Source organism: Capsicum annuum, chromosome 5 (genome assembly GCF_002878395.1).
Source record: "Capsicum annuum cultivar UCD-10X-F1 chromosome 5, UCD10Xv1.1, whole genome shotgun sequence".
NCBI classification, from domain to species: domain Eukaryota; kingdom Viridiplantae; phylum Streptophyta; class Magnoliopsida; order Solanales; family Solanaceae; genus Capsicum; species Capsicum annuum.
The window spans coordinates 24,205,823-24,268,124 of record NC_061115.1 but is presented as its reverse complement, the minus strand read 5'-3'; the positions used below and the strand labels follow the sequence as shown (position 1 = coordinate 24,268,124).

At 33.1% G+C, this 62,302-nt stretch overlaps 3 protein-coding genes across 3 annotated transcripts; 2 read left to right on the top strand and 1 right to left on the bottom strand.

Moving 5' to 3' along the window:
* Positions 1-3,539: 3,539 nt before the first annotated feature.
* Positions 3,540-13,900, top strand: LOC107870459 (plant UBX domain-containing protein 7). Its single transcript, XM_016716991.2, has 10 exons — positions 3,540-3,835; positions 6,280-6,404; positions 6,511-6,624; positions 7,825-8,020; positions 8,998-9,075; positions 9,198-9,266; positions 12,085-12,228; positions 12,346-12,463; positions 12,903-13,165; positions 13,467-13,900. Exons 1-10 carry the CDS (start codon positions 3,572-3,574, stop codon positions 13,629-13,631), a joined length of 1,536 nt encoding a protein of 511 aa, XP_016572477.2. The 5' UTR covers positions 3,540-3,571; the 3' UTR covers positions 13,632-13,900.
* A 1,458-nt stretch (positions 13,901-15,358) lies between these two features.
* Positions 15,359-21,073, bottom strand: LOC107870460 (outer envelope pore protein 37, chloroplastic). The gene is made up of 6 exons (XM_016716993.2): positions 20,573-21,073; positions 19,200-19,289; positions 18,354-18,536; positions 17,435-17,529; positions 16,658-16,778; positions 15,359-15,693 (listed from the first exon to the last, which is right to left on the bottom strand). Exons 1-6 carry the CDS (start codon positions 20,954-20,956, stop codon positions 15,562-15,564), a joined length of 1,005 nt encoding a protein of 334 aa, XP_016572479.1. The 5' UTR covers positions 20,957-21,073; the 3' UTR covers positions 15,359-15,561.
* An 11,533-nt stretch (positions 21,074-32,606) lies between these two features.
* On the top strand, positions 32,607-37,163 carry LOC107870461 (protein BCCIP homolog). Its single transcript, XM_016716995.2, has 9 exons — positions 32,607-32,795; positions 34,236-34,421; positions 34,514-34,587; positions 34,673-34,897; positions 35,120-35,329; positions 35,458-35,523; positions 35,613-35,696; positions 35,774-35,830; positions 36,855-37,163. Exons 2-9 carry the CDS (start codon positions 34,262-34,264, stop codon positions 36,948-36,950), a joined length of 972 nt encoding a protein of 323 aa, XP_016572481.2. The 5' UTR covers positions 32,607-32,795; positions 34,236-34,261; the 3' UTR covers positions 36,951-37,163.
* Positions 37,164-62,302: the final 25,139 nt, after the last annotated feature.

The window sequence follows — 62,302 nt, the reverse complement described above, 5'->3', positions numbered from 1 at the left end:
AGCTAAAAAAATATGAGAAAAGGAAAAAAAGAAAAAAATAAATGAAAAAGGAAGAAAGAGAAGAGAAGAGAAGTAGGAGAGAGAAAATAAAGTGGAAAGAAAAAATGAAAAAGAAAAAAAAATTTAAAAAAAAAAGATAAAAAAATGAAAAAACTAACAAGAAAAAATAGTTAGAGATATATGAATGATATTTTGAAATTTTAAAGATCATGGAAATAATAATAATCTTCATATTTGAGTTTGATTTTGAAAAAAAATCTACGAATTTAACTAAGAGTAATTTATGGAAATTTAATTAGATGGGATAATTATTCCTTATTTAACTCAACTAATTTGAGTAAAACAAGGGCAATAAATTTTGTTGTATATGTATTTGTATAGCAACAATTTAGTTAAATACAAAATACAATTTACTATTTTTCATAATTATGAAACTATTGTTATAAAAGTTACAATTAACGCTCTATAGTTGTTATTCCTGGATTTTTTCCTACTTAAAATATGCTAATTCTAACTTGAAACTTTTGCTGTAGTATAAACGAACTTAATTCCTCTTTACAAAATAGTTCTTAGTGTTATATGGCCTTGAATTATGAATTTTTTTTCTTGATCATCCTATACATTTGAATCTATCATGATTAAGTCCGTTTTTGTATAAATTTAAATATTTTAAAAATATACGAAAAGTATTATAAGTCGTAATTTTTTGTCATATCAATATGATGAATAAATAAATCTTAAAATCTTGATCAAAGTTCATATCTTTTGACTTTCAATAATAAAATTATGAGTTATAAAAATAAACGGGTGGAGTACGTGATATTAATTTGTCACTTTCTGAGAGTTAGAGCATGTATTATACTGTTTTCCGCATGAGCATGTTTAATTAGTATTTTGGTGTTAACACAGTATTTGCCAGCATGATTTGAGTATAGGATAACCACCTCAAAGCTTTATATTTTTCATGTGCTTTAACATTTTGATATCAAGTTTATAAAATTTGCAAACACAATTGTTAATAAAATTAGACTTTGGAATATGCCTTCAATGCAAATGAAGGACACAATAATCATTAGCCTGTGCAAATGTGTCCTAATTCATATACAATTTTTTCATGCTTCGATAAAAATATGTCTTTCACTTCCCCATCTTTGTTCATCCACTGACCACATCCCTTGCGACAATCACACACATACACATGCACTATATATAGGACAATTGAAATCATAAAACACATCATAATATATTGGTAATTTTTTCATAAAGGAACATCATAACATATTTAGGAGGACGGAAGAAGGAAAAACACAAATAGAGGCAAAGATACAAAGTATTTAGGAGTTAAAAAAAAAATAATGTTTGAAACAATCAAGTTGGAGCTCTAGGTTTCGTTTGGACTGAGTTTTGAATGTGATTAAAAGTTTTTTTTTAGATTTTTCGATAATATATGCAATTACCTTTCAAAAATATTTGAAGTAATTAATTGTTTGATTCATTTGTTATTATATGATGCGCTTTTAACGTATATACGTGTTATCTTTTTTTATTTATCTAATATAATTAACGTGTACACATGCTAAATTTTTTGGCAAGTTTACATGATTATTTATTTGCAGTAAGTCTTTAAATTATGATGAAGAACTCCACAATAAGATCACCTAATTCAAATCTTCTTATAGTTACGAAATAAGAAAATATAATTTAAATGAAATGTATATCAATAGATTAAACTGAAATTCAAACATAATATAAGTTTTTGAAATCATTTATTTGGATAATAGGTAAAACATTAAATAAAAAGAACAAAAAAATATTGAATTATTGTAGTAAAAAAATGCTTACAAGAAGATAATAGGGATTGTCTGATGTATTATGATTTGATTAAATAATTCTAAAATTATTGTTAACAAGTTTAGAAAATGGAAAATTCTAAGAAATAGTGTAAAACTATATTTAAATGTCTATTCAAAATAATAATTTATATACTTAACAAATGTTAAAAGAGAAATAGTAAATAAGGTTATTAATTTTTGGAGCTAGGCTGATAAAAATTCACAATAGTAATGGTGTGAGAATTTAAATTTTATGAATTCTAAATTTTATGATAACAACATCAAAAAATAATATTTGATCCTAAATTCATATATTTGTATCTATTTAGAAAAATAATAAAGAAAAATATAAAATTTACTTTAAAAATTATTGGATTCAAGAATTTAATTTATTAGCTTTTGGCTATTCGGTAAAAAGCAAGACACAAAATAACTAAAACTAAATAATTATAAGCAATTCTTTAAAAAATCAAAGAATATTTCAGAAAAAAAATGTCTAAATTATATTAAAAAGGAAGTATATGTATGACAAAGTAATAAAATATCATCCTAGCAAAGTAAAATACTAATAGCTGAAATAGTGGTTAGATACATTAAAATAATATAATAATTTAAAAAGTTATTTAGTGACTATGTAATTATTTTTTCTTAAATTAATAGTAATTTTTATTATTGGGCATATTAGATTGAGAAATAAAATCACAGTTGAAATACAATATAATATAATCAAATATGGTCAAGTAAATAGTTGAATTGATATTGTATTTCTATCACATAGATGAATTCATAATATATTTCTTTCGTTTTGTTTAATCTCAAAAAACTCTATTCATAAGTGGTATGAAAGGGTGTTTGGCATGTTTAAAAGATATGACTTGAAATTGACACTATGACTTCTTTCATTAAGTTAGCTAAAAAAAAATTAAAATTATCACTTTACTAATTATCAAAGAGTTTACACTTTTTACTGTTATTTTTATTTAATAACTTAATTAAAAAACTTCATATCATTTATATGTCAAAAATTTAGTATTTATAAATAACTAATAAATGATCATGAATCAAAGAGTTTAAATTTCTCAATCAATAAAGTAAAAGAAAAATTTAATGGGTCAAACTAATAAAACTATAGTTTTCTTTTAAAATTCTCTCTAATATTTTTTGCGCTTCACGCGGGGATGAATGCAAGTATTAAAAGTGTGAAAGACCTTAAAAATATTGTTTGAACTATTTGTCTTTCATTAAAAGTCTTTGCTTTAGATGAAATCATCTTTTCACTATTTCTTTCTAATATTTAAGAGTTGGAAATTAATTAAATATATTTATGATAAAACCTTTCCTTATTAGAAGTCATCAAAAGTAATGATAACTAATATTTTTTTATTAGTTTAAAAATTCTAAATCAACTAAATTTGATTATAAGAAAATCTGAAAACTTTTTAAAAAATATAAAAACGTAAGAATAAGAAAATTTTAAAAAATAACAAAGTTTTAAAGTTTTAAGTACGTAATCAAAGATTTTGTACAGATTTAAATTTAAAAATAAGAAAATATTTTAAATATAAAAAAATAATTATACTATAATATAATTTAAATTGATGCATCTTAGTCTATATAAGCAAGAAAAAGAGGTAATACAAAAATGATATATCTATCAATTATTTAATTTTAAATAATCAAACATTACTTAATTTTAAATAATTAAAGGATATTAAAGTAATATTTATGTAAAAAATGGAATGTATGATATAGTAATCCCTTTTTGCGAGAAGCAAAGGAACAGGACTCTAGAACCCCCACCCCTACAATACCACCTTCAAATCGGCGTATTGCAGAACAAATCTGCAAAATCTGTCTTCAGAACTAGGGTTCCGTTTTTTCGCCGGAAAACAGAGGCTTCGATGGAAGAAGTAATGTCGGCGTCGGAGCAAGAGATTTTAGTATCATCTTTCCTCGAAATCGCCGTCGGTCAGACCGCCGATACTGCCCGAAAATTCCTCCAGGTTTTCCTTCCTTTAATATCTCTATGCAATCTCTGTTCGGATTTATCTGTGTAGTAGATCTGGAATGTAGCTCTTTTTCTATTGCTTTGGTCTTAATGTTAGTGTGTGTGCAAAATTTTTTATCAAGTAGGTATAGTTGTAGTGTGCAACCCGACATTTTTTCTGCTATATTTGAAGTTGGATTTAATGTTGGCTTCTTATTGCTTTAGGAGAGTTACACTATGTATTGTGTTTTGCTTTTATGTGTGTAGCAGATCCAGAATTTAGGTCTTCAGCTATGGCTGTGGACTTAGTGTGTGTGTGCAAAATTTGAAGATTTTTGCTTTTAATTGCTTTACGAGAGTTAAAAGTTGTCTTCTTTGACCATTATCCTGTTAAAATATGAAATTAATCATTTTGAGCTTTAGTTTTTGTTCTTTGTTTTTTTTTTTGATGTAAGTGTTGTGCAATAAAGATCCAAGCTTTACAAAGGAGAATGTTGGCCATTAATGGTTCCGGAGTGACTCCATTATAGCTGTATGGCTAAAAAGAAAATTAGCTTAATCGTGTTGAGATATGAAATTGATCATTTTGATCTTTAGGTTTTTTTTTGTGTGTGTGATGCAATGTCCAAGCTTTATACAGATGAATTTATTTACAAAGAATGATTTGAGCATTGTCAAGGAGAATGTTGTCTCTTAAGGGCTCTGGAGTGACTCCATTATGGCTCTATGGTAGTGTGCAATCAATCAAACTCTTTTATGCTATATTTGAGTCCGAGTTTGAAAATGTTAAGTTCTAATTGCTTTAGGAGAGTTAAATGTTGTATGTTTTCAGCATTAATCATTTTCAGCTCTAGTTATTATTATTATTATTTTTTTTTGATTGAAGTCTTCTGAGCTAAAGATATAAGCTTTATAAAGAAGAATTTATTTATACAAAAAGGTCTTGAGCTTTGTAAAGGAGAATGTTGTCTGTTAATGGTTCCGGAGTGTCTCCATTGTAGCTCTACAGCATTAAAATTTATCTTAAAATTGATAGAAGCTGGATCAGATAATATCAACAAACCTAGTATAGTCCCATAAGCGGGGTCAGGGAGGGTAGAGTGTACATACACCTTACCCCTATCTTGTGGATGTGAAGAGGCTGTTTGCGGAAGACCCTCAGCTCGAGTAACGTACATCACAGCGATTAAAAGAATATTACAGAAGTAAAGAAGACACAGAAAATAATATGGAAGATGTTAGCTTCTAATTGCTTTAGGAGAGTTGAAATTGTCTGTTTTCAGCATTAATCATTTTGAGGTTTGGTTTTTGTTCTTGGGATTTTTTGATCTAAGTCTTCTTAGTTAAAGATACGAGCTTCATAAAGAAGAATTTATTTATAATAAAAGATTTGAGCTTTGTAAAGGAGAATGTTGGCTGTTAATGGTTCCGGAGTGATTCCACTGTAGCTCTACGGCTGACAAAAATTGGCTTAAAATTGGTAGAAGTTGGATCAGATACCGCACATAGCGGTAGCTTTAGTGCACCGGGCTGCCCTTTTTTTTGGATCAGATACTGCTCTTTTTTTGGTTTGTGACCTGCAAGTTTTGTGACATGTTTTTATTTTGAATTAGATTATAACTTTAGGCTCGTAGAAAGAGCAAAGTTACTAGTTTGAATGTATACAGATTTGGTATTTGGAATAATAATTCAATGATCGTACCGTTTATAATAGCAATGGCTTTTTAAAGTTGGCACCGTTGGGGCACTAGTCAAGGATGAATATGCCTTCGAGTTGCATTTCTGGGGACTAGTATTTTTATGATTATCCCAATCTTATGTTCTATCTTAATCTTCTTGCTAAAATATGAGATGATGTAAATCTCATGAAACAACAACGTATCGTATCAGTGAAATCCCACAAGTTAGGTCTGGGGAGGTTTAAGTGTACCCAGACCTTACGACTACCCCAGGGAGGATAAATGAATTTAATTTAGGGGTTTCTTTTTGTTTGGTACATGTTCAACTTTTAGGACGAGACGGATGAGAGCTGTACATTAATTTCATACTTTTTTTGAGCCGTTATGTCAATCGAGCTCTTCCCTTTTGTTGGACCGTCTGATTCTCTATCATGCAAAAGTTCATTTCGTCAAGCTTTGCCAGCTAATTATTTTGTGGTCTTTTAGTTGTTGGGGTGTGGAGAGATATGTATTTCGTGTATCGGTAATAGCCCGGGTCAATGAGTGGAAAAGTATGCAGATCATGAAATGTCGAGTAGGTAGAGGGTTTTGTTGCTACTGATGGCATTGATCTTTGCTTTATTTTGGCTATTTGTTAGCTCTTGTTGCATCTTGTTTTCATCGGGAGCCTATGCAGAATATTGAATTATGGTGCAATCGAAATTGATGATTTTTTTCCATTTTGGTAATTTTAGAGCCTAGTTTCTAAACGGTGGAGATTGTAAATATTTTGCATGTGCAGGCAACAAGCTGGAAGCTTGAGGAAGCAATTCAGCTTTTCTACATTGGAAATGAGGGCGGGGCCGCAGCATCTTTTAACTCTCCACAATTGGGAAATGATGACCTTCTTGGTGATCCGAGCTTGAGGTATTTTTAAATATAGACACCTTGTGACTTTCTATTTTATTTATTCCTCTGTCCTTTTTAATTACTCTTTGTATTTTTGCATAAACTTTTCTTGTTTATGATCTAGTGGAGCTGTGAAAGATTCGACAGACAACAACTTGGTACAAGGTGATGGAGATGATGTACGTCCACCTTTACCTGTAAAAAGGGAAGTTCTTTACGACAATGCGGTACTATATGGGTATGTTGTTCAACTTCTCGTGCTTCCAAATCTACCCTGGTTCTCTATATGTGCACCCCTTTTTTTCTCGGTGTCGTATTTTACCGGACTTCAGCACAGTCCTTTTATGTAATAGCAAATATCTCTTTAAATTCCATGTGCTCGAAAAGATGAACAATGCGAGGTTTTAGGATGCACTGGATAAACTTTTATCCTCATTGTAGGAGTAAGAGCTTTTTCTTGATGTTGGGCATTTTATCAATATTTGTTTATTTTGTAATTTTTTCTTCATTCTCAAGTTGTGCTCAAACCTAAGCGGAGGGCCTTGTTCATCCTCCATCTTGGACTAGGTTTTCCTCCTTGGTTTGTCCTGAACCTAAACTCTGGACCTCTTATTGTTTTTGATACCCATGAGGAAGATATGTTGGTGAACCCATAAAATGCTAGTCACCACTAAGGCCTGGAATCCAATGCAGCACTTCTTATTAGCTATAACTTGATTAAAGAGAGTTTTCTTTCATTGCTCCTAGTCCTCTTTCTTTTATTGCTGCAATGCTCCTAGTCGGACATAAAAGTAGACCAAGATCAGGATCCTCCAAAACATGCACACATTTTTAGATTCTAGAGGGAGTAAGAGGGGAAGGAGAGAAGCAGTGTTTTGGTTAAGTTATAATTTTTCTTACATCCAATTTGAAACTAACTTTTAAAACTGCTGGTGATAGTTGTCTAAATTCTTGCCTCGTGTGAGGCATCATAAGGTTCCCTCCTATAAATATTTATCTCGGCAAAAAATTCAGTCCCTCGCTATTATAGATATCTAGCACTCAGAATAGTTGATGCTGCTCATAAATTCAAACCTACTGTGGTCTCTTCTTCCTCTTCATGTCTTTCTCTTTTCAATATTATGGTTGTGATGCAGTCAAGTTATACTCTATGAACTGTACTCATTATTCTCTCAGTGCAAACAACTTGACTATTATATCCTCTCATAAATTGTGAATCTGGAGTGTGAGTTATACATGCATTTAGATATTGAAAATTGCTGATTGACTGTCTTGACAAAGAATTGCATTTAGATATTAAAAATTGCTAATTTACTGTCTTGACAAAGAATGATTGTGCACATTGCCAATCTACACTATTTGCTGTTTCATTTTCTAGTTTTCTTTCTGAAGGATGTTTTCCTCTCTTTCATTTGTACTCTTTTCTTGTGTTCTTTAGTCCTTCGGGGATGGGAGGTTCATCACGTGAACCTCGTCTAGTAGTTCCCTTCCGCAACTTTGAGGAGGAAATGAAGCATCCAGGAGTCTGGGAGGCAGAGAAACGTCCTACTTCTACAGCAGATGCTGCTCAAGAAAATCTAGCTTCTTTGTATCGTCCTCCTTTTGCCTTGATGTACCATGGGTCTTTTGAGAAGGTAAGTGGACCTTACCATTGGAAGATTTGTGCTCCGTTTCCTGCTTGAGTAAATACCTCATCTGTTTCTGTGTTGATTTTCCTTGCCATTGTTGCTCTTATGAGGAATTTTCTGGATTTATACATTTAAAATTTATGAGTGGTTGTTCTGTCAATAGACAGGTGGAGAATATATATGTTAGCCAACGAATCTTATAATGTTGTGGCATTTCAAAGTCAAAACTAACTAGCAACAGAAGTTGTTCTGTTTACAACTTGTGATGATGTTGGGTAATGGGTTACTTGTGTTCCTTTAATATCAAGTAGAGGGGTGACAAAAGTAAATTGAAATGTTGTTGGATTTGGCTTTTCGGAGATGTTAGATGTATAATTTTCTTATTACTTCTAGCATTGTGTATTTACTTTCTATTTTATCCCATTTTTCATTTTCTTTTACTAATAATATGCTATCATGGGGTGTATGCAATCCCTATCTTTTGTTCTTTTTTTGGTTTTCTCAAAGAGTATTTGCATTAATAACTAATAGCACAACCCATATACAACGAATATACTAAATAAAGTAGGAAGTTTTACAAAAGCAAGTGGCTTTCCATAAATTGCATCATACCATCTGTGCGGAAGGGGATATTTTGAAGCTTGAGAATTCGAGAAAGTAGGATACTGTTAGGGTCTATGAAATGGGGTCATTTGTTCCTTTTAAAAGGAAAAACTAAGTTGAATAGCAATCTTTATCAACGTTCTGGAGAACGAGTACTAGTTAACTGGATTGAATTGATTCTTAATCCATCTGTCTTATGCCTATCAGACTGGTTGTTCTAAACTGTGGAAATAAACAAAATCTTGCGGTTCAATGGTTGCGGTCTCTTGTTTTAACTTTTTGATTGTACTTCAGTATGATATTTATGCCAAAGGAGTACATTACAACTTTACCCTGTTTCCTTGTTGGATATTATTACCCTGACTTATATGTAATTACAGGCGAAAGATGCTGCTAGAGCGCAAAACAAGTGGCTCTTGGTGAATATGCAATCCACACGAGAATTCAGCTCACATATGGTATATCTCTTGACATCTCCCCCTCTAAACAAATATATTGGGAACATAGTAGCTGACCCAATATAATCTTTTCCTTGTTATGTCTGTGACTCACTTTTGGTTTGTGCAACTTGCTTTTGAAGCTTAACCGAGACACTTGGGCTAACGAAGCTGTTGCTCAGACTATCAAAAGTAACTTCATCTTCTGGCAGGTTGGTGATATTTCTTTCTTACTTCATCTTCTGGCAGGTTGGTGATATTTCTTTCTTTCTTTCTTTCTTTCTTTTAAACTAGTTCAGTAGTCAGAATTGCCTGCAGTTTTATCTTTGTGGCTCATCTTTTATTTGTTTTACGTTAATCAAGGACTTGTACCATTGGCTCTTTAGCAATTATTCTTATCCACACATGGCACTGACCTTTTGACAATGTTGCCATTATGTGTAACTTAGTACATTTTCTATATATATCCTCCAGAGGTCACTAGAGTTGCTAGAACTACTTGTGCTGAGGTTAGAAATTTGGCTCTGTATGTTGTCATGTTGACGACATGAAATGAATCTTTTGGTCTTGAAAGAAAGAAAAGGAACAAGTAACTATGGGTGTTTCGGTATGAACGGAAATTTTTTCTTGAAAAATGTTTCCCCCGGAAATAAGTGGATTCCTTACTTTCTTATGTTTGGTACATAAGCCAAAAATATTATTCTAAAAGCATATGCATATAATCTAGAGTTTAGACTAATACAATGGGGGTAGGAGGTAGGGGTGGGGTGTGGGGTGCTGGGGATGGGGTGAAGATGAGTGTTGGATGGAGAGGACATAATCAATGTGGAACATCACTCGTGGAACTTTTCCCCCTACTTCCATTATAGGGAAGTCATTTTGATGAACTTATTTTCCTATACAAAATATTTTCTAAAATATACTGACCAACCAAGCATGGTGTTAGAATATGAGTAGGAATAAGAATATCATATAGAATCCTACTTGGAAAGTGATTGTAATCTAGTGTCCTATTAGGAAAAGGATTGGAATGTAGTGTCTATAAATAGGGTCTCAATGTAATAATGTCGTTATAACAATTCAATAATGTTCTCTTATATTTCTTCACATGGTATCAAGCCTCTACGATCTTGGTAGAGAATTAAAGAGCTTCCGCTGCCGACGGACGGCTATAACCCATATATGCTACCGGCCAATGATCATGTTAGGAAAAGTTAGGCTACCACTTCTTTCCCCTACTTTCTCATATCTAATTTGTGTAGCATCATGCATGCATCTTTCTGACGACTACTTTCTCATATAAGATTTGCGTAGCATCGTGCATCTCTCCGGACTACTCATATTTAATTTATGTAGTACCGTGCATTTTTTCGGACTACTTTCTCATATCTGAGTTGCATAGCACCGTGCGTCTTTCCGGTGACTCCTTAAATCTGATTTGTGTAGTTCCATGCGTCTTTACGGTGACTCAGATCTGATTTGCGTAGGGTCGTGCCATCATTCCGACCTTACCCATATAATTTCTCTTTTTCAGTAGAGTCGTGTCGTCATTCCGACCCTACCTGTATAATTTCTCCTTTTCAGGATCATGTTGTCATTCCGATCCTACCCACATAATGTTTGTTTTTCAGTAGGGTCGTGTCGTTATTCCGACTCTACCCATATAATTTTTATTTCTCAGTAGGATCGTACCATCATTCCGGCCTACCCATATAATTCTCTTTCTCAGTAGGGTCGTGTCATCATTTCGACCCTACCCATATAATTTTTTTTTCTCAAATGGTGACCACTTTTCATCCATCAAATCTAGTCGTGTCATCATTTCAACCTTACCCATATAATTTTTTTCTCAAATGGTGACCACTTCTTAACCATCAAATCTAATAATCCAGCGCGTGAGTATGTTCCGGCCAGTTCGTCGATGACTATCTTGTTCAAGAGCTACTCATCTCTTGATTTCGAGATGACCCATGTATTTTACATCGGTTTTCGGCAATTTTGCAGCGACACATCGACTTTCCGGCGATGTTTACTCCTTTTCGGATCATTTTTTTTAGTTTGTTCCGTTTCAGTTGAGGTCTCCCAGACGTTCAAAGCAGTCCTTATCAGTTTCTTGCAGTTATCTTCACCAAGTCCCCCACCGATCCTTGTATTAGTTACATCCATAACAAGCTTGGTACATATGTCTTCTATGCAGCAGCTTGAGGGGGAGTGTTAGAATATGAGTAGGAACAGGAATATCATATAGAAAATTCTACTTGGAAAGGGCTTCACACATGGGAAAAGGGATTGTAATTTAGTGTCCTATTAGGAAAAAGATTGGAATGTAGAGTCTATAAATAGGGCCTCAATGTAATAATGTAGTTACAACGATTCAATATATTCTTCTCTTATATTTCTTCACACATGGGAAAAATGGAAAGTGTTTATATGCGTACTTTTCCACATTTAATTCTAATATGACCGGCTAAAGTGCCAGGTATTGTGGTATCACTATCCTCTCTAAGTTTGAAAGACTTTAGCTTCTTTAGCCTTGAGCTTGGACAGGGGAAGAAAGCAGAACAAAATATGGTTCCACACTCGCTCAAAGGTTTCTTGAGATAACTTGGAAACAGTTATTCGTGTGAGTAACTTTTACTTAACAGACTAAATGGACCTATATACTGTTCCATTGAGGGTAAAAATTCAATTAATATATCCACACTGAACATCTGGCCTATAGAATCTGTGTCACAGGCTTGGGTCCATACTTGCAAGAGCTGATGGAAAAGACACTTAGGATAAAGCAGGCAGCCTCCTTTGTTCTATTTGGGGTGATTTTGTGAAGGGGATACTGAGCTACTGTCATTTTACTGGAAAGTCCCCAAAGGGCTAAATTACTCTTGTCATCTTACTGTCCGTGCATGATTGTGGAACTTGATTACTTCTGTGTATCCCCTTTCTTTTTGTTTGGTTGGAGTCAGAGTAGTTAAAAACTCTTAATACTCTTTTCTGCTTCATCCACTGTTCGATTTGGTTGTTTGCGTGCAGGTGTATGATGATACTGAGGAAGGCAGCAAAGTTTGTACGTACTACAAGTTAGATTCTATGCCTGTTGTATTGGTACTTGATCCTATAACCGGTCAAAAGATGCGTTCTTGGCGTGGAATGGTTCAGCCAGAGACTTTGCTAGAGGTTTGTTTTTGTTCTTTTACCTTGTTCTATTTTGCCTACATAAGTTGTAGGAGTTTAACGTATATGTTTACAGCAGTTAATACGACTGAGGGAACCGATATATTTATTCTGATGCAGGATCTCATATCCTTCATGGATGCTAGCCCCTCAGAATATCATGTTAATCTATCCCATAAACGACCCAGAGAAACTCCTCAGGCACCTCGTCAACCTCAACCTCAGCTTCAGCCTCAATGTAAGTTATAATATTTTTCTAATTCTGTTTAGTCGAATTATACAAAAAAGAGGTTTCAGTGTTTTGGGAAAGAGCTATATATTGCAAAGGCTAAGTAAAACTTTTCGATGAGGTGACACTCCAACTTAATGATATGGCCTTGACGCACATGTAAAAAGAAGACGTTTTTGAAGTCTTTATGTCGTTCATCTTGATTTATTAGACCTAATCAGACATTGGGTTGCGTCTGTAGTCCACCTCAGCCAGACACATGACTGCAAAGTGTTTGTAACTTATCTACATACAGACTATGGAGTTCCTTGTCTTGACCAGCAACCACATTGGACAGATCTCAAGCTGATAACCGCCTCCTTCCACCCTATAAAAAAATAGAAACAAATAGGCAGATACCCTACCAAATCCAGATTGAATCTCATTTACAATGCTTTGTTTTGTGCAGATGAAATTGGAGAAGAGGATGAAGAACTGCAACGAGCATTGACAGCCTCTATGGAAGGCATAGAGGATCCTAGTTCAGTTGCATCCAAAGAGACTAATGAAGCCAGTGATGATGTAGAAAATGAGCAGCTTATAAAAAACCCTGCTTATCCTCCCCTACCTGAAGAACCAAAGGGTGACAGGAACCTCCTCTGCAGAGTTGCAATTCGCTTTCCTGATGGACGCAGGCTTCAAAGGAATTTCTTAAAAACTGACTCAATTAAGGTAAAACTTTATTTTGATACCTCTTAAGTTTATTTTAGATTCCTGTCTTTTAGGCTAACATGTCAGCTTTGACCCTTTGGTATGAAAAATGTCCTGGGCATATAGAGATACAAATTCTGTTGAATCTTCCGAGCTCACGAGGACACAATGTCTTAGTTAGATTTAGTAATTATCATATAAAATAAGAAAACTGAACATCTGATATAGGCACGATTCTCTTTAGTAACGTAGTAAACAAAAGACGTGATTATTGGAAGTCCCTTGGCATGCAGCTGTCTTATGCTGTCTTTTGTCTTTTCAGCTGCTATGGTCCTTCTGTTCTACTCAGCTTGAGGAAGCTGAGTCAAGGCCCTTCAAATTCACGCAAGCTATTCCAGGCGCATCAAAGTTTTTGGAGTACGATAACAACATAACCTTTGAGGAATCGGGTCTTGCCAATTCTATTATTTCATTTACTTGGGAGTGAACGCGATGAATTATATACAGATATGTAAACCTGGCATTTTATTTATGGCTACTCAGGATGTCGATGTAGGAGGGCTGGTTATTCCTGCTGCTCTGGTGCTTTCTGCATTATCTACTTATTTAAGAAAAGAAAAAAAAAAGAACCGAGAGTTTCTGTCTTTGCGGTTATTTTGCTTTCAAATATAGTATCTTGGCTTTGAAGTTGTATAAGATGCTATTAAGGTTGTACATTTTGCCAAACATGTACATAATTATGATTAGTTTTTGGTGTCTTCTAGTCTTGTCTGGTCAAATTTATATGTCTACAATATGATTCGTTTGGTTTTTATTCCCTTTTGTAAATTCGGGTTCAAGAGTGATTGCAATATTATGTTGTTTCCCAAAAGAAAATTGAACCCCCTTTCACGTTCATATCACGTTGGGTTACTCCAGAAAAAAAAAAAGACGGTTAAATCCGATCCAGTTTATCATAACCACTTATTACATGTTTGTCAACCATTCTAAACTTGGTAAAAATCATTGGCTTATGAAACTCTCTGTCCATAACTTCATTCATGTCCTCAAATATTGTTTTATCACCAGTAGAAATGCTGGAAAATTGCACAAAATGAGCTTTAAGGGTTGCGATCTGAACCTTTTTATTACATAAAAATTGGCTAGCTAAATACCTTAATTGTCTTAGAAACAATTTGGTACAACTGTTAATCACTTATCCAATTAATACAAATTTGCGTCGCATACCATTATTTAAGGAGAAATGCATTCCATAGAAGAATTGAGCTAACTAATTCAAATTCGTTCCGGATATCAATGCCCAAGAGGAAATGCTTCTATGAAGTGGAGGAATTCCATCCATCCCATGTAACATATTAAGGGAAAACACAACTCTCGAAGTACCATACTCTCTTGTGTTCTCTTCAAATTTGAATTGCAATAATAAAAGACCTCCTTCACGTTAGGTTGCTACTGTTCTCTTGTTCTGTTGGAGTTTCCTTGGATTCACTTTTTCATGATGAGAACATAGCAATATATCCAGTATAATTGTGCAAAATGAGATCTAAAGAGGGTAAATGAACAAAAGTTTTATCCCTACCTTGGAGGTATATTATTTCTGATGACTCTCAGCACACTTTGATGACGAAAATATAGCAAAATGTCCAGTATAATCACGCAAAACGGGATCTAAAAAGGGTAAATGTACAAAAGTTTTATCCCTACATTGAAGGTATAGAGGTTATTTTAACTCAAGAATAAACAATTTCTCTTTTCACGTTCTTGGCCTTGAATACAAGAAAACATTAAAAAGGACTCTTCGATCCTATTCAAGTGCCTTGGAGGTTTTAATGACCAATTATAGCATATGACTATCAAAATTCATCAAAGATATAAGAGGGCAATGTTGTGCACTTACAAAACAAGGATTAAAGACGAGAAGTATTGGTTCCAAAGGCCACCTATGAAAACCAACAATTTCAGAGTAATAATATAGCTGCTGGCGAGTAATGCGCTTTTCCAGAAGGAAAGCTTGAAACATAGCCTCTCCATCTCGCAAAAGTGGAATGTGAAATCCGTGTGCATTCTACCCTCACCAGATCCCACTTGTGAGATTACACATTGACATATGTTTTGTTGTTGTGGCAGGACAGAAAAAAGGTACTTACGGTTTTAGAGAGAAAAACATATAAGAAAATTTACCAAAATTTCACTCAACTGAAAGATCAAGGCTAATTGGGTGCAACATAATTGATTTAAAAGTTGTTATTAAGGTTTAACTAGCATATATGAAAGTAATAACACAAATGAATTTGGTAAGCAAGGTTCAGAATTGGTGACAGATTAAAAAAAATTTACGTGTGAAACATCCATATTTCCACTGTGAATGCCTATCACGATACAGCAGGGCAAGGAGAGTGGCTTGGTATATCGACAGTTTATATATCCCACCTCTTCTTCACGCGGAACATCATAGCTGAAGATGAAATGTCATCTTGAGGCACTTGAAGCATAAATTGTACTTTCATCTTCATGGGAGTTGTCTTTGCTTTTCCGCCTTCCTCTCCAACCTAAACAAACAGAAGAGCATGATATGAAAATCCATGCTAGACTTTGATTTCAAAGAAAAAGATGCAGGAGTACACAGAGCCATGATAAGATCAGAACTTTGTATATTGGAATAACATCATCATTCATCATATGTACTCCCATACAGGTGAGCAATCACAATTTCGTATATGATTCTTTCCATTTTGTATTGCATGCAGTCATTCGATAAATAAGCATCTGTATACTATAAGATTATACCACACCATTGTTAGATGTACTTTCTGTCTCCTTTTCCTTATTTTTTGTCGTCGGTGTCAATATGTCAAATGGAAGAAACCGTATCAGGAACAAATGTGCAGCAGTCAGAATACATGAAAAAAAGACAATAGAAAGAATGGACTGTCAGGTTCCATACAAAAAGATGAAACCAAAAACAATCACATGTCACAAAATCTCACAAAGTAGACAACCTTTCAACATATGAGTGTGTGATCTGCATATATCATTGACAAGCCAAATGAAGCAACAATGTTGAGCATCAATATCTGCATGTAGTTCTCACATTTAACTCTGCACAAAGGATCCTCCAGCCATCCATTATTTCATACTCTATCCTAACCCAAGTATATAGCCCATCTGAAGAAGGTTTTTTTTTTTACTGTGGGTTTTGTTTGCATAGAGAGAAAGAGACCTTCCTTTTTGAATGTTTCTGCCTTTAATTATTGGCAGTTCGGGATAGTCGTCCTCTAGACATTAAGAACAAAAAGTTACTAAAAAAAGGCAAATAAGCCTTCAACTATTTAAAGAGGAACTACTTTGAAGAAATGAAAAGAACACGTCAAAGCTATCAACGAATTTTTTTGATAAGGGCAATCAACGAACTTGAAGATAATTAACAAAAGCAAATTAAAAGCAAAATAGCAATTAAAGCTTAAAAAGCAGTTTGTTCCCATTTGCTATGAAAGGGTTGCCAACTGAACTTACCCATAGAGACGCCCACCCAAGTCGCACTTCTGAATCATAACCAGCTTTGAACTTGAAGTCTTTTCCAATATTGTGTTTATAGACTGTGCTCCAGTAGTTTGTGTCCAAATTATGCCAGTAGCTGAACCCCAAAATAAAAGATATCACTATATGAACAACCATTTAATCCCAAAAATTTTCTGGAAATGCATTAGCAGTTAAAAATAATCAAGTTCATGAATAACAACTTGTGGAAACCGATGGTAAAAATGTTGCATATCCATGAATTTCATAGAAGAGCTGCTATATTCAACAAACTGCACTTGTAATCAAGCGAGGAACTATTGAACTGGGGGCTGTAATTTCCACATTAACCACAACAGTAAAAATGTTGCATATCCATGAATTTCATAGAAGAGCTGATATATTCAACAATCTGCACTTGTAATCATGCGAGGAACTTTTAAACTGGGAACTGTAATTTCCACATTAACCATAACAGTATTATTTATTCCATATGAAGCTGCATGCGTCACAGGCAGATAAAAGCAGGTCCCACCCTTTTGGTGTATTCAGAAAATAAAAGGTTCAGTATCTAAACTCTAGCGGCATAATCTCACTATACAATTTCATTAAACAAGGACATCTAACATATAATACATATAGTAAATTTTCAGTAAATAAAAGAACAAAGGTTCTAACGTTGAATATAATATGCCTATGCAGAGGAAAATCATAATCTTCCTAACAAACATAGATGTCAAATGGAGCTTTGGGGAGGGCGGGGGGGGACCTCACCTCAACTTATCTGAAGGACCGAATCGACGCTTGAAGGCAAATGACACTGCATTTGAAGGCAAGGAAATGCTAGGAATAAATGTCATTTGCTCATCCTGAAACATAGGAATTGTCAACTCCAAATAGAAATTTAAATGTAGAGAATAACTTCCTAACCATATAAATTATGGAATCAGATGCTGCAAGTCTTTAAGATAAACAAATTTAGGTGTGCATTATAAATACACGGAGACAGAAGCACTGAGGGGCTGAATCGAATCAAAATGAATGCACAGACCTATTCAAAGAGAATGCAAACGAATAAATTTCAGAAAAATACATAAATAAAGCACTTGAATGTGATTTACAGGATAGTTTCAGTAGCAAATATTGTTACCTCAGACACCATCAATTTCTACCACAGATATCAATTTAAAGAAAGGGAAAAAAACAGATAACCGGCTATGAGAATCAAAAAGATTACTTTTCCATTTTAGGCAGTTGCTATAATTCACTTTTCACCCTCTTATCTATTTCTGTTTTTTTAGAAAAAAATTCTTTCATTTAAATCCATAAGATGCTAAATACTAAAAGGGCAATCACATTAAAGGGAAACATAAAACAAATCCATCACAAACCACTACAATATAATACAAATTTAGCCTTGTCACACATTATTTTACTGAACTTGCTTCACTTCACATGTGCAGCCTAAGATATACGCTTCAAGTGCTCTCCTTTCAAGAGCAGTAGGCCACCTTGTGCGTATCTAAGAGAGAGAGCATGTGGTGTGGGGGGGTCAAACACCATATGATATAAAAAAGTGACCAACCGCTTAACAGCCAAGAAAGAACTCAAGAAAAGCATAAAGCAGTGGACATTTGCAATCCAATAGAAGTTGGGCCAGAACAATATGAACAAGTAGTGAAAAAGACACTACCTTAAAGCAGTATCTCAGATCCAAAGCTTCATCCATGTATTTTGCAGTACAAACACCATTCAGGATCTGGCCTTTGAGGATTCCATTCACTGATAATATTCTCTTTGTTTGCTCCTCCTCCAACTCCTCTTCTTTCTCCTCTAGAGAAACTTCGCCCATAGGAAATTTGAGGGTTGCTTTTGGCTGCAGCAGGATGATTAAAGAATGAATGAGATAAAATGTTAGATAAAGCACAGATAGATAGAACTACAGATGCCACAGTATTCATCAAGCATAAAATACTAATAGCATTCTGAAATCTAAGGCTTCTCCTCACGGACCCGGCACAACGGATAGAATTTATTGTATAGCAAAAATGCACAGAATATAAGATGCTATATCTATCAGTAATGAAGTGCTGATCAGTATCTTCAGACATGAGCTTCAGAAGTATGACAAAAGAAGCCACAAGTATTGTAAGCTCAGTACAGTACTAATTGTCAAAAAAAAAAAAAGTGCACTGTAAGTTCAGTTTTTTTTTGGATAGCCATGGTGTCCGGACCAGAGTTTGCGCACCTTCCTTGACTATTTCCACGGGACACCTGTCGCCTCTCACCAGCTGGAACTTGAACCTGAAACCTCATGGTTCTCAACCCACTTCATTGCACTAGGCCACACCCTTGGACGCACAGTAAGCTCAGTATTACATTCCCTTTAATCTTCTCAAAGTTAAACCAGCAAAAATAGTTGATATTATCAACCTACAGTGTGTTGACTGTTGATAATATCTACATCACTGGTTTTTCTCAAAGATAACCTTGAATCCGAATTAGTTACTGTACAGTGTACATAGAGATTCAGTCATACCTTGCCAATTGATGGAACAGCAGAAGACAACTCAAACTTGTACGCTGGACCTGCCAGATCAGCTACCATTGACAGTTCTCCTTGTTGCGACTAGTATGACCAAAAGAAGTGTGAATAAAACGCACATAAAGCATGAAAATAGATACAATTATATTACATGCAAGATGGGAATACAGAGACTGAAGCATCACATAAAGGAGTCAAAGTGTCACATGTATTTCTAGGAAACTAAAGTTCAATAATGATCCAGCAACATCGGTGGACAACAACTTGCTAATAACTTCATCACAAGTTAAGTTCACAGCAGGATGGCACATAAAAGATAGGAAAGAAAGCATGTGCATCTTTATAACTGCCAAGTTATCCAGACTCCGTATTGTCTACTCCCTCCACCCCATTTTGTATGATGGTGTTTGACTGGATTAGGAGTTCAAGTTACAAATTATATAATGAATTGGTGGAAGTGGAGGATAATGTCGAAGTAGTGGTTGAAATTTACTTTATTAGAGAAGACATCAAATTTTAAATTTTTTATGTTTAAATGTATCTGAATTCTTGAAAGTTAAAAAGAGTAACATTATTAGTAAATGACGTCTAACATTTTGGAATATGAATATCCCAAAATGGAAGAATGACATATACAATAGAGAGACGTATTAGTACTTCAAGGAATAAGTGTGTTAGTAGCTCCACTCTCCATCCATCAAGTTATTTTTCAACGTCACTATCCTAAATTATAATGTGGAGTTGCAGAAGAAAATAAGATAATCAAGATAGAGTTTTTATATTATTTAAAGCTTGCACCAGATGGGAAAAGGGAATAGCATGAGACAATGCAGAATTGGTTACACTGGGTCCTTTTGTAGTGCAAGTGGGGAATTTTGGGTTAGTCTTCCGCCTCACATTCATACACAAATTGAGAAGCCGAAACAAATGTACCCTGTCTACCCCATTTTTCTTTTGATAACCGAGAAATATGTCCGGAACAAACCTTTAGGGCCAACTGCAACCTTCTAAACTCGGGGATGATGGGCTCGCCCCTCTAACCTTCTCCACTTATACACTGGACTTAGTTTGCTTGGCACGGGGCTCAAACTTGTGACCTAAGACACAAGTCCCTCAACCTTTGCCAAATGGGAACCCTTGCGGAGCCCATTTATAGGACACTAGTCTGTCTGAGAAGTCTAGAAATGTTCTTTTACTTCGATTTTTGGAAACGTTTCTTAAATACTTTTAATCACAAAAAATTATGACTTACATTAATTTTAAGATAATTTTAAAATATGCATCTTGAATTTCAAAAAAAATATTGAAGAATTGATACAGCATTAAATTAGACCTCTTATTAAAATTTTTCGTAATAATTTCCACACCTTTACTTCATGAATGGCCTTAAACTGCAAACCAGGAGCAACCTCAACCTGAGCATTAACAAGAGCATTCTTCTCTTCAATATCATAATGAAGTGACAAATACTTTGAAGTTAACGCCAATTGAGGATCCGATAGCTCTCCTTTCCCATTATTCTGAAACGAAAACCTCAACTTCGCTAAGCTATCCAACACTTTACATGATATTTTGTGGAAGAATACAGCGCTCTCACTGTCGAACTCCGTCGTTACTCTTATTTTTGGCCGTTGCCGGAACCATAATCCTCCGCCGCCGCTGGTGGTATCCGGTGGAGTTGACGGAGGTGCTGCGACCGTTAAGGAGTTAGGGTTTGGTGGTGGTGGGGATTTCAATTCCGATTCTGCCATTAGAAAATGGAGAATTTTGTGCGAAAGAGTGTAGAGTGGACTTGTTTTTAGGCGGAACTGTATATGAAGATCCTTTTATTCTATTTATCCTTTGTTATTGTTTGGCAAGATATTAACACTTTGTTTGGATGATGGTTTGACATGTTTCATAATGGTATGGTCACTGCTGATTAATTATGGTATTGTATTATAATTGGTATATTTATTAAAAATTATTAATAAATAAAATAATTTTTTTTTTCTTATTAATACATCAATCAACTCCATTATTTTTCCTTCTTTTCACTTATTCCATGCCTAAAAGTTCACAAGATAATAGCAAATCTGCAACTTCATATATATTTATTTATGGTACTTTAGATGATCCTTGCGAACCTATGTACTCCTAGATAATCTCAAATTTGTCAAATGGAAATGAGGCAAACAGATGCCTGAGCAAAAAACGGATTATCAATTCATTTTTTTAAATCTCATTTTATTTATAGGAAACTTGTCAACAACATTGTGATAACAATATTAAGAATAAACATATGTGAACCAATTGCTTAGTTAGGCTGAACTGATAATGTTTGTCGGCCTCTTAGGCTGCTAGTGTGTTTTATAAAGCTGTAAAATGCTTAGTGATTATGTGTGGCGTTACCTATTCTTGGTTTTGGTTTTGTTTAGACTGTAAAACTAAAAAAACAAATGAGTAGCAATAGATTTCGTTTCTTCGATAAATAGCAAGAGATGTAATATTCTGGCTTGTAGCAAAACTCAACAACTCTTCCTATCACTTCCAACGAACAGAGCTTCTTTCCTCATTTCTTCTCTAAAACCAGCAGTACATTTAAGGTACAGAAGTTAGGACGTTGTGACACATATACTGAACCTTGGAGGCTAAGTTCAGAGATCCCTCGGGAGAAGACATCGCTTTAGGATCGCTTGGATGCCAGTAAACACAAGAATAGAATTGAAGGACATGGCAGTCAGAAGCGGAAGATGAAGAACAACCAGAGGAGAAGTACGCAAAAACGCAGAGGAGAGGTAAACAGAAAAGCGTAAAAATAAAAATATATTAGGATTAAAAGTGATATAGGGTGAAGGGTAAAATAGGATTAAAGAATATTATATAAGGATATAATTGAAAAAAAATCATGGGATACCACCAAGTTGGTGGTTCTGAAATTTAAAAGATTTCATGGTTTGGTAACAACAAAAACATACCATACCATACCATGCCTTTTAAAAACAATCAATACAATCATAATTTCCTTGGTAACCATGCCATGAAAAACCACCATCCAAACAGTGGCTAAGAGGAAAAGGGGTGAAAAAGGAGTAGGGAATTGACACTATCTAAATTCACTAGCTTTATAGTGTGCATTTGGATACCAACAAAATAATATTCAGAAAATGTTTTATATTTTTAACGTTTGATTGACTCAAATATTCTTAAGAATATTTTTTTTATGTGAACTTATTTTCCTTCGATAAAGTAACAAAAATATTTTTCAAAGCTTTCTTTTAATCTCACCACCCAACTCCTAACCCCAACTCGGATTTCAAATCCCAACTCACTCCAAATACTGGCACCGGCTCTCGATTCCTGAAGCAAATTCGAATTAGGATAGGTTTTAGAGACAATTCCTAGGTCGAGGTCGGACTCTATGTCCTAATTCTCGAGTTTGGGGCCAAAGTTAAATCTCGACTTATGGTCAGCATCGAGAGTTGGATTTCGGCTCTGTAGTTAGGGTTGGAATTAGAGTTCAGAATTTAGGTCTATATATAGTCAGAAGTTGGGGTGGTATCGGGAGTCGGGTCTTGAGTCTGAATCGAAAGTCGAGATTAGATTTGGGGTCTCAAGTCAGAGTGGGAAGTTGGGTCTCAAACGGAGTCGAGAGTTGAAATTCGATTGTCTGGAGTCAAATGTCGAGCTTTGGAAGTTGGGTCTCAGACGAAGTTGAGAGTCGAAATTTAGGTTTCGAGAGTCAGGTATCAAGGTTGGGTCTCCGATTGAGGTTGGGAGTAGGGCTGATAGATGGGGTGAGTAGGGGTCAAGTCTGATGTCATTAGTATTTGTTTATTTTGCGCCTATATTTTTCGATAATATTTTCTTCTTATTACCCAAACACTAGAAAAATAAGGAGGAAACTACTTTTTTTTTAAAAAAAATATATTTTATAGGAAAACATTTTTCTTCGTACCAAACACGTCCTTAATGACACCTAATGAGCTACTATTGCAAGGCTTATTGCCTGTTTGGTCAAGCTTATTTTTTTTCACAAGTGCTTACTTTTTCTTCTCAAAAGTTCTTAATTTAAAAAATTGAGATATTTGGCCAAACTTATGGAAGAAAATAAGTGTTTCTGAAAAGTAAAATAAGCAATTTTTCATAAGATAAAAAAGTAGTTGTTCTCTAAAATAACTTTTTAAGAGCACTTTTTGAAAAGATATATTTAAAAGCAACTTTAAAAGTTTGATCAAATACTAATTACAGATAAAATATGTTTTTTAAATTTATTGGTCAAACACAAATGCTTTTACTTCTTCAAAAAGCAGTTTTGAAAAAATAATACTTTTTAAAATAAGATTTTTTAGAAGCTTGGCCAAACAAACTATTCATGTGCACCTAACCAAGTTACTATTGCAAGTTATCATTCTCTTTCAGCATAATTATTAACAATCTTCATAATTAAATTAAAATATAAATAATATAATTTGAAAATAATAAGATATACTACAAATGTAATAAAACATAGCTGGAAAAAATTATACATTGCCAAGAAGTACATAAAAAAAAATTCAATAAAATTAGGGGCACAATCCGAAATATAAATAAGAGAAAGTAAAATACAATAATAATCACAAACAAATATGATTAACTCACCTAATCGGACAACGGAAGTGTCACCACTGATGCTAAAACATTGTTCCACATCTGGGATTCATCCTGAAATTAAATCCAATATGTTATCATTTAGGCCAGCAAACCTTATGAGGCCATTGAACTCGCATTCTTGCAAGAACAAAAATACTTGGCCTAGCCCAAACCTTTAACCCGGCCTCCATCCTTTGTAAAATTAGCCTCAACTACTCACTCACCACATAATTCACAAAGTTCTAAATTGATTTCCCCTGCTTCTCTTTTACCAAGTGCTCCAGCTACATCACTTCCAGGAGTTGGTCGAACGCCATTTAGGAAACTTACGCTGGCAAAAATTTAACGCAAACGCAAACTAAACTCGTGTTTTTATTGTAATGAGAAATATCACAAAGGTTATCATTTCTCATCTCATCCTCAATTGTTTCTTCTTTTACTAGATGCTAAGCCCGATGATGAACCGGGTTTGGAACCATCTCCGGCACCTTTAGATTCACCTCTTCAAAATATTATTGATGATAGTTCCTCTCTTCTTAATCTCAGTATTCATGCTTTTTTAGGGGTCCACATGCGACCACTCTATGTTTTACTAGTTTCATCAAAAGCATATCAGTTCAGATTCTAATTGGCGGGGGCAACACACATAACTTCATTCATCCCTGAGTTGTTTGAAAACTCAAATTACCAATAGAACCCTCCTCAGTTTTTTCTGTTATGGTCAGAATGGACAATTTTTACATTGTTTGGGGGTAATTCATGGAACTTTCATTACCATTCAAGGGTTTTTCTTTAGTACAACTACTTTTGTTGTTGATTGACATGGGTCTAACTTGGTTTTGGGAGTGGCTTGATTAGCTAATTTGGGGCCTAGTGTGACAAATTATGTCAAATGTGTGTTTGAGTTTACTATTTCAAGGAGACATATTCGTTAGGTAGCTGATCCTATTTCTTTCCCAGTTCAAATCAATCTTTCTACCCTTTAGCGTTTTTCCCAGACTAGTTTCATTTATTATCTTCTTCGTCTGGATCTTTACTCCACTGAAAATTCCACCACCACAGATCATCCTCTTGAATTAACTTCACTACTTGAGGATTCCGCTGATATTTTTTAGTCACCTTCATCTCTCCCACCCTCTCGACTTCAAGACCATCTTATTTCACTTTTACTAGGAGCAAATCCTATTAATGTATGTTCATATCACTATCCCCATTTTTAGAAAGCAAAAATTAAGTGTCTATATCCGAAATGCTTAAAATAGTTATGATTCGTCCTAGTTCAATCCCATATTCATCCTCTGTTCTTTTGGTGCTAAAAAAGGGTGAGACTTGGCGTTTCTGTGTAGACTACCGGACATTGAATTCCATTACTATAAAAGATCGTTTTCCGATTCCAACAGTGGATGGATTATTTGATGAGCTATATAATGCCATATTTTTCTCAAAATTGGATCTTCTTGTCGGATATCACCAAATTCGCCTTCATCCCCCTAATATTGAGAAAATGACTTTTTGCACACATAATGGTTATTTTGAGTTTAGAGTAATGCCATTTGGGATTTCCAATGCTCCGTCCACTTTTCAATCTACAATGAATTCTATTTTTAAGCCTTTTTTCGTCAATTTTTCCTAGTTTTTTTTACGATATTCTTGTTTATAGCAAATCCTGGCCAACTCATCTGAATTATCTACAATTGGTGTTTGACACTCTTCGCCAGAACTCTTTGGTGGTTAAGCGTTCAAAATGCCATTTTGGACAGTCTTCAATTTCATATTTGGGATATGTTATTTCATCTGAAGGCCTCCAAGTAGATCCAGAGAAAATCTCTGCTACACTTTCCTAGACCTTACTGGAATCAATCAAGGACGTTCGCGGATTTCTAGGTTTGACGGGCTATTATCATTGTTTTGTCAAAGGATATGCTTAACTTGCCTCACCCCTTCTTGGTCTTTTAAAAAAAGATTCTTTTCACCGATCAGAAACTACTTCCACTGCTTTTGTTGAACTCAAAAAAACTTTAAGTTCAGTTCTTGTTCTTTTTTGTCAGATTTTTTCAAAGTATTTACGGTGGAAACTGATGCATTAGGTACCGATATTGGTGTAGTTCTAGCGTAAGAGGGATATCCTATTGTATTCTTTAGTCAAAAGTTAGCTCCTAGAATACAAGTCTCTTCCACCTACAACAGGGAAATGTTTGACATAACTGAAGCAGTCCAAAAATGGCGAACAGTATTTGTTGGGTCATCGTTTCATCGTTTCATTATTATCACTGATCAGTAACCCTTAAAGTCACTCACTGTTGACATCTAATTTTTGTCCTCCACGACTAAATTTAATCCTGAGTTTCTTCAGTTTTTAATAAAATCGAAATATTTATTTCATCAGAATAAAAAAATTTCAAAATATTTTTTGTATGTGATTTTTTCATTTTAAGTAGTGATTATATATTATCGTGTTCAGTTATTCGAGATTATATAATTTGATTACTTAAATATATTTATTCTATGAAATATTGGATTTTAATTAAGGATTATTTTGAAAATAAATATAATGATTAAAATCTTGATTTTAATATAATTTATTATCAAAATAATTCATTTGGATAAATATTCATTTGATTTTATTAAATCAAGAAGCTCGGGATTAAAATAAGTATTAATTCGTATCGAATTTCAATTTAATTTAGTCAATCTATTAGATTTTGTCATAATTGAAATCAAATTGACCATAACTGCAATGCAATCCGTCAATTGATTTTTAATTTGGTCAAAATTAAATAAATATGACTAAATTTTAAATCTCAATTAGGGTTATATTTCAAATAACCCCAAAATTCCCAAAAACTCTCATAACTTCTACCCAATTCCCATCAAAAAATAATTTCAAATTATACTACATTGTACTATTTTTCTCCAACTTTGTCCTTTCCTAATTTTGAAATAAAAAATTGTACTACATTGTACAATTTTTCCCACATTATCTTTCACGTCACCTTATCTTCAATTTTTAAATTCCAAAAGCACCCCTAAATATTTTTTCTCCCACATTGGTGGATGACAAGAAATAAATCCTCATCCTTTCCTATAAATACTTTTTTTCCACATTGGTGAAGGAAAGGAAATAAAACTCCATTCACTCTTATAAATACTACCACTACTTTGGTAGAAAGGGAGTGAAAAAGTTTTTTAAAAAAGGCTAGAAAGGTGAAAAAATTCTTTTGAGCAAATTAGTTATTTTTATTTAGTAAAATTTTTTAGTTTCATAGAGTTGGTCGGCTAATCAAAATTTTTGAGTTGTCAGCGACGTTTTCCGGTGGTGGTTGATTCCATCAAAGCTCGTAGTCTCGTTTTGCTGCCCCCAAAAAGGTAAACACACCTTTTTTTTTTAGTTTTATTATCGTTTTCTTTTTCATTTTTTTTCTTCTTCGTAGTTCGTAGTTATAATTTTGTTTGTTGTAGATGGCCTTGAAGGCCATAGGACGTTGTGGTATCAATATTTTTATTATTTTCATGTTCATGATATAAAAATGAGCTAACAATAATTGTACGTGCCTTTTTTTACTTTATTCTTTGATTATTATAGATAAAGGTTCAATCTTTGCTTAAAAGATGTACTTATACATTGTTTAAACTCATTGTTGGTGGATATGTTTGTTTTTAGGATGTAAAGTTATTTCTTTATATTGAAAAGAATAGTTAATATTGATTGTTTCGTCTTTTCACCCTATTCTTTGATTATTTTGGATAAAATTTAGATCTTTGCTTGAAAAATATATTCATGTCTTGTTTAAACTCATTGTTAGTGGATATGTTTGTTTTTAGCATGTAAAGTAATTTTCTTTATGTTGAAAAGAATAGTTCATATTGGTTGTTTTTGCCTTTTGACCTTATTCTTTGATTATTTTGGATAAAGTTTAGATCTTTGATTGAAAAACATACTCATGTCTTGTTTAAACTCATTGTTGGAAGATATGTTTGTTTTTAGCATGTAAAGTTATTTCCTTTATGTTGAAAAGAATAATTAATATTGATTGTTTTGTCTTTTGACTTTATTTTTTGATTATTATGCATAAAGTTATGATTTTTGCTCAAAAGACATACTCATGCCGTGTTTAAATTTATTGTTGGCGGATATGTTTGTTTTAGCATGTAAAGTTGTTTCTTTTATGTTGGAAAAATAGTTATTATTGTTTGTTTCGCCTTAATAAAAATAGTAATTGGTTAAGTTAAGAATTTATCACTTGTTTGCTAATTATTTTAATGAATTTCAAAATCCTCATATAAGAGATGAATTAATAGCTTTATTTTCCATCCAAGATGTTTATTCCTCTTTTGTTCGCATGTTGTCTTGTCAAAATGATGAGAAAGTTCGGACTTTTGTGGCTAAATAAAATTATTTGAATTTTTTTGACTCATGTATAGTATGATTGTTGAACGATATTTCACTTTTTGAGATGCTAAACTTTTATTCTTATTTTCTTACTCTGAATTATTATATGTGCTCTTTGTGTGTGTAAAAACTTGATTCATGTCTCTCTTTTATTCATAATATCAAAAGAGAATCAACGATGTCTTAGAAATATTAATTATAGGTCGTTACACGTTTTTCTATAAAATGTTGGTTGTAATTTAGACGTTGATTTTTCGTTAATGTTGCATTAATTAAAATTTAAAAATTCTCTTTATTGAAAAGTTAATCTTTATTTTCTTTTGTTATATGGATTAGTGTCTATGTTTGTTTAATTCTAGACGTCATGAGTATTTTTCTTATTGCCTCATCCCTTTACTTTAGCAAGCTTACGTTGTTTGTTTCTCGAATTAATTCATTGAACATGACCTTCTTCCTTTCACCTTTATTCATTCTTAATATGAACATAAATCATGAGGCATGCAAGTGGATGGCTTTTCTTTGCATTTTATCTATTGACTCTCACTGTTGTTATACATGTGCAAGTGTGTTTATCATTGTAATTCAAAAATTGATTCTTAATGTTTTCTTTTGCTTTGAAATATGTAACTATTATGCCTTGAACGTATATTAATTTCTTTATCTTTTCTTTGCATGCAAAAAATATCTCGAGTTCAAATGGACTCCTCTCCTCTTGCATTTGTAATGGGCTAATGAGGCTCACCTCTTTGAGTCAAGTCCTAAGTTTAAACCCAAGGTCCACTATATGGCGTGCGGGTGCTAGAAGATAGACGAAGAAGGAAAATGGATCAAAACTCAGTGATGAGGTCACTAAGAGACTTGAAAAGTCTCGATTTTTATTATTGTCTTCTTTTTATTTATTCATTTAGTCATTTATTTATTCATTCATTTGGGTCTCGAAGTCAAAGTTGTAAACTAATACAGGTGAAGCGGAGTTGGGCCAAAAAGGCCCAACATTTAGATTAGGACATGTGCAAGTGAGTCAAAAACCCAATTAGATTAGGACATGGTCTATTGATTTGGGCTCAATGGCCTAAGTCTTTTATTTTCTCTCCTTTTACATGTTTTGTTATTAGTTTGTTTACACTTAGTTAAAATTTCTACTAAGTCATCTAAACCTATTTTACACAAGTCTTTTCCTAAAATCAATCACTTTTCAACAATCAATCTTTTTTAGGTTAGTCAAAAGATATTTTCACACAGTCCAGATAACTACAAGTTAGCGGATACTCTTGGTGCCTTAATAACCTTTCAAGAGTATTAATAGGAACCATTTACTCAGAATCTTCAAACTTAAATATTTTTTTTCGTTTTAGATCGTTTAGGTAACTTTCAAAGGTTTTCTTAATTCCTTTTCAAATAAATTAAGTGACGACTCTAAAAGTCATATTTCTGTAAAACACTCACGAACCAGGTTATCCAAACTCCGGAGCAACAACGTTTTCTAAGTAAACTTATTGGCTATGATTTTGACATTCATTTCCATTCAGGAAAGCTTAACTCAGCTGCTGATGCTCTGTCTTGGGTCCTTGCACTTTAGGCTTTAACAATGGTTGTGACTGAATTAGCCTTAATTGATTAGTTACGCACTTTGAACAAATCTGATGATGGTTTATTGACATTATAACAGAAATTGTAAGACGATCCAACTTCTTTGCCCCATTTTTCCTTTCAAGAAGGATTGCTATTATTTCGCAATCGTTTGGTTGTTCCTGCAGTTCTAACATTGCGTTCTTTATTGCTTGCTGAATTTCATCCTTCAAAAATTAGTGGTCATGCTGGAGTATCGCGTACATTTCATCGCTTATCTTTCAATTTTTATTGGGCAGAGATGCAAGTTGATGTTCAAAAGTTTGTTTGGAAATGTCAAGTTTGTCAACAAATGAAGGATTCTATTTTAAAACCAGCAGGTTTACTCTCTGCTTTACCAATCCCAGAGGTGATTTTTTAGGATATATCAATGGACTTCATAACAGGACTTCCTCCTTCAAATGGTCACTCGATTATCTTGGTAATTGTGGATCGTTTATTCAAGTATAATCATTTTATTGCATTGCCAATCAGTTTTACTTGTTAAAAAGTGGCAGCAATATTTGTTCAAGAATTTATTCGCCTTCATGGGTTCCCTGCCACCATTGTTTCTGATCTAGATCCCTTATTTATCTCTGAATTTTGGCATGAACTACATAATTTACAGGGAACTCAACTTGCCATGATTTCGTTATACTATCCACAATCGGATGGTCAGACAGAAATCCTCAACAAGTGCCTCGAGATGTACCTTCGATGCTTTGCCCCAGATACACCTATGACTTGGTGTTCTCTTTTACCTTGGGCTGAGTTTTGGTATAACACCGCGTACCATCACAGTTCAAAATTAACTCTATTTGAAGCATTTTATAGTCTCCCTCCTCTAACTGTGTTGCACTACGTAAAGGATATTTTCACTAATACTGCAACAACTGCTTCCCTGATCTAACGTGATAAGACTTTTCCTATCTTAAAAGAAAATTTACTTCACGCCTAAGAGCGTACAAAAATGAATGCTGATAAAAGGCGTCGTGAAGTCACTTTTGAGGTAGATGGGTGGGTATTTGTTTGCCTTCGACCTTATTGCAGCTTTCTTTACACTTACAGAGACACACAAAATTGAGCATAAGTTTCTTTGGGCCCTTCCAGGTTGTTGAACGAATTGGCAATGTTGCTTATAAGTTAGATTTTCCAGCATCTTCTAAAATTCACCCTATGTTACATGTTTCAGTCCACCCTATGTTACATGTTTCAGTCCTTCACAAATGTCTGGGTAATCCCCCTCAACAGGTCACTTCGATTGATTTACTGGATCACTCATCTTCTTTGGTTCTTCAATCAGAAGATATATTGCAAACCCAAAGTGTCACTCGTAGTGCTCATCAGATTTCTCAGTGCCTTATCAAATGGTCAGAGCTTCCTACTTCTAATGCAACTTGGGAGGATACTCACATCATTCGACAGAGGTTTCCCAATTCGAACCTTGAGGACAAGGTTCCTCTTCATGGAGCGGCATTGTAACAACTTAATAGGACATGTCAACTACTCTTAGGCATAGTACAAAAGATAGACAGTTACTGAAACACCTTATCAAATGGAATACTACCTTATCCAAAACAGTTACAAAATAAATAAGAATAAACTAGGATAGAGAAGCATATGTATAGTAGAAGACTAGCCTAAAATAAACTGTCGATTGTCTTTCTTTTATTTATTTCTTGTGTTTATCTCTGAAACCTCTCTTTTCTTGTTTTCTTTTTTGTTTATCAGTGTAATTCTTAAATAAAAATAGAGAAGCAGATCCCTCTTTGTGAATCTGCAAATCAGTTTATTTGAATATTAATTATCATCATTACATAAATGCATAAGAGAAAATGCAATATAATAGGCATGATAAATGAATAGAGAAGATATGCACCACAAACAATCCAATTTTTGCGTTTTAGTATTTCATTTTATGTTTGGAGACCCTGGATAGGTTGTTAATTGTTATTATTATACATTCTATGTCCTTGTTCTAAAAATTTATAGTTGACTAATTTTATATGTACAAGATTCTTGTATTTTATCTATTTTTAGTCTATTTTTACAATTTATTTTATTGAGCTATATAACTCATTCTTTTCAATTATATTTTTGTCATCTAACATATTAATATTTGTGTTGTTAAATATTTTTTGAAAAAAGAGAAATAGTAAGTTTAACATAAAATAAGGCACTGCAAAATGAAAGTAAGAGAAAAAAACATAATATTTTTTAATAAGTGCTCAATGATGCAGAGGAAAAATGGAAAGAAATGTTAAAATGATACGACAAGACACGTTAAAATTTAGTATCTGCTTTGCTTTTCGTCAGACACTGCAAAATGAAAGTAAGAGAAAAATAGGCAATATTTTTAATAAGTGCTCAGTGATGTAGAGGAAAGATGGAAAGAAATTTTAAAATGATATGAGAAGATAGGTTAAAATTTAGAATCTATTTTGCTTTTCGTCAGATAATTTTCACGGGTTTAGTTTTTCATAATTCGAACCTCGTGAATGAAAATTCTATATCCGTCACAATTTAAATTCATGACCTCCTGATCATATGTAGATAACTTTATCTATTACTCCAGCATTGTCTTCTTCACATTAAAATAGAGTACTCATTTCATTTAAAAAAGAATGATCTAGTTTAATTTACATAGAATTTCAAAAAATAAAGAAGACTTTAAGTCTTGTAGTTTTAAACTAAAATTTTGTTAAATATACTAAAATATCTTTTAATTTTGTGATCTTAAATATAATGTATAAAAAAATTAAAATTAAAATATTGTGAAGTATAAAAAAATTATTCTTTTTAAAATGGAGATCACAAAGAAAATTACGTCATTGATTTTGAAACGAAAGGAGTAATAAGTAGAAATGAAGGGACTAAATTTGGTTTGTTTTTAAACTTTGAAGGACCTCTTAAAACCCCCCCAAACCCCCCTTGACTGAATCACCATTCCACTTTTCCGGCAGAACTCAACTCTTTTTATGGTACGATTCTCTTCTACTTTACTTTTAACGGGTCAAAACGCTGCTTTTATTTTTACTTCATTTACATATTAGACGCAACTGGTAAAGTTGTCCTCGTATAATCAGGAGGAGGTCACGGGTTCGAGCCGTAAAAACAGCCTCTTGTATAGCTGAAATTTTTCCTAATTTTAGTACTAGTTAGGGATTGAGAGTAGTGGGAGTTGTTTTTTGATATTTTTATTCTTACTTGAAGGGGACTTTCTTATACTGATATTTATTAATTTTATATATGCCAAGAATTGAAATTTAGGTGGTGGGGTTTGTGATTTTGCTGAAATTGGATTTTGCATCGCTTGATATTTGTTTCATTTGGTGATGGAACTAAGTTGTTAATATTTCTTGGTCTTCTCTATCTTATTTTGCTAAATGTTGCTGCTCTACTTAGTACAAGGGAATTTGCCATCATAAACTTCGTAATTAATTTACTTGTGGCATGTAAAAAGTTTGCTCCTTTATCTTATGTGCCTCGTAATTTGAAGCTCCAGCACTCCCTGTCTCCAATTCTTGTGTTATGGGACACAATAGACCCTGCTGAAAAGAGACAGTTGATGTGATGGAATTGTATAGGATGGGCAAGAAAAGAAACAAATAGGAATAGGGTATATACCCTAGAAACGTAACGGTTAACACTGTTTGGATGGTTATTACATATTGTTTCATAATGTATCATGTTATATTGTGTTGTGTTGTATTGTTTTCCGTCATTAAATAATCTCACACATCAATAATTTGAAGAATAAACCTACCAGAGAAGTAGGTTGCAGGATAGAGCTACTATAAAAAGGTAGTCTAAAGGATATAATAGGCTCTTTAAATAGAAAGTAAAAACAAAATGAGGAGAGATAAGGGTAATGACACAATCACATCAAGTCGGTCGTTACACAAAATGAGACTTTTCGTTGTTTACCTAACGATTAATTTAACGATACAACACAGTAAGTATCAATCAAAACAAACTACACAATACAACAGGTAGCTACTATCCAATCAAGCTGTTAGTTATGTATTTGGGGGTTGAAAGAACGGTTGATACGAGAGAATAGTGTATGCAGACCTTACCTCTACACCAGGGGTGAGGTAGATAGGCTGTTTCCGGAAGACCCCCGGCTCAACACAAGATCTTTATGATGTGATTATAAATTGACCGAAGGAGGTCGTACGGGTTGCTTGAGGTTACAAGTTTGGTATTTCTGCAGGAGTACTAATCGAATAATTCAGTGATACCAGAGAAAAGAGAGGGCACTGAACCTCAAGATTATATTTCTTTTTTGAGAGATTTGTCTATCTTAAGCCCTGGTCTTCTGTTGAATGTCTTAAGCTCTGTAAACTGTGCTTAACTTTCCGAGGCTGCTTCTCAACATTATTTTGTAGACCATTAAAAATGCTAATTTATGTATTCAGGTTTATGTAACTGGTAATTTGGTATAATGCCCCGAAAACCAGCAAGACATTGCAGACCAGCGCGAGGTCTACCTCTAAGTTTCTCCCCATTTGCTCGTTCAATGGCACGGATTGCATCAAATAACAAGGTTACACACAAGGTTCAAAACTCCAGATTTCCAGGAAATAATCTACCTAGCTCTTCAGGTGAAATATTTGATTAAATTGTTTATTTGGTGTATATTGTGCAGTTGGTTATATTTCTTGCCTGTTCTGAAGCCGAATGTTTTCTTTCTTAGATGGAAGGATGGAAAATCACGGACAAATAGACAAGAGTGAAGATTCCAGTTCTTCCGATGATGAAGAATTTGATGTAAGACATCCCATTACTCTTTGCTGTTAAATGATTATTCGTATGTCATGTAATACACTAATGGCTTCTCTTTCGGTTTTGAAAGGGCACTGTTCAAGCAAATTTTGAGTTCTTCGATCCAAAACCAAGTGATTTCCATGGAGTGAAAATCCTACTGCAGACCTACCTTGATGATAAGCAATGGGATTTGAGTGGTCTTGTGGATGTAATACTAGGTCAACCCACAGTGGGAACTGTTGTTAAAATAGAGAATGATGAAGATGATGGTATTTACTCCATTGTCACTGCTCTTAACTTGGGGAGATATAAGGTACGAAGCTAACACTTGGTGTGCTACATCCTTGTTATGCTATAATTTTGTCACCACGTTATCCGGCCCGTGATGTCAAATTTGGCACCGAGTTCGGAGATGCTTCTCAGTTCTCATTTTGTTTGTCCAGTGCTAAATGCTCATAGTTGATTGTTGTTAGTGTCGTATTCCTTGGGTTCTCGTATATTCAATGTTTGTCTGCTTATGATTGTCTAAAAATAGGATCCAGAGTGCATGGTGGATCTTAAAGAGTTCCTGCTTAAAGCATGCCACCAGAAGGATGTGGTCTCTAAATTGAGCTTATTTCTTGGAGACCAAGCCAACGATGTTGGTCTCTTGGTTTCTCAACGAGTTGTGAATCTTCCTCCTCAGCTTTTGCCACACCTTTATGATGCACTTTTTGATGAAGTCTCTTGGGCTACAGAAGATGAGGTTAGATGGATGAGCTTTATGAAAGTATTTTCAATCTCCATATTGTTTTCTTTCTGTCCGTTTCTACTATCGTGCATGTAGCTTTACCTTGGTGTAGTGAAACTTTTGTCGTTCTTATGTTTTTTAAGCCTACAGAGGAGCTCCGGAAGTCTTTCTGCTTCAAGTTTTACCTAATAATCAGTAAAATTTACAAGGTAATGAGTACCATTTGCTATTTGAGTATGGTTTTTTTTTCCATCTACTGAACTCTGAATCATCTACCGTTTTATGGGTTTTGTTATAGCATAAGAATGCGGACGAGCAAAAAGGGCCGAGTGGTGATCAAACTATTGTTTACATTAAAGCAGAGGACGAAATCTTTCACGAGGTACCAGCTTTTTTTAACTTTTCTGTTTTGCCATTCTGCTAAAATGTCTCTGATTCTTCCTTTTATTGCTTCTTCAGTTAAGCTCTTGGTCCTTCAGTTTTCCTTTGCTTACACAGCTGGTTAGGACTGACGAGGTAAGTGTTTTTCTTATAGTATCAAAGATTTTATGTATTTTATCGTGGTGATTTATATTTAGTCTATACGTGTTTATTTCCTGCAAAAGAGTGCGCCAATGAAATGTCACTCGCACACATACTGGAATCATTCAATTGGGATAGAGGTTAAGATAAATTGAAGGTTCTACTTCATCACTTTGTTGATCTCTTTCTAAGAACGATAGTTTGCATTTGTAAAACAGTAATAATTTGCCACTCAGTGCTCAAAATCTATATTCCGGAACTTAAAAAATGCAGTTGTTAACTATCTGTTGAGAGACCATGCGTTTGCTTTTTGATCACTCTTAATAAACTTTTGTGGAGTTTCATGTATTGGGAAAGCAAACCTATTTGGAGAAGGGTACAAAATTGTCCCATGGCTTTGGTCTAATGGTAAGAACATTGAGCTGATGTGTGGTTAGATGCACATCATGGTTTCAAACCTTGCAGGCAAAAGCCTGTCATTTAAGTGGAGAAGGGTAGACGGGTAGGTCCATTATCCACCGAGATTTGAACAGTGCGGCATATGCGACAGTTAACAAAAATGTCTGTTGAGATTATGGTCACTTAGTCAAACTAGAAAACTACCACGAAAGGGAGGCTAAGATTATGAAGTAAGACCACCTTAAGGGTAGATGGAAAGGTTCCTTATCCACTGAGGTTCGAACCATGCTTCACTAGCTCCTGAAGATTCTATCAAAAGAAAAAGAAAAGGGCCAGGGGGCATCGATTTGAATCAAAGGTAGTAATGCTACCTTTTTGTCGTATGACCCTGGTTTTCCGGAGCTGGGCGATATGATATCCCTTTAAAGACAAAACTGCTATTCCTTCTTCCATACATGGATGTGTTGAATAGTTCAATGTTAACATTGTATTAGTTCTTCTGATTATATACAATCTGTGCTATAATAATGTTATTGTTTTTGTGATTACTTTCCTATTACTACTTGCTAACTGATTACTGATCATGAATGAAACACTTATTACTCTCCTAACGTTGCAGCTGAAAGATTACCGGCTAACTGGCTTGGTAATGGCAATAGACGCGAGCAAAATCCCTATCTTTCGACAGAAGTTGCATTCTTTAATAGACGAGTGATGCTTTGACGAAATTCTACCTTAATCAGTTCAATTAGACCTAGGCGCCTCTGGAAGATGTACAGGTTACTGCGCGATGCCTCAAGCTGGACATGAAGCAGTAATCTGTTTTTTTGGCAGATAGATTGGTAGTATTCAGCAATGATCTACCTCATGGAGTTTTTGAATTAAATTGCTTCACATATTTCAATCTTAAATAATTTTCTTGTGTACATTATTCAGTCTCATTGTTCAGTAATTCATTATCATTTCTTGGTATAGTAGTATAGTGTCAGCATCAATAATGAATCCATAAGAGAGTGCTATTTGACCAAGATGTTGCTAGATTCACTATTGACATTAACGACATACCCGGTGTGATCCCAAATGGTCTGAGGAGGATGTGGTATACGTTTACCTACTTCTTTGTGCAAGATAGAGGTTATTTTCGATAAAATCCTTGCGAGAAACACCACTGATATAATTTTCCAAAATCATTCGATGTTGATCAATTTTGAGGCACTGCTATAATTTTCATGTCTCCTTGGTAAGCTGCACAGGTCAAGTTTATTTGATATTATAGAATATTGGGTAAACATAATGCACAAAATCTAAACTCATTTCTGCTTAGAGAGCCATATATCTCATATCGTAGACTATAAGTCTTCTACTCCCTCCATCCTTTTTAGCTGTCACGTTTCACTTTTCACGAGTCAGTTTGATTAATTTTAAAGTTAAATTATATTATATTAATTTGATATTTTAAAATTAAAATTGAGATGTTAAAAAACTATGATAAATAAAAAAGAGCGGGAGACCATATATTTTCTTACTAGTAGTGGCATAACAAGAAGTTTGCTTATATATACTCACAATTCATCTTGTGGTGCTAACGTTTTATTTCTTTTACCAACTTGATATATATGCTGTAGAATTAAACACCACTTAAAATTAGCGAAGATGTTCGGCTTTTGAACATTTATTAATTAATAATATTTAGTCATAATTTAAAATAAAATTAAAAAATAATCATTATTCTGTGAAAAAAATATCTCTAGCTCAAATAAAAAAACCAGTGTAAATGATTACTGAAGTTTGGAATATTTGGCAGTTTGAACTTTGACTCTTTGCTTGTCAAGGCTAACAACACCCATGGTCCTTCTATGGAAGCAATTGGTGCAATATGCTTTGGTTTTGTAGCTTTTAGTAGGTTTTTGTGGAATGGTCGTTTGGCTACGAAAATCAAAAATCAATTAGTTTTTTTTTATTTAGAATTTTAGAAGTTGAAGTTAGGACGAGTTATGGTCGTGTTTGACCATTTTTTTCAGTAAATTTTTAGAATTTAAATGTAATTTTTTAAAAATCATAAAATATAATTTAAATGGGGGTTATTTTATGATTTTTGTAAGGACTTTTTGATTTCTTCCTGAAAAAAGTAAGAGAGTTTTGCCTTTTTCCAAATTCCAACTACAATTACAAGTCGTATTTGAAATTTTCAAAGTTGTATTTAAAATTTTTTACCAACTGTTGAGTTAGTAAAAATTTTATGAGAAAAATAAAAAAAAAATCATGGTCAAACGGGGTTTTTAGTCTCTCAGATTTTGTATTTGATGCATTCTTTTTTACTTCTAATAACATTAAACTGTAGCTTGTTTTCACATGGATTCGGTAGATATTCTCCAAATAGTAATATGTTTGGATACAAAATTCATTAAATATTTATAAATATTGAATCGTAAATTCATTTTTATTCTATATTATTCAGAGATCGTCATAAGAATTCATAAATTATAAATTTAAAATTTGTCTCTTATATAAATATTATTTCCTCTGTTTTATATTATTTTTTTTTCTAAAATATTTATTTCAATTTAATTGTTCAAGTTCTAAAATCAAGAATATTTTATACGTATGTTTTTCATTTTACTCTTGATAGGAATACTAAATACATCCACAATTTTTAAAATTATTGAATGTACAAAAATGATCTCAATTTTCAAAATTAAAATTAAATGGTTATTATTAATTTCAATTATAAATACTCAATGTCTATACGTAATGCATGGGATGGAGTAATTAATATGTACCAAATTTTAATATTTAATCATTACATTGATTATTGGACTTTAAAAAACATATAAGAATAAATATGTAGAATACATCTCTATTTATTGATTTCTTTCATAGATGTCAACTAATTCGAAACCGAGAAAGTAGATACTATGTTCCATGAAACTCACGGTTCCAGTTCTTTTTGCTGATGACCATTAGATCGAGCTATACAAAGGTCCAATATATTCATAAATTTTAATTTATTTTGCAGGGTTAATTAAATGTTTTGGGTAAGAAAATATATTTTATGTCAAGTTTAAAGCTTAAAGCATGAAAAATCAATTTACCAAATTATTTATAAATTTAATCATGGGAAGCGAATTTAATGATGAAAAGTGTTACAAAGTAATCTATATAATTTGCTCTTGTAATAATCAGATTAGTTTTTTTTTTTTTTTAAAATCTAATTTAAGTTTTTATCTTTGATTGAAAATAAATAAATTACTTCCGTGAAAAAATAATATAAATATTCATCAGAAAAGAAGAAATGAAACAAAATCACAGTGGATGTTCAGACATAGGGTCATTTCTGAACTTATTCCTAGTATAAGGACAATTCACTTGGGTCCCCGGGAAAAAAAGTTTTGAAAAATTACACAAAATGAACTAAAATTCTAGTGATGGTATCATAGAGGATTGATGAGTGTTTCATTAAAGAATGATATCATGTAAATAAAGAGATATAGTGTGGTATGCTGAGGAGTGTCCCTTTCAAGGACTGAAGCAAGCCTCAATAATACAATGATAATATATGAATATAATATAATAGTATCATGAAAAACTGAGAGGTGTCTTATAGAAGAGCTGAAGTAGTCCTGTGTATGATATCATGTTGTATATAGAGATACTATGATAGTATTATTAAGCAAGCTAAATATACCGTGATGGTATCATGGAGTCTCACCGAAAGATGAAGCAGAGATCAATGATACTATGATAGTATATGAATATAATATGATGGTACCATGAAAAATTGAGAAATCATCTTATTGAAGAATTGAAGCAATCCTCTATGATACCATATCGTATATAAAGATACTATGATAGTATCACGAAGCAAGCTAAATATACCGTGATGGTATCATGGAAGTCTCACGAAGGATTGAAGTAGACATTAATGATACATGACATTATATAAACTAGTTTAACCGCACATGTCTCGTATGTGTAATGTTTGATTTTAAAATAGAACGATTTTATCTATTGCAAAAATTTTTTATGAAGTGCAAAAAGTCAAATCACTTCTCAAAAATCCTTCACACTTTAATATAATAAAGTAAACATAACATATATTTTATTCTAAGCACATATATATTTTACCACCTGAAGTTTCAAGTGGTTAATGGATCGTCATGTTTGCGTTTGTCATGCAGTACCTTTTTTCCTTATTGCTAGAAGCTAAGAGAGACACCTCGATGTGAATCATATTTGTAGCGTCATTTTTTTCTATATTTAAATTTTTTTTTATTTTGAAAGTTAAATCTTTCAAAAATCATTGATTACTTACTTAAAACTTTTAATTTGGTACTTCTTATATTTTTCTTATTCTAGCACTTTTATATTTACTTTTAGATTTTTTAAATCTTCTTAAAATCAACTTTAGTTGATTTGGATTTCTTAAACTAATGAAAACGATATAAATTGTCATTAATTCTGATGACTTCTAATAAGAAAATGTTTTACTATAAAGATTTAATTAATTTTCAAATCTTAAATATTAGAAAAATAATGAAAAATCGATTTTGTCTAAAGTAAAGATTCAAACAATATTTCTAAGGCCTTTCACACTTACCCACCTCCGTCCGCTGCATTCTCCGTCAATTTTTTCAATGTGTTCTCCATCGTGCACAATAATTTCTATGTTCAAACACAAAGAGTGAGAAATGGTGTGTTGTGTTCTCCGCTCATACTCACTATTTGTACAAACTAATTTTATACATATTTCGGATAAAAAAGTCTCAGGATTTATATTCTCGACGCAAATTTGAATTTGTCTAAAAAAAAAAGGATTTATAGTGGGGCCAAAAGGGTTGAAGAAGGTGAAGGTGGAAAATGAGGATATTAGAGGTTTTGCAGAAAAGCTCGTGGATAGTGAACAATCGTCTTTATTAACATTTGTAGCCTACCATTGTGTTGTGTTTTTAAAAAGGAAAGTGATTTTTTTATTTTTTTAAAATTTTTCTTTATAAATTTTGACATGATTTAGGGAGAAAAAAATATATCCTAATTTTTAGGGTAAAAGTTATGTATCTGGAGATTTAAGGAGCGAGAATGTGAATAAGGGATATTTCTAATTTTTATTAAATGAAAGAATTTATAGTAACTAGTTTAACCGCACGTGTTTCGCACGTGTAATATTTATTTTAAAATTAAACAATTTTGTTTATTGTAAATTTTTTTTACGAAGTGCAAAAAGTTCAAATCACTTCTCAAAAATTCTTCACACTTTCATATAATAAAGTAAACGTAACATATATTTTATTGTAAGCACATATATATTTTACTACCAGAAGTTTCAAGTGGTTAATGTATCATCATGTTTGCGTTTGTCATGCAGTACCTCTTTTCTTGTTGCTAGAGGCTAAGAGAGACACCTCGATCTGAACCATATTTGTGGTACATTTTTTTTGCTGTATTTAAAATCTTTTCTTAGTTTGAAAGTTAAATCTTTAAAAAATCATTGATTACTTACTTAAAACTTTTAACAGTACTTCTTATATTTTTCTTATTCTAACGCTTTTATATATATTTTTAGATTTTTTAAATTTTCTTAAAATCAACTTTAGTTGATATAGAATTCTTAAACTAATGAAAAAGTTATTAATTGTCATTAATTATGATGACTTCTAATAAGGACAGGTTTTACTAAAAATATTTAATTAATTTTCAACTCTTAAATATTAGAAAAATAGTAAAAAAATAATTTTGTCTAAAGTAAAGACTTTTAATGAAGGGCAAAATGTTCAAACAATATTTTTAAGGTGTTTTACACTTTTAATATAATATAGATATACCATAATGGCATCATTATGGATTGAAGAAAACCTTATGATCTCCTATTAGTATATAGATATACTATGATGATATGATAGTCTCACTAAAGGATACAAACAACCATCAATAATACCTTGATAGTATATAGATATACTATAATGATATTATTACGGATTGAAGCAAACTCCAATGATATCATGTTAGTATAGATATACTGTTATAGTATTATTACAAACTGAAGCAAATCTCAATGACACCATATCGGTATATATACACATACACACACACAGTTTTATAGTATTATTATGGGAAAAAGCATGTTTACCCCCCTAAAATTGTCACGAAAACTTACTTTAACCATTAAACTTAACTTGTAATTATTTACCTCCCTAAATAACTTTTATATGAATTTTTTACCACCCTCAGAAAATTATACCACTCTCACTATGGAGAGTGCATCACACTCGCGCCACATTGAAGCCATATCGGATCAAAGTCACATAAATCCACATAAATAAATTATGTTTTTAAAAAATAATATATTTATATATATTTATATATATTGTGTATATAAATAAAAAAGAAAAACTCCCCCCGCCCCCCATGTTGCTGAGTCCCCCACCCCATAACCCCCAGTCCCCCTCCCCCAAACTTCTTTATCTTCTTCTTCTTCCTATACTCCAATTATTTCTTTTTTTCTTCACGTTAAATTAATAATTAATGCTTATTATTATTGTCTTTGCGGTTCTTGAATTTTTCTTAAGTTAAATTTTTCATTAAAAAAATTCATAAGAAGAACTTTTGGTTCAGAAGTAATTAAGGGGCTAATTAATAAGTTTGATTTTTTTTATTTCGATTTTGATTTTGATGTGCGGAAATAAAATTAATTTGTTGATTCTTGATCTTCATAGGAAAGTTCATTTGTTGTACAATTTGTTTATTTTATTTTTCCTATGATTGTGTATTTGATTGCAGATTTTTTATAGATAAGAGTGAAAAAAAAAAAAAAGAAAGAGAGGAAGGAAAAGACATGGGGGTGGTGGGGTGTGAGAAAGAAGAAGACATGGGGGTGATGGGGTGGAAGGAAGAAGGAAAAAAATAATGACTGCAAATGTTAAAGTGGGGCCCACTTAATTTTTTTATACTTTTTTTTTTTACTAAAACGCGCTTTGATTTTTTTTTAAATTTTTTTTGTCACATCAGCCATTAATGGAGTAAAATAATACATTTTAAAGTTCATAAGGGGGTTAAATAATTACAGATTAAGTTTAATGGATAAAGTAAGTTTTCTTTACAAGTTTAGAAGGGTAGACACGCCTTTTTCCTATCATTATAGACTAAAGCAAATCTTAATGATACCACGTCAGTATATATATACTGTGATGGTATCGCATAGATCTGACTGAAAAATTTAAGCAGACATCAATGATACCATGACGATATATAAATATATTGTGATCGTATCATGTAGGTCCCAATAAGAATTGGAGCAGACATAAATGATACCATGACATTACATAGATATACTATGATTATGTCATTACGGACTAAAGCAAATGAAAAAAAAAGAGAATGAGATAAAATTACAAAAGAAGTAAATAAAATGAAAATAAAAAATATGAAATTATCTTGTAGTGAAAAAATAACGAGTATAATAAATTCGATAAAAAAATGAATGAAAAAAGAGAAAAAAAGAATAAAGAAACAAACGAAAAAAGGTAAGAATCAAGAAATAAAGAAATTAAAAAAATAAAAATTAAAAACATGCAAGAATAAAAGAAATAAATAAAGAAAAAGAAGAAAAATAAAAGCAGAAAGCAGAAAAAAGAAGTAGAGAAAAACATAAATAAATAAATAAAGAAATAAACTAGAAAAAACAAAAAACAAAAAGAACAAAAAAATGGGAAAATTTTGTTATATCCTACAAGTGATGGTGGACAAAATGGTGCTGATGCTGAACGATTTTATCGTCGAAAAAGCGTCAAGGCAGAATTTTGCCTTTCCATCTCAAGGGGACTGGTACTGATAGAGTTTTAGACCTACTACTTTACTAATTTTAGCTTAGCAGTTTTCTATTGATGAAACAGGTTACCTAACGTGCTTCAACAAAGCTAAAACAGTAAGTAAATCAGATAAAGATTTTCATGAGAAAAATGCCCGACTCAAAAAGATGTAAAAAACCATGATCTGTACCTCTACATGATTTTACCCCAAACATCACTAAACAACTTTGAGCCTCATCAAACAACAAATTACAAGACTATGTAACCTAGGAATTATAAACTCTAATACCCACTTCTTCAAAACACACAAACCTCCCAAGGTAAGTGTTCTCAAGTCTTCGAATTTCTAAATTTGAAGACAATAATTCTTCTTTAGTTTATATTTCACTGAAATTAGAATTACATCAATATTACAACTCAAGAACCAACCTAATGCATAGAAACTAAGAAACCTTATTTTCTAAGTACAAGAACCAGGTTCAACTACGTGTTTCTTCAAGCTGCGAACTGCTCAGTTAATTTGTCAATTGCCTTTTGCTTTGTAAGTGCGTGAGTGAATGTACAAATCACTTCCTCTATTTAAACACAACTCTCTAAAGAATCCTTCATCTGATGTGACTTCTATCTCAAGTGGAACACTTGAATGTTCAGAGTTTGTTATAAATTAGAAGTCCTTCTCTATCTCAATCTTTCTCCTCTTCAAGTGGTTTAATAAAACTCAATTTATTCCTCTACACATGTGATGATTAGGTAAAAGTTATCTACTTTATCATCTTATCCAATTCTTTAGTTTAACACTGTTGTCTTCATAAACCAGTAGACTTGTATTCTTAATTCCGCCGCATCAATGGAACAACTTGATCAACATGTTTCATTCATTTTTTCATTCATCAAAACTTCAAGGCTCCAACAAATTATCCCTTTTTGATGATGACAAACCTCTTGCTTTGTGCACCCAGTATTGTTACCTGTAGACACTTAATGCAAGATCTATTTGAATAAAACATGTTAGTCTATGAGTTATAAACATTGCATAATCCTGGTAGTATATTTTTCTTCCCTCTTATGGCATCACTGAAAAGCTGAACATACATATAAGAGCAAAACTATTTTCATTAAACTACTCATGACCATTGAGGCTATCAACAAGACAATCAACACATAACAACAGCATCAAAGAGCATTCATCTGAGTAAGACAAGAAGATAATTTAGCAAACTAAAATTTCATTGCTTTCATTACCAAGATAGAAGCATCACATGGTAAGCAACAATACCAAAAGAAAAGAATAACCCTGAGCACAGGGGAACAAAAACAAAAGAGAACCTAGGTATCTAAGACAAAACTAATTAGGCAGATGGAGCAGATGAAATCAATTGGGTTAGCTTATGAATAGTAGCAACACTAGTGTCCTTCTTTTGGGCAAGTGAATTCTCCAATTCAATAATCCTAGCCCTGAGTGTGGAAATCTCCTAAGCATATATAACCCTTGCATAATTCAACTCTTAATTTTTTTCTTCCAAGGTATTCTTAGCTCGTTGGAGTAGAGTGTCTGCATATCTCATTGACTCAGGAAAAGAAAAGTGATGAACCCTGCAAATAACATTTTTTGCGGTTTGATATTCTGATACTTGAATTGGAACATCAGACTCTTCAAAAATCTCCTTAAAGACAGAACCCATAAGCTAAAGAATGAAAATTCTCATCTTGATGAAGCACTAGATTCATGTGTTTCAAAATTAGCCTTTGGAGATCAATTTTGATCTCTGAATCCAGCATCTCCACTAAGGTTATATACAAATAATTCGCCCCAGTCCTTCTCTCTTTCCTTTAGAGAATGATTTTATGTACTACATCAAAATAGAGCTGATGTAGTGAAGATATTTTGCATTTTTCAACTCTGCGATGATGGGAGAGAGTAGGCTGCCCTGAGAACTTTCTAATGATTCCAAGGCTGTGGGTAAGGTATGGAGAACAGTCCACTCATACTTCACATAGTGACTTAAAAACCCAAAATAAATATCCAAAATCCGAGCTATATCATCACAAGTAAGCTTAATATAAACCCTAAACACTTTAAAGAAAAATACAGAACCATCAAACTTGCCATTTATATAGAACTCAGTCACTTCTTTCTTAGCCAACTTTCATTGAGTGGTGCTTTGAAGGAAAAGTGCAGACCACCCTTGTACAATAATTTTAGTAAGAAGGACAGACATTTCAGGCCCCCCATACCCAATAATAACTCAAACTCACACTACTTTTTGGTTTTGAAACTTGTTTATATGGTTAAAAATTGGAGAGGTAGGCTCAGAAGTAGCAATGGAGTGAGAGGAAGATAGAGGAGTGGATGGAACAGGTTGAGTGATTTGTTTCTTGGAAGTGCAAGGAGAGGGTTTGGATTTTTTTGAAGGTTCTGATGCAGATAGAGTGGTCTTATTTTGAGGTGGTTTGAGGGAAGATACAGATCTGGTGGAATAAAAGGATATAGGTTTTGATATAATGTTCTTCACTTTTTCCCACAACGAACTTAACTCAAAGGTAAGTCGTTGTCATCAACAGAGAGGGTTACTTCTGAAGAAAAAGAACCAACAGGCATAGGGAGTTACTTTTTGATCGCTCTCAGAGCTTTATCAAGAATAACATTCTCTTGTATTTTTCAATTTTGGCTAAGACGAGTTCTCTTGGGAACAAGTGTACTTATGGGTTCCTTAAGAACCTCATCATCAGGAACAGGAATGAGAGTATCAGAAGTTTTCTTGATCCTAGATTAGGCTCTTTTACGAACTTGGTCTTAAAGAGAATGGGATTTAGTGATAAGCATTTGGATGGGGATGATATCTTGAAATGGTTCTGATGACAGATGTCGGAAGGAGTCAACCATCACTTTGAATTCATTCGAGCTTGCAAAATCAGATAGTTTGATGGTTGGAACAGGTGGAATTTGGGGTGTGGATGGAGTGAATGGAATAATTTCTATAGAAGGAGATGGAAAGAAACTTGATTTTTCCTCGACTTGGGAAATGGAGTGAGAAGATAAAGCCATAAATTTTTTTTTTGAAAATTCAAAGTAAGAGGTAAGGTGTGAGGAAAGTAGGCGAGGAAATAAGGATTAAATAGAGTGAAAATTCAGATGAATTTAGGCAAAGATGAAAAGTTTTACAAGGTTAGGGGCAGTGCATTATAGATGGGAACCGATTTGATAGGCGATGACAGTTTTTTGAAGAGTATCAGGACTTTTCAAATTCGGCGGTTAAAGAAGATGAAGTGGAGTATTTAATATAGAAACCTGATATGCACACGTGTTCCATTTCAATTAGAATTGCACATTAGACGAGTATACACACACCTTAGACAATTGGTAGCATGGACTTTTAGTGCACCTTATTAGTATTTTGAAATCCACGCAGATGATCTACAATAATAAAGATTGTTAGGCACTGGACTTGAGATACACAACAAAATGTGCAAGATTGAATAGATTAATAATTTTGCTCTTAATATTAATGTAAAGAAATTATTCTAACCAGTCATTGAGGGTGATTTATACATTTTTAATGATTCCCAAGTCTAACTTGTTCTTTTCAAAGTGTTCCCTACTTAGTGCCTTGTTAAGAATATCTGTAATTTGATATTTAGTAGAACAAAACATTAAAAAAATAAGATCCTTTTTTATATTGTTCCTAAGAAAATGATGTATTATATCAATGTGTTTAGTTCTTTTATGTTGCACAGGATCTTTTGCAATATTAATGGCACTAGTATTATCATAGAAAATTGGAACAAACCCAACATCCCTACCAAAATCATTGAGTTGTTGCTTAATCTATAATAGTTGTGCACAACAAAACCCAACAACAACATACTCAGCTTCAACAATAGACAATGCTAATGAGTTTTGCTTTTTAGTGGACTAGGAGATCAAACATGACCCAAGAAAGTGTGTCATACCTGTGGTACTTTTTCTATCCACTATATAACCTGCATAGTCAGCATCAACATATCTCAATAGTTTAAAATTGCCTTTTTTTGGATACCACAGACCCAAGTTAATGGTTCCTTTGAGATATCTCAAGATTCTCTTAACAGACTTGAGGTGAGATTCCTTTGGATCTACTTGGAATCTTGTACATAGGACCACACTAAAGAAAATATCAGTCTACTATTGGTGAGATATAAGAGTGATCCAATCATACCTCTATATAACTTTTATTCAACAAATAAACCTATTTCATCCATATCCAATTTTATGGCAGTGGCAATGAGAGTACTTATCTCCTTTGCTTTCTTTATGAAGAATCTTTTGAGAAGTTTCTTCACATACTTTTGTTGATGAATTATTATTACAACATTTGTTTGTTTGATTTGCAATTTGCAATCCCAAGAAAAAGTTAAGTTCTACCATTATGCTCATCTCAAATTCACTACTCATGAGTCTTACAAAGTCACGAGTCATTTTAATATTGGTAGAACCAAATATGATATCATCTAGATAAACTTGCACAATCAAAAAAATCCTTCCCATTAGTTTTTAAGAAAAAAGTGTTATCAATTTTATCTTTTGTATGTCCATGCTCCAAAAGAAATTTTGACAATCTTTCATACCAAGCCCTTGGAGCTTGTTTCGATCTATATATAATTTTCTCAAGTTTGTACATATGGTCAGAAAATTCATCATTTTCAAACCCTAGAGGTTGTTTCACATAAACTTTCTCCTTGAGATAACTATTTAGGAATGCACTTTTTACATTTATTTGGTAAAGAGTAAATTCATTGTAGACACCAAAAGCCACAAGAAGTCTGATTACTTCAAGTCTTGTCACAGGGGCAAAAGTCTCATCATAGTCTATGCTTTCTTCCTGATTGTACCTTAGACCACCAATCTTGCCTTGTTCCTTGTAACTGTTTCATGTTTTTCTACTTTATTTCTGTACACCTATTTTGTTTCAATCACGATTTTGTCTTGTGGAGGTGGAACTAAGTGCCAAACTTTGCTTCTCTCAAACTGGTTGAGTTCTTCTTGCATGGAAATGATCCAATCTGCATCAAGAATTTCTTCATTTACCTTTATTGATTCAATAACTGATAGAAAGGCTTTGAAGGCATACAGATTTTTCAGTCCTGATCTAGTGGTGATCCAAATGTGAGACCAGTCCGAATATTCTCAATAGTTTAAGCTGGAGTTTCTGGTGGTTCAATTGTTCCCTCTATTATTGTGCCTCCATGTTGTTCTACAGATGAATCAGGTTGTACAACCTGTTTCTTTTCTTATTCTTCAGTCTCACTTTCTTCCTGCATGTTAGTCTCAGTACAAGATTCATCAAAAATAATATGCACACTCTCTTCAACACAGTTTGTTCTTTTATTTAAGATCCACTAAGCTTTACTATGGTGAGAATACCTTAGGAATATTCCCTCATTAGTCCTTGCACCAAATTTTCCTAAATTATTTTTTCCTTTATTATGAATGAAACACTTGCAGTTAAAGGTTCTAAAATGAGAAATATTTGATTTTCTTCCTTTGAGTAATTCATAGGGAGTCTTCTCTAGAATGAGTCTAATCATGCATCTATTCATAATGTATCCAGTAGTGCTTATGGTCTCAGCCCAAAGATTTTTTGCAAGATTCCCTGCAAGGATCTTTTTTCTAACCATATCTTCCAAAGTCCTATTTTTTCTTTCTACTACTCCATTTTGTTGTGGTGTTCCAGGAGCATAGAAATATGATCTATACTATTTATTGAACAAAATTTCAGAAATTTTACATTTTCAAATTCTGTACCACGGTCTGATCTTATGAAAATTAAGGAAGTGCCTAACTTATTTTCTATTTTTTTTAGGAAGATAGAAAATACATCAAAAGCATTTCTTTGAAAGCCAAAAATAGTGTCCAGGTAAACTTGAAATAGTCATCCATAATAACAAAAACATACCTTTTTTTTGCCTCCTCTACTTTGTACTTTCATTGGTCCATAAAGGTTCATATGGACGGTCGAGACACTTGGTTGTATTGACATGGTTTTTAAATTTGAAAGATCTTACCTACTTCCCTCTTACACAAGCACTGCAAACTTTCTCTTCTTTGACCTTGACTTTGGACAAGCCCAACATCATGTCTTTAGAATTTAGTTTGTTCAATTACTTCAGACTTGCATGTCCAAGTCTTTTATGTCAAAGGAAAGGTGTTTTATACCTTTTAGGCTCGAAGGGTTGAAAAATATTATTATTGACCTTTTCAACTATTTCAAAACTTGAAATAATTTAAGGAAATACAGAGTCTCCACTTAATTTTTTAAGAAAATATTAAGAAAAACTAAAAATATTTTTAAGACTTGAAAACAGAAACAAATCCTTAAAATTAGAGAAAATGGGTAAGGATTCAGGTAACGCCTTGAGAAGGTTTTTAAGGCAATCAAGAGCACTCGTTAAAAATGGTTGACCAAAAATAATTTGACTGAATTGTAAAAATGATTAGTTTTGAAAAATATGGCTAAACTTTGTAAAATCTTAAATCCATTTGCAAACATGACATTTATTCCATTTATATGAAAAAATAGTTCATTTAATTTGAAGCAAAATTCTTCTGATAAGAAGATTAAACTAAATTCAATTCATTTATCAAATTAAGAGAAAACCAATAATTTCACAAAAATGAAAAGAGAGAGATTTTACTAGAAACATTCATTTTTTTGGAATAAAGTAATCATCAATTTGAACTAGTTGTGAAAAGTTACGACTTTTACATGAAAGATTGATTTTCATATTGTGGAGATTTCTCTTTTACTTTTATAAACTACTTTAAGACATTAATGAAATAAAATGCCATTTCAAAATTTTAAGGATTTCGTTCTAAGAGGAAACAATAACAAGAATTCACTGTTTATTGATTCAACTATTAAGCTTTGTGACAAGTGATAGTTTAAGATAAAATATAAAGATAAAGCAAAAATAACAATTCAAATGGGAAGTTTATTAAGGTTAACCAAATTTAAGAATTTAATAGAACAAATAATCAAATATGACTTATACAAACTAAATAAAGAAAAAAGTTTGGGCCTCTTATCTGGCCCATTTTCTAAAAGCTGTCCAGATTTGGATTAATGGATTTGGGTCCATTATCAATCTGTATATCAACTGTATACTACATGCTTTCTTCCCGCGTTTTTGTGTATCTATGTGTACATGACCGTGTCATGTATACACATCTGTTTTCCCTTCACCCGCATATTAACTTTCCATTTCTTATTTTTCTCCCCATAATGCGTGTATACTCGATGTATATTGCTGCAAATCAGTCTTTTTGGGGACTTAAACATGGAGTTGAACTCGAAGAAAATGCAAGAGGGGAGTCCCTTGGACTCAAACCATGAGGGGTTCATGCAACAAAAGAGATGAGAATTAGTAAGAGAGGTTGAGAGTGAAAACATTATCTAAAGTTAACAGACAAAACAATAGTCCTTTCTTAAATTGGCTTAAAGTATCAATCCGGAAAGCAACATAATCAATTAAACTCTAAAGAGAAAAAATATATGACAACAAGTAAGACATGTTTATAACTTAGATGTTTATGTTGAAACACAAAGGTAGAACAAATTAATCCACATTCCACATAAGATAAAAAATATCACATCTTTATGAGAAAGTCCAAATGAAGCCCAAAATGGAAACAATAAATAAGTTGCTAATATTACTTCCATTGTATTAACCTGATTATGACAAATACATACAAGAATTTATAATCATATGTCAGGAAACAACAACTGGACATATTAACGAAACAAATAAAATGTACGGAGAGGGGAGGGAGCATGCCATTATTTCTGGGAAGTTGACAGTCACAGAAAACTCATTCATGATTTGATCATACATATCCTAGACAGGACCATTTAAGTATTATATTCATATGAAATCTAACACTGATGGTCGAGAAACGAACAACCACATGCCGCAAAATCAAATATCTGGGAACTTTATGGGTCATCTGGAAGCCTACACGTATTTATACACATACAAACCAGCCTACACATGTAATTTAAACACAAAATAACATATTATATAGTTCCAACAATGGGGAAATTCACACACAGTTGGGATCCAAGGACAAACTTTTATAACTCCAATTGTCAACTCATTATCTTTTCAAAAGCACATTCAATGAACTTTCAGGAAAAAGAAAAAAAAGACAGACAATCTGTAATACGCTTGCACAAGAACATATATTCATAGCAGAATTATGCACACAATAAAAATACCTTAACTTCTTAGTCCTGGTTTCAAATTTTTTCCAGTTAGATGAACAATAACAATGTCACTCTTAATAAGGCTAAACTAAGATAGATTTCAAACCAACAAACAACTGATATATCGATAACATCATTCAAACACAAATTCCTATCGCCTTCAAGGCGTCTATAACAAATAGTATCATTCTTAATTTTAACAAAAATTGCTGCTAACGAAAAGAAGGGGACGAAGGAAAATCGACATATTAACTAGAGAGTGAGTTTACCTTTTTTAGGGCAGTAAACTGAAATTTATGAGCTCTTCATCAGATTATTCCTTCACACCACTGAAAAACGAACTCAATTTCTTATCTTAGAATTTTGAGCTCAAATGATTCTTATTAAATTTATCAGCACTGAAATCTTCGGTCTTAGCAAAATTTCATGCTTTTTGACCTCTCCAACCTTTTTCTTCAATGAGAATAGTAGAGTATTTATTTATACAGATATTTGGAATGGGATTTCAAAGAAAACAACAATGTGGGATAAGGGACTTTGAGGGACGTTTTTGGTAGTTTCAAAAGGGAAAAATTCAAATTTCGAATTAGGGATAAGCTTGTGACATGTATTTGGTAAGAGATCGTACCACCCCTTCCTTGAATCGGATTGAAGGGCGACCTGGATGTTTCTAGAACGTTGTACGTGCTATCCACGTGAGAATCACGTGATACTTAGAGAGAGAAGATTAATTAGATACGAGAACAGGAATTTTAGGTTAGGATTCAAAAGATGAATCCCAGATATTGAAGCCGCTGATGTTGTTGTCGTTTATGCATTTGTTTTTGTCTGATGAAGTTGCTGGCTATTGGACGTTGTTTGACTATTGATGGTAATTTGGTATCGGGTTTGCCGTTGTTGAAGTTGTTTTGTCGGGTAAAAAAGGAAAGGAATCAGAGTTGGGTCGGGTTGGTGTGGTGGTTTTTACTGAAACAAATGGGCATGGGGTAATTTTTAAGAAATGGGAGGGTAGAGATTAGAAATGGGCATTTATTAAATGAAAAAATTATATAAGTCAACACCTTAACTTTTCTATATTATTTTAAATACCATCTTACTAAATATATTACAAAAATTCATTCTAACTCATAAAACCCTAATATTTGCTGATACATTATAACTCACCCTATTGTTGTGCCTCCTGCTCCTTAAAACTCTCCCAAAATCATGGTAAAATATCTGATAAATTTATCAATTCAACAATTACAATCGTGTTATCAACTTACCATCCACTACTTCAATATATTCAAATTTCAACTTCCAATTACAACCTCTATTAACTTTTTTCCTCAAATTTATTTGGAGGTTAATTTGTTTTCATAATTTTTTTTACAACTTTGTTAATTTATTTTCAAATTTACAATCGTAATTAACTTTTTTCAAAATTTTAAATTCTCCATTAACAATCGTGTTAATTTATTTTCAAATTTACAATCTCCATTAATCTTTTTCTTCAAATTTATCCGAATATGAAGAAGAAATTACGGGAGGCTACTGATAGTAGTCATAAAGTCTATTGTTGTATCTACAAAGTAGAAAAGAAAGTTAGTTACAAAAAGAAACCATTTATCAAAGGTATGAATTACATGTTTTGAAGTGAATCCGATACATAAATTTAATGTATTGAGACATTGCATGCTTTCCAATACATACTGAAATTTACATGTGATTTAGGTTCTTTTTTAATATCTGATACATTCACTTTACTGAGTTTGATACACAATTCTAAAGTTTCTGATACATAAGAGACATTGCAGGTTTTCTGATACATACTAATATTTATATATGTTTTGGTTCTTGTAAACCTGATACATTAATATGCCGAGTACATATATCTGATTTTAATGACATATTGCATTATTTTATGATACATAATAAAAAATTGCATGTAATTTGGGTTAATTTACACTTGATACATTCAACATACTTATTATGATGCGTAAATCAATTTTTAAGAGGTATATCATTATATCCGATACATACTAAATTTTGAAATTGTTATGAATTATTTTGCAATCAATATATGCAAAATATTGGGTACAACTGATACATATGTATTGTATTTATTGTTCATCTAAAACTACATGGTGTATCTTATGTATCATCATCAATTATATGTTTTGGATTAGGTACATATAAGTTTTTCTGACATTTTTTGTTGATTTAGTTTTGTATTTTTTGCACATTTTGATTTTAGAGCATTTGGGAGAATTATGATTGGAGAGTGTTAATTATGGTGATTCAAATTTTAATTATGAAGTTGTTACTAATTTTTAGGGATTCAAGAGACACATCCCAATCAAACTCCCATTAATTGCTCTATCATTTAATTCCATATCATTATTTTCCTTTTTTATAGTCAATTAGTTTGGTAGTTATGTATCTGTCGGTTATGTATCCGGACCAAACTTATGTATCATATCCGGGATATTAAGTAATTAATGTAAAAGTTGAGAGAGAGAGTAATTAGGTAGATAAGTGTTGGTATTTATGTTGTTTACCCTTATTAAATAGCCCATAGATTAAAATTCAATCGAATTTATTTAAAATTTAACCAATTTGAATATTAAATGATCAATTTCATTGTGATTGTAGTCAGTTTAATTTTAATTATGGCCAAATTTAATAAACCAACTAAACTAAATCAAAGCATGAAATAAATTAACGACCAATTCAATCTCGAGTTTCTTGATTTAATAAAATCAAACTCATATTTTTTGAATAATTTACTTTTAAGAACAAATCAAATTTGGAGCCAGAACTTATCCTATTTGAACCAATTTTCAAGATAATTTAAAGCCGATTTATTAAGTAACAAAATTATACAATATCATATGTATGAATTTAGAAATGTATAACTGTTACTTAACTAACAAAATAGATCCAAATGAATATTTCAGAAGGTTTTTATTTGGATAATGTGATTATTTTGATTTTATTTAAAATCGAAGCAACACAAGATTAAACTGAATTGTGGAAGGAAAAAATTAGGTGTCAATAAGGGGATCATTTTCAATTGCACTTAAACAAGTCAATCTTGTTTCAGGCATTCCCATCATATCAACTTTGTTCACATTTTTGTGTCTTCTCGCAGTTAGAACAACCTCCTTGATATCCATCCTTTTGACCTTACAACCTGCAGAAGTAAAAGTTACCTTATTACCTTTTTCACATAGTTGTGATATGATGAGCAAGTTGTGATTTAGTCCTTCCACAATACAAACATCTTTCAGTGCTCTAGATTCGGATTTTTCAGTTTCCAATTCCAGTAACAGTACCCTTTTTGCCATCACCAAATGATACTTCACCCCATCAATTTTAGAGAGTGAAAGAATTTGACTTTGTCTCTTGTCATATGTCTTGAGCAAGCATTATCCAAGTACCAGTGTCGCTTGCTTTCTTTCACTCTTACCTACAAAGTAGCTCAAGGGTTAGTTTTAGGAACCCAGACAAGCTTGGGTCTTTCCTTATGATTAAAAAAGGTGAATTAGGTTCCTTCTAACCCATCGAGGCAATAGGTTATGTGACCCATTTTTATGACTATTTTTTACTTTTTTTCTGTTAGCCTGTGTAAACATAGAGTCAGATTTCCTTGCTAGATTTGTACTTTTATAACTACTTTTTGCAGCAACTGCATATTTAGTGGTTGGATGCCTTAGATTTCCATATATATAACACAAATCTTTGGTACCATTAGAATTTTTGTAAATTCCAATCTAACCTTTTCATTATGGGTTCTTTCACTGAGTTTATGGACAATTCTTGAGAATTTTGTCCATTTATTTGCTCTTTCAAGATCAAGTTTTAGTTTGGTGACTTCTTGACATAATTTATTCACCTTTTCATTTTCACAAAAGCATTCATGTTTAAACTTAGTCAATTCTGACTCAATTTTTTCTTGTTCCTCACTCTTGACCTTTTTTTCTTTTTCAGAAAGAGACAGTTTTAAGATTTCAAATTCAAGAGTCAGGTTTAGTGAATCAAGTTTGCTGACCTATTCCTTAAGAGTATTATATTTCTTTTCAACAACGTTCTTACAAGCCTCTAGATCAATATATCAAACTTTAGGATTGCAAGACTACTGAATATTTCATTCCTTTAAGAGGTTAGCTCTTGAAAATCATCAATTAAAGCATTCATTGGAGAAATAAGATTTCGTTTAGAAAATAAATACAACTTTTCTTTAAGTTCAAAGATACTTACCTCAAAGGTTGCACCTTCTTCCTTCATATCTGAATCACTAATTGCCATAAGAGCAGTTTCATCAACATCCTCATCATCTGATTCATCAGAGTCTGATCCCTATGTAGCTACCATAGCATACACTTCTTTTTCTTTTTTTCTTGGCCTTTTTCTTTAGTTTCTTTTCTGCTATCTCTTTTTCCATTCAATTTTCCCGATAGGGCAGTCTCTGATTTGATGATCAGCCTTCCACATTTGTAGCATCCAGCTGGATTGTCAGTGGATCACTTTTTGCTACTTGTTCCTTTTTGTTAAATTTTTTTTACTGAAATTCTTTGTTATTAATGCAACTTGTTCCTCATCTAGTTCAATATCTTCATCACTGTCAGATGCCTCCAAGACCAGAGTTTTCTCAGGAGCAGTTACTTCCTTCTTGACTTTATCTATTTGCATTTCATAGGTCTTCAAGTTGCCCACTAGTTCATTCAAGGTCATCCTCGTGAGATCCTTTGATTATCTAATCGTTGTGACTTTGACACCCCATTTAATCTTAGGTAGAACTCTCAACACCTTCTCTACCTGTTCCTGGTAGAGATAATCTTTCCTAAGAATGTCAACTCATTGGTCAAGGATAGGAATGTCAACTCATTGGTCAAAGAGGTCAATCTGGTCATCATTTTATGCAATAATTCATTTTCTTTAATTTTGAAAGCTCCATATCCAGTGAAAAGCAAGGCAATTCTAAATTTTCTTACTTGAGCGGTGCCCTCATGTGTATTTACCAGAGAATCCTAGATTTGTTTAGCAATAGTGCAATTGGATACTCTGTTATACCCAGCAAAACCTAGTCCACATATTAGAATATTCTTGGCCTTTGCATTTTTTGTTAATGCAATCAGATCCTTAGCAGTAAATTCATTTCTAACCATCTTGACTTGCTCTCTGTTATTATTTGCATAGGAATAACTCATAATTTTCTACTTGAAGAAATATTTCCTTTCTAGCTTGCTACCACATAAAATAGGAGCTATTAAAAAGTGAAGGTTGAGTGGTTAATTGTCCTTCATTGTCACCAATAGGTGGTTCGAAATTCATCATGGTGATCTATCTTAGGTGCTAATCTTATTTAAGATAATCTCGCTCTGATACCAATTAATAGAGCACTAGACCTACTGATTTACTTATTTTAGCTTAGCAATTTCCTATCGGTGAAACAGATTGCCTAACGTATTTCAACAAAGCTAAAACAATGAGATAGTGTTCCTAAGTCTTCAAGTTCCCAAACTTTAAGAAAATAATCCTACTTCAGTTTATACTTCACTGAAACTAGAATTACATCAATGTTACAACTCAAGAACCAACCTAATACATAGAAACTAAGACACCTTATTTTCTAAGTACAAGAACCAGATTCAACTATGTGTTTCTTCAAGCTATAAACTGCTCAGTCAATTTGCCCATTGTCATTTTCTTTGTAAGTGAGTGAGTGATTATGCAAATCACTTCCTTTATTTAAACACAACTCTCTAAAGAGTCCTTCATTCTATGTGACTTCTATCTCAAGTGGAATTCTTGACCATTCAGAGTTTATTGTGAATTAGAAGTTCTTCTTCAAGTAAAACTCTTTTATTTTAACCTCTCTTCTCTTCAAGCGGTTTAATTAAACTCAATCTCTTCATCTACACACGTGATGGTTAGGTAGAAGTTATCTACTTTATTATCTTATTCATTTCTTTAATTCAACACTCTTGTCTTTATAAACCAATGGACTTGCACTCTTGATTCTGCTGCATCAGTGAAACAACTTGATCAATATATTGCATTCATTTTTCAATCGTCAAAACTTCAAGGATCCAATAGGTACTTTCTCTCGTTTCTTAAATTCCTGTAGAAGTTTTATTCAGAAGAAAATGTTAGAAATTCAGACTGCCTTCAATAACCATACTTTGTTAATCATAAATAGTAGAGATTCCTATTGGACATTTGATCTCTCAGGAATGATATATTGTCATATGTTGCACTAACCTATTATTAAAACGTGATCAGAGATAATAGTTATTGCTTAAATCAAATGTTCATCTTAATTATTTAAAAATAACTTTCTATCAGTACAAAATTGAACTTTCTATAGTTGATTTGTTTGTTTTGATCTTGAAGAGGATGGAAACATAAAAAATGGCACAAGATTATATACAGTCGAGGGATAAAATGATGATATATCGATCCTTCTGTGTTGTGTATGTTGTTTTTTGGCTCTTTTTCTCCCACATCATAGTTTTACTATTTGGGGAGGAGGTTTTTGAGTTATAAAAGAAATCTTCCTCCTCCCATTTTAAATATCCAAAAATTGTTCTCTTCTCCCACAATTAAAAGAAAAGGTTGCCTTGAGTGGTGCTCAGAGATTAAGCCTTTTTTTGACTGAACTCCGTTATTAAATTTTTCTGGTGTCTTATTTTTAGTATTCAATATTATTTATTGGGTATTTTTTGTTAATGTTCTGTCTGGTTCAATTGTTCTGAACCAGTTCATTTCACTAAGTTGTTCTGTTGTAGTGGAAAAATTACCCAATTTTTCTAACAAGTGGTATCAGAGCCAAGGTTTTGTCTAAGTATGCTCTGTAGTTGCAGCTTTGTCTGATCTTCTACATCAGAAAAAAATTTCTTTGGTCCTTTTGAACCCAAGGTTTGTCCCAGGCTAAGGTTCTGTCTGAGTATACTCTGTGGTTGCAGTTCTTCCAGATCTTTCACACCAGAAAAGAATTACTTTGGTCCTCTTAAAATCTTGGGTTGTTTGCAGTTGTTGTAATATTAAATACTTTTTATTGAGTCTGTAATGGCAAATAAAGATCAAGAAATGAAGGATCCTATTTCAAATATTACGCCGGGGTGGTCGAGGTTCCCGCTGTCCAATCTGAAGTTGGCGATGAAATATTTGATGGTACTGGCCATTTAGGCATATGGCAAGGAGAGGTTTTGGACTCTCTTTTCCAACAGGGTCTTGATATTGCTATTGAGGAATAGAAACCAGAAGAGGTAGAAGATAGAGATTGGAGCATCATTAATCGGTTGGCGTGTGGAACAATTCGATCGTGCCTGTCCAAATAACAGAAGTATGCTTTCAAGAATGAGATTTTTGTGCACAAATTATGGACGGAGTTGAATGACAATTTTCTAAAAAAGAGTGGTCGAAACAAGCTCCTTATGAAGAAAAAGTTGTTCCAATTTGATTATCAACCAGGTAATACTATGAATGAACACATCACTATGTTTAATCAATTAGTAGCAGACCTATTGAATTTAGATGTGAAATTTGAGGATGAGGATCTAGCTTTGATGTTGTTATCATCTCTTCCCGATGAATTTGATTATTTGGAAACTACGTTACTTCACGCGAAGGAGAATGTGTCGTAGATACTATTTGTTCTACTTTATATAGTCATGAATTGAAAAAGCAAGAAAAGATGAAAACCAAATCAATAACATCTGAAGAAGCATTGGTGGCAAAGGGTCATCAGCAAAACCAGACTAAGGAGAGAAGAGAAAGGTCCAAATCAAAGGGCCGAGCTATTGTCGAAGATGAGTGTGCTTTCTGTCATGAGAAAAGGCACTGAAAGAAAGACTGTCCGAAATTGAAAAAGAAAGGGAAGAGTCCGCAATATGCAAATATTGCAGAATACAAAAGTAATGCAGAATCAGATATTTCCTTAGTTGTTATGCTTTCAACATCATCTCATCCAGATGAGTGGGTATTGGATTCAGGATGTACCTATCATATGTGTCCCATTCGGGAATGGTTTTTTGAATTTCAGGAACTCAATGGTGGGGTTGTTTACATGGGTAATGATAATCCATGTAAAAAAATCAGGATAAATTCGATCAAGCTGCAGAATCATGATAGATCTATCAGAATTTTAAGGGATGTGCGGTACGTGCCAAAGTTGAAGAAGAATCTCATCTCATTGGGGGCTCTTGAATCTAAGGGCCTAGTTGTGATAATATAAGATGGAGTTCTTAAAGCAAATTCAGAAGCACTGGTGATGTTGAAAGGCATGAGGAAGAACAATTTGTACTACTACCAAGGTAGTATAGTGTTGGGGACAGTAGCAGCAACAACTTCTAGCACCAAGAAGGATGTTGAGGTAACGAAGCTATGTCATATGCGGTTGGGACATGCTGGTGAAAAGTCCTTGCAAATTCTTGCTAATCAAGGATTGTTGAAAGGTACGAAGACTTGCAAACTTGAATTTTGTGAGCATTGTGTTCTGGGAAAGCAACAAAGAGTAAAGTTTGGCACTGCAATTCATAATACGAAGGGTATTTTGGATTATGTACACTTAGATGTATGAGGACCTACCAAAACTCCATCCATCGTAGGTAGGCATTATTTTGTCACTTTTGTTGATGATTTGTCCAGGAGATTTTGGGTATTTACTAGGAATAATAAGGATGACGTGCTTGGAATCTTCCTTAAGTGGAAAACTCAAGTTGAAAACTAGACAGGAAGAAAGATCAAGGTTCTCTGAACAGACAATGGAGGAGAATACAAGAGTGATCCATTCTTGGATGTATGCCAAGACTGTGGCATAGTTCACAGTTCACTGTTAGAATAACATCGCGACAAAATGGGGTATCAGAGCATATGAACAAGACACTTGTGGAGAAAGTTCATTGTATATTGTCTAATGATGGGTTAGGTAGAATATTAACGGCTGAGGCTGTGACATACGCTCAAAATCTTGTCAATCATTTGCCATCATCTGCTATAGGTGGCAAAACTCTATTAGAGGTATGGTCTGGAAAACCTGCAACTGATTATGATACTTTGCATATTTTTTGCTCTATTGTATATTATCATGTGATTGAATCAAAGTTGGATCTATGAGCAAAGAAGGCTCTTTTCATGGGCTTCAATACTGGAGTGAAGGGATACTGTTTGTGGTATCTTAAGAAAAAGAAGATGATTATCAACAGGGATGTTACCTTTGATGATCTGCCATGTTAAACAACATAAATCCCAAGAAAGTTGATAGTACTATGAAGCAGGTGGAGTGTAATCCAAAGCAGGTGAAGTTTGAGCAAACAGTGGTGACCCCAGCACAAAGCACCACCACCGATTCTACTATGGTAGAAGAAGAGTCAGATGAGGAAGAGGTTCCGACCTAAGAACCTCTGCAACAATCAGAACCAATTGCAGTTAGAAGACAGAGATGAGAAATTCAGAAGCCTACTCGTTTCACTGACATGGTATCTTGTGCACTTTTAGTTATTGATGAAGATGTTCCATCCACCTACCCAGAGGTTATTCGAAGCATAGAAAGTGGTAGTTGGGTAGGTGGAATGGAAAAAGAAATGCAATCTCTTAAGAAGAACAAGACGTGGAAGTTGACATAACTACCGAAAGGCAGAAAGACAATTAGGTACAAATGGGTATTTACAAAGAAAGAAGGATTTCCTAATAAAGAAGATATTCGCTACAAGGAAAGATTGGTGGCTAAAGGCTATACTCAGAGGGAGGGAATTGATTATAATGAGGTATTTTCTCCAGTTTTAAAATATTTCTCCATTAGAATTTTGTTGGCCTTGGTAGCGCAGTTGAATTAAGAGCTAGCTCAACTTGATGCAAAGATCGCGTTCTTACATGGTGATTTGAAGGAGGAAATTTATATGGCTCGGCCAGAAGGATATAAGGTTGTCGGTAAATAAGATTGGGTTTGTAAACTTAGCAAATCATTATACGGAATGAAACAATCTCCGAGGCAGTGGTAAAAATAATTTGACAGGTTTATGAAGGGTTAGAAATACAGG

What these genes read in the sequence shown, in the direction of transcription:
- LOC107870459 (XM_016716991.2), top strand. Translation starts at nt 3,572, where the DNA reads ATGTATGATATAGTAATCCCTTTTTGCGAGAAGCAAAGGAACAGGACT. An exon ending in CTGCCCGAAAATTCCTCCAG is followed by an intron (nt 3,836 to 6,279) that starts GTTTTCCTTCCT and finishes TTGCATGTGCAG; the next exon opens with GCAACAAGCTGGAAGCTTGA. An exon ending in GACAATGCGGTACTATATGG is followed by an intron (nt 6,625 to 7,824) that starts GTATGTTGTTCA and finishes TGTGTTCTTTAG; the next exon opens with TCCTTCGGGGATGGGAGGTT.
- LOC107870460 (XM_016716993.2), bottom strand. Translation starts at nt 20,956, where the DNA reads ATGGCAGAATCGGAATTGAAATCCCCACCACCACCAAACCCTAACTCC. An exon ending in AGGCCATTCATGAAGTAAAG is followed by an intron (nt 19,290 to 20,572) that starts GTGTGGAAATTA and finishes TGGTCATACTAG; the next exon opens with TCGCAACAAGGAGAACTGTC. An exon ending in CTGTTCCATCAATTGGCAAG is followed by an intron (nt 18,537 to 19,199) that starts GTATGACTGAAT and finishes ATCCTGCTGCAG; the next exon opens with CCAAAAGCAACCCTCAAATT.
- LOC107870461 (XM_016716995.2), top strand. Translation starts at nt 34,262, where the DNA reads ATGCCCCGAAAACCAGCAAGACATTGCAGACCAGCGCGAGGTCTACCT. An exon ending in TTAACTTGGGGAGATATAAG is followed by an intron (nt 34,898 to 35,119) that starts GTACGAAGCTAA and finishes GTCTAAAAATAG; the next exon opens with GATCCAGAGTGCATGGTGGA. An exon ending in CTTGGGCTACAGAAGATGAG is followed by an intron (nt 35,330 to 35,457) that starts GTTAGATGGATG and finishes ATGTTTTTTAAG; the next exon opens with CCTACAGAGGAGCTCCGGAA.